General features: G+C 46.9%; 3 protein-coding genes across 7 annotated transcripts; 1 reads left to right on the top strand and 2 right to left on the bottom strand.

The window, feature by feature from the left end:
• Positions 1–11,318: 11,318 nt before the first annotated feature.
• HPCA (hippocalcin) lies at positions 11,319–22,123 on the top strand (the record flags this gene model as incomplete). The annotated part of the gene is made up of 3 exons (XM_083370010.1): positions 11,319–11,696; positions 17,933–18,038; positions 22,026–22,123. 3 exons carry the CDS (start codon positions 11,319–11,321, stop codon positions 22,121–22,123), a joined length of 582 nt encoding a protein of 193 aa, XP_083226136.1.
• A 2,357-nt stretch (positions 22,124–24,480) lies between these two features.
• Positions 24,481–33,666, bottom strand: TMEM54 (transmembrane protein 54). 4 transcript variants are annotated; one of them, XM_083368979.1, is made up of 6 exons: positions 33,572–33,666; positions 29,790–29,983; positions 29,123–29,182; positions 26,539–26,727; positions 26,013–26,147; positions 24,481–25,531 (listed from the first exon to the last, which is right to left on the bottom strand). In XM_083368979.1, exons 2-6 carry the CDS (start codon positions 29,979–29,981, stop codon positions 25,439–25,441), a joined length of 669 nt encoding a protein of 222 aa, XP_083225105.1. In that variant the 5' UTR covers positions 29,982–29,983; positions 33,572–33,666; the 3' UTR covers positions 24,481–25,438. The 4 variants fall into 4 exon arrangements, with proteins under 4 accessions (XP_083225105.1, XP_083225104.1, XP_083225102.1 ...); XM_083368978.1 differs by lacking the exon at positions 33,572–33,666 and adding an exon at positions 33,445–33,561; XM_083368976.1 differs by lacking the exon at positions 33,572–33,666 and adding an exon at positions 33,042–33,552.
• A 2,960-nt stretch (positions 33,667–36,626) lies between these two features.
• RNF19B (ring finger protein 19B) lies at positions 36,627–68,242 on the bottom strand. Of its 2 annotated transcripts, XM_083369271.1 has the most exons (9): positions 67,546–68,242; positions 50,177–50,382; positions 46,448–46,592; positions 45,963–46,125; positions 45,469–45,583; positions 39,988–40,128; positions 39,319–39,526; positions 38,506–38,637; positions 36,627–37,353 (listed from the first exon to the last, which is right to left on the bottom strand). In XM_083369271.1, exons 1-9 carry the CDS (start codon positions 68,232–68,234, stop codon positions 36,894–36,896), a joined length of 2,259 nt encoding a protein of 752 aa, XP_083225397.1. In that variant the 5' UTR covers positions 68,235–68,242; the 3' UTR covers positions 36,627–36,893. The 2 variants fall into 2 exon arrangements, with proteins under 2 accessions (XP_083225397.1, XP_083225398.1); XM_083369272.1 differs by lacking the exon at positions 38,506–38,637.
• Positions 68,243–70,221: the final 1,979 nt, after the last annotated feature.

Below are 70,221 nucleotides of genomic sequence, written 5' to 3'. Positions count from 1 at the left end.
GATGAGTTTTCTGACTAGGCATTTCATAAATGTTTCAGACCCAGAAACACTCTAAACCAGACATGTCAAACACAAGGCCCGGGGGCCAGATCCGGCCCGCAAAGTGGTTTCATGCGGCCCGCAAAGCCATCCTGGAAACAGCGAGGGAACGGCCCCCACTACCTTGGCCCTGGCCCAGAGACCCTCCTTCTGCCAGAGACCCTCAGATCTGTCCCACTCCTGCCCGGGCCCCCATAGGTACCCTTGATGCAAATGATGTAGAGCTGGCCACGCCCACCCAGTAGGCCATATGCACTCTAGCCACGCCCACCCAGTAGGCCACGCCCACCCTGGCCACACCCACCCAGCCCCTTGAGGGCAACCGCAATGCTGATGCGGCCCTCAATGAAATTGAGTCGGACACCCCTGCTCTAAACGGTTTATTTAAACTGCATGAATAAAACATTAGAGATTTGTTTAGAAGAATAGAAGAAAGCAAGCAAACAAAAACCAAACACAAGCTTAAAAAAAATCCCCCCCGCACAATAATTTGGGAATAAATAAATTACATTTGTACCCCTAAGGATAGATGACATTTTATACATCCATAATCAATATTTTGATCCAGAGGAACTTTTATATAGAGGAAATAATCTTTTAGAAATTACTTTGGTGATGTAACTGAAAAACCAAGGAGACAAAATGAAGCAAGGAGAACATTTTACTGATGTGTAAATTTCTGAGCGACCGCTATTTCCCACACCCTGACAAAGGTGCCTTTTAGTTGTCCTGTGTTGTGCCAATGACTGGACGCCGTTCTGAGTGGGTGAGAAGCTGTGAGGATGACCCCGGGCCTGACCCAAGGATTTGTGGCTTCCGTCAACAACCTGCCTGCTCTTGGGGCATCTCCCCTCTTTCACTCTGGGAAAACTCTCGGCATCTGGTGGCCCCTTTTCCTTGGCCTGGTTTTGGCTTATTCCCATCCTAAGTGGAGGATGTGCACTCGAGGAGATAAGATATCAGGGGAACAGATCTGGCATATTGCCGCAGTTTGCTGCCAGTTGGCATCAATTCTCACTTTTCAGTGCCCAGATTGCTTCCCTCCAGTTCCTCTTCTGTGGGCGAAGGCTGGAAGGAAGCCAAGTAGGCTGTATCCTAAGGAGGGAGCAATGCGTGTCTTGAATACCAAGAAGGATCCAGATGCCGGATCAGCTGTGCAGACCCTCCAGGATCAGAGAAGCAGCTTCTGCCTCACCCTGCATCCTCTTTGGAACAGCCACGGTTGAAAATTCAACCACGCAAAGGGGCACATGTGTACACTCTGAAGGGATTATTGGTGGTTGTTGAAGACGTGGACCAGGAGGAGAAACATCACCGGAATGTGAAAGGAAAAGGCCAAAGGAAGCCTTTGCATCTGTCTGCTCTCCCTGGGTTAGAAAGGAGATGTGGGCCTTTGACCAGTGGGGGTCAGAGTACTTGCATGCCTGAAGAGGACCAGTCTGGAGGTGAAGCAAGCAGGCAGGCGCCCCTAGAACATTCATGGCGCAGCTCAGGAACCGGGCTCAGGCTATTTGCCTGGTGAGGGAAACCCCTCCGCCAGTATTGGATGCTGGAGCAAAAAGAGCAAAACCTTTTGCTGAGAGAGAGTATCAGGCACCGGGCATGGTGGATGCTTGGGGGAGAGGCGGGGTGCCAGGGAAATTGGAACACCAGGCTGTTCAAAATCACAGCATCCTCCGTTGCTCTTTGGATTAACTTCTTGGTCATTTGCAATGACAGGCAGGCTGCAGAGAGGGAAAGTAAAATATTAATGAAGCAGCAACGCTTCCCCCCCCAACACTACAGTCTTGCCTTTCTTCTGCTGCAAAAATGTTCCTCAAAAGGGAGATGACCCAATTAACGCAAAATCTCCAAACACAAAGTGATCATTCTCAGCTTTTCTTTTTAGGGTGGGGCCAGCCTGGGCTTTCCCGAAGGACCCCTCACCTGTCCTCATGATGTAACCCAAACTACCCCTCTCCAAAACGGGTTTAGAAAGCCTCAGAATCCTGTCAGCACAGGCTTCTAGGTGGTCTGTGGTTTTGGAGAAACCCCCCCCCCCGGCAACTTTGTGGGTGAGGGGAAGCTGCTAACAGAGATTTTCAGAGAGAAGGGCTTGCTATTCAGAAGCCTCTGTTGTCAAACTCTGAAGGTTCGGCATCCCATCCTTTTCTTCTCTGATGGCCTCTTGAATCTGATTTGGAGCACATCTCATGGTCTGTCTAACTCCAGCCTCCGGTCTCCAATGATGGCCAGTCCTCTGCCTAGAGAGGCTGACGGCCAGTGGTTACAACAGCTTTGAGCTTTCCCTGGAGAAGGAAAAGGCCCTTTGCAACCGGCTGCTGTTGCCTCACACTTTCTGGGGGAGAGAGAGAGAGAGAGATGCATCTTTGGAGAAAGCGGTTCCTGCAGGACAAAGCAGACTCAGAAATTCTGGGCTGGGCCTTCACAGCAGCATCTCTGGATGAAAAAGAGCAGGAAAGACATCTCTTGCCAAGGATGGGGGTCCAGCCATCAGGGCTGGGCCTTCCTCTGGCTGGGCCGGGAAAGGGGACTCCTCCTCCTGCAACTGTCTCAAATGCTCCACAGCTGAGTGTTTGGTGCTGGGCAGTTTCCCCTGCTTAGGGGAGGGAATTTTTGTTCTGAGGATCCGTTGTGCTGTTTATAAACTGAATAGTGGCTGCAGTTGCAACGAGTCCCTGTGGATGGGGAGAAGCATCCTTGTGTGGACCAGCCCGAAGCCTGCTGGTCCCACAGTCCTTTTGCAATCTCTGTACGGAATTCCTATGAAGGCTTTGTGGGAGGGATATTGGGAAGGGTAAAAATAAATCATGATGGCGGTTGCAACTTTGTTTTAATGTCCAGCTACCCTGTGTGCCCACCTTTCCCACCTCCTCAGAAGCCCCCCAGGCTTGGTGCAGCATGTCTCCGGTTCCCCTTGAAAAGCAGGTGGATCCAGGGGCCATTCTGGGAGGGGGCTTTATAGGATGAAAGGGGCGAGTCCTACGAAGCCTTCTTTTGGTCATCCAGCTTCTTCACCGCTCCAAAATGCACAGACTCCCAAGGATTTCCCCCATCCGTTCCCGGATGCCAAAGGGAGGGGGCATGCGCTTTAGCCCCTGCCTTCAGCTGACATTTCAGGTGAGAGTTCTCCCTGTCTTGTTCTCCTCGCTGCTGTTTTGCGTCCTTGGCCATCAGGGCTCCCATCTGCCGCCTGTGCGAGCGGGGAGCTGCTGCCCTTTGCTAGAGCACGATTTTGCAGTGGGAGACAGTCTGAAGGGAGATGCTGGTGAAATTCTTCCTGAGGAAGAGGCCAGAGAAGCCACTTTTTATTCTGGATAGATTGGCTTGAGCCATCTTTGCTTTGCCTCCAATAAGAAACTTTGCCTGAGCTCCCAATCTCTGAACTTTAATACAGTTTCCAGAATCGGGGGACCTTTGCCACCTTCTGCCATTCTCCCTTCTCATCGCTTCGTTGGGTTGCCTCCAGGATGATCTGCAAGGTTTGATTTTAAAAAAGGGAAAATGGTGGGTATGATACTGCGATGCAGACTAAGCCCTGGGTATTTTTTTAATGTGTGTTGCATATCTTTTTTGCCCATACCTGTGGATGTCCCTCTTCACTGTCCCACGGAGGGATTCTTGCAACAGAAAGAGCAGCAAAGGGCAGCTCCCACAATCCCAAGGAAGGATCCTTTCCCTGCAGGTGCCATGCACATGTGCCTGCACATGTTCCATGTCTCCTCTTTGATTCAATGATTCCTTTTGCCCTTTGAATCCAGATCTCTACACAGTCCTTTGAGATATACATCTAAAGGAGAGAGAACGGCAAGGCCCTGACCCCAGGGATTGTGCAAGAGGGAGGGCGAAACGTGTTAAATTCCTTAGAAATCTTTGTGTGGGAGATTCTTTATAACTCCCTCACAAATGATCTGGGCTGGGAGATGAGCAATACTCTCCGTTACATTGGTCTGAGGATACCAATTATTTGGGGTGATAATAGCAAAACAACACAAATGCTGCTTGTCCTTGACTAAGGACCTTAATGGAGCCTGCCCATTTGTAATAGTTATAAAATAGGTCAATCACCTGAATGACCTAATTTTATGTCCTTTTTTGCAATGAATGCCATGGCTGTAAAGCAAGCACCATGGTTGTTAAGAAAACCAATGGGCATGGTTTTCTTGAAAACCCGAAGTCTGGTTTTCAGCAAAACTGTTATAAAATGTGGTTACATGACTGTGGGATGTGGCCAATGGCCCTCAATGCATTGTGTTGCTAAGTGCCCAAAGTTCGGACATGTGGTGGTGAGAGAGCCCCTCCATGGGATCTCTGAACCTAAATGCCCCTTTTCAGGTTAGTCACAACTTCAGTTACTAAGCAGTGAAGATTAGTGTAAACTAGGCAAATAGTTTACAAACTATCCAATGCAGATGATTGTGAGGTTAATTGTCCTCACTGTCAGGAAGTTTCTCCTTAATTCCAGGTTGCTTCTCTCTTTTGCCAGTTTCCAACCATTGTTTCTCGTCCTTCCCTCTGGTGCTTTGTGAACAACCTGGCCCTCTCTGCCTTGCGGCAGCCCCTCAGATACTGGAACACTGCTATCATGTCTCCCCTATTTCTTCTTTTCTTCAGACTAGCCAGACCCAAGTCCTGCAGCTGTTCTTCGTATGTTTTAGTCTCCAGGCCTTGGGTCATCTTAGTTGGTCTTCTCTGAATTTTTTCCAAATTCTCAACATCTTTTTTGTGACATGGTGACCAAACTTTGATCTTCTAGGTTGGACCTCTCTTTAACAAGCTTCCACCCGTTATTTCTTGTCCTGTCCTCACTTCTTGTGACAGTCCCACAAGTACCAAAAGACAGTTATCGTGCCCACCCCCCATCCTTCTCTTTGACAGGCTAAGTGTAATTAGCTCCCTCAATTGTTCATCATGCGACTTAGCCTCCAGCCTTTATCATCTTTGTTGTTCTTTCCTGCAGTCTCTTTAGGGTTGTATCGTGGTGACCAGAATGGTACAGAATATTCAGGTATGGTCTCTTCATTGCAGTGTAAAGCAGTGCTATCGCTTGATTCTATCCCTCTGCTGATGCAGCCCAGGATTGCATTGGCTTTTTTGGCAGCTGCAGTACCCGGCTGGCTCATGAACAGAACAGAACAGAATAACAGAGTTGGAAGGACCTTGTAGGTTATCTAGTCCAGCCCCCACCCTAGCAATGATTGTCTATTAGGACTCTAGATCCTTTGTGTGTGTGTGTGTGTGTGTGAAAGAGAGAGAGAGAGAGAGAGAGAGAGAAGGAAATGGGAACAACCTCCCCATTTGCCTGCTGATAAGTAGGTATCTATAATTGACTTGACAGCCATTTTGTGAAAATGTTTACCTGTCTGATTCAGTTTTCTGCCCCTTTCCAATGATGTTGCCTTTCTTGGCTAAGGTTGTCCAAGGGGTGATAGAAGGTAAAAACTCGAGATCCCTGCTATGAATGTGCAATCGAGGCTCTCCTGCTTTTTATGTATGTTGTATGCACAATACAGAAAAAAGGGGCAGATTGCAGCCTTCATCGTTGATCACCCCTGCTTCCTCCCACCACTGGGCAAAACTGTCCTTCGCTGTTCCAGGATTCAGTCTGGGTGTTCACCCTTACACAGATGTGATCCAAGGATGGAGGGAGGGGCAACTGCATTCGGCCTTGTTCCCATTCTCTTGGAGGGGAAAAGGCATTAAAGGCCAGGCTAGGAGCATCACCGGGGCTACAGGCCAGTCTTTCCCACCCACTTCGCAGGGTTGTTGTGGGGAAAATGGAAGGGGGAAGAGGATTAGATAACTGCCTTGAGTTATTTATAAAGTAATAAAGCTTGAGTAAAAATCTAATAAATAAATGACCAGGAATAAATGTAAATAATGTTAGTTATTTTTGCTGCCTCAAGCTTATCTATAAACATAATAAAAATGGGATAAAAATGAATAATCTAGTATACGTCTAACATTAATGGTACATCGTAATCACGTTTCTAAATGCTTTGCACTCCATGGTCAGAAAGCCAGAAGCTGGCAGAGGTGCCAAGTGGTACAAAATGTCCCCTGTCTTCTTATCTCCACGGACAGGAGGCTAATTTCTGAAATACCATAAATCCAGAGCAGATTTCCAATCAGTCCATGACCTCCTTTTGGAAAGCTGAGCCACCAGCAGCAAAATGTTCTTTCCAGTCAGTTCTGCTTCCAGCCTCGCTGGAGGCAAGTAGGAGCTGAGCATTGTGGGTCTCCTGTACACATATTTCCCAGAATCCCCCACTCTAGTGACTGCTCTAAAGGGAAGTTCTGGGATGGGAAAGTGAGTGCTGGGCAGTTATCTGTGATTGGCACTGTTGCCCATTTCCCATTTCTGTTCTGGATGGGTAACCCCGCCCACACACACAAACACCTTACCATAATTAAAGGCATGTTTTGCTTTTAAAAAGCCCTTTGGTTGAGGAGATCAGTGTTTGGGAATTGGCATGTGGAGCTAGCCATGCTGGACTAACACAAGGCAGCTTTTGTGGAATACACTGTGTTATGTATTGAGTTAAGTTGCTTGTAAAACTTTGTGCAATGGTTAACAGCCATTACGGTTAAACTCCAGACAGCTTGTCTCTGGAGTTGTTATTTTGCATTTTAAGGTGGGAAGTTACCATTTAATCTCATTGGCTGCCAACTTGGGGCAGACTGGATAAATAGAAGCTGAGCAGCGATTGGGGCTGCTTCTGTTGTTACTGAATAAACGTGTTGCTGTTTCACCCTTCTGCCTCGTCAATGTCTCACCGAACCGAGAACTTAACAGTGGCGACGAAGGTGGGATGTGCTGCTTAAGAAGAAGTCACTAGGGGGCGAGACCAGCACCTGAGCCTGGCAGCAACTACATTCCACCCCTTCAGTCTGCCAGCAAGTCACGCTGGAGACCACCACGCCCTGAGGATCCATCCTAGGGTCAGCACAGCAGCACAAGGCATTGTGAGGACAAAGAACAACTTACCATGGCCAAGGTCGGCAAATTGGTGGAATTCGACGTGAGGTTGGCCCTGAGGAAGGCCTGGAATTCTGACGCAGTGAACTGGGCTCCGTTGTCAGATACTATGATGTCCGGAAGCCCATGTGTTGCAAACAGTGGCCGCAACACCTGGATGGTCCTAGCAGTAGTCATATTGGGAATTGGAACCACCTCCAACCATTTAGAGTGGCTATCAACCACTATTAAAAACCGCTGTCCCTGAAAGGGCCTGGCAAAATCTATGTGGATTCTTGACCACAGTGTGTGCGTTTCCTCCCATCAGTGGAGAGGGGCCTGTGGCATCTCTGGTCTGGATTGTTGACATGTGTAACATCCGTGTACTTGGGCCTCAATAGCTTTATCTAGCCCTGGCCACCAGAGGTAACTCCTTGCCAGTGCCTTCATCCAAACGATACCCGGATGGCCTTCATGTAGAGACTGGAGAACCCTGACTGAGCTGGGGACTACAACCCTACTGCCCCAAAGAATACACCCCTTATGAGTTGACACCTCATTTTTCCTAATAAAAAACCCTTGGAACTCAGGCCCCAGGCTATTTTCCAGCCAACCTGTGTGAATCCATGCCAACATGTGACTTAGGGTTTTGTCGGCTGCTGTCTCTGCAGCAATATCTCCTGCATGTAGGAGGAACTCTGGCAAATCCTGTATGGCTAAAATGCATGCAGCCAGAGCCAAATCTGGCTCCACGTGCGGCAAGGGCAATCTGCTAAGGCCATCTGTGTGGCCCATTTCTTTGCCAGATTTGTGGATCAGCCTGAAACTGTAGGCCAAAAGGAATATGGACCACCTCAACATTCTTGGTGACAGAATTTGAGGTGACTGTTCATTGTGAACAATCCTAGCAAGGGCTTGTGGTCAGTAAAGACCGTGAACTGGCATCCATACAAATAGTCATAGAACTTTTTAACCCTGACCATGATGGCCAAGGACTCTTTGTCAATTTGTGCGTAATTGTGCTCCGTGGAGGACAAGGTCCTCGAGTAATACGTGATGGGGGACTGTTTTCCGTTGGCCGACAAATGGCTCAGCACAGCCCCAACCTGATATGGGGACACATCACAGACGATGTAAACTGGCAGTTTTTCATTAAAGTGCGTGCTGTTATTCGAGGATAACAGCGCTTTGACTGCCTGGAAACTCCTTTCGTGGATCTTCGTCCACTGCCACTGAGTGTTTTTGTCTAAGAGCCAGTGTAACAGCTCTGCCACTGCAGCCTTATTTGGGAGGAATGCATAACAAAAGTTTAGTAGGCCCAAGAAGGCTTGAAGCTCCCCCTTGGACCTAGGGCTTGGTGCCAGCTGAATCGCTTTCAGCTTTGACTCTGTAGGATGGATGCCCTCAGCATCAATTCAAAACCCAAACAATTATGTGGACTGAACCCCAATCTTGCACTTGTCTTTCTTTAAGTCCCGCAGCGTGGAACCACTGAAGGATAGCTCTAAGCCGCTCAGCCAGAACTTCTGTGGACTCCCCAGTGATGAGTACATCATCAAAGTAGGGGCAGACCCCTGGAATACCCTTGAGCGTACGCTCCATGATTCCTTGAAAAATCCCTGTGGCTACACTCACCCTGAATTGAAGATGCTTGACCTTGAAGGCACCCCTGTGTGTAACAATCATTTGGGCGGCTGCTGTGGCCTTGTCCACCAGCAGCTGCTGATAGGCCTGCGCTAAATCTAATTTAGCAAACACGCGGCCTCCTTGCAACAATGCCAGAATATGGCTGACAACTGGGACAGGGTACGCGTGCTGTTGTAGTTCCCGGTTAATGCTGCACTTGTAGTCGGCACATATTCGTACCTCTCCATTGGCTTTGAGTGGCGTTAGAATGGGGGTTTCCCACTCCCCATTGTCTACGGGCTGCAAAACCCCCTGACTCACAAGCTTGTCCAGCTCTGCATCAATTTTATGCTTTAATGCAAATGGCACATGACGAGGCTTAACCCGGATTGGCGCTACCAGGGGATCAAGTTTAAAAGCTATCGGAGGGCCCTTGTAGTCTCCCAAACTTGGGCCGAAAACATCTGCAAATTCCTTGCAGATGGAAGACAAGTCTGTCGTTTGTGTCCGGTGAATGCCGGTTATTTGGATGCCCAATGCATCGAACCAATCAAGCCCTATGAGGCTCGTACGTTGGCCATCTACCACAATAACATCTAGTGGGCCTGAAAACCCCTTGAATTTCACTGCAAGTGTGGCTTCACCCTTGACTGTCACTCTGGAGTTCTGGAAGTCGGTGAGTAAAATGTTAAATGGTTGAAGCTTGACCCATCTATTGCTATGGCTGCAAACGTGCCAAAAGGTTCCGATTGAGATGATGGACACAGCTGAGCCTGTGTCCAGTTCTATTTTACATGGAACTCCCTGAAATTTGACCTGCAGTCGCAACTTCTGCTTAAGAGGTCGGTGGGCACCAATGCGGAACACGCTTCTACGACTGGAGCAGAACCCTATTCAGTGTTGCCCCAGTAGCTCTCCTGAATGGCTCGTCCAGCTGGCAGTCCCTCTGGCGGCCTCAACAGATGGTGGCAATGTGGCCTGGTTTCCCACACGCCTGGCACATGGCTGTTCTGAAATGGCAATCCATGCGTTGATGGCGGCCTCCACAGCCCAAGCACCTGGGGAACAGAACTGCCTTGTCAGATGGCCTCGGTCCCTTTTCCTGGTGCCTCTGTATCTTGTCGACTTCTTGGTTGGATTTGGTGTCTTCCAACCATTCGGCGTCCTCGTGGTGGACTGTTTCTGTGTTTGGCATGCTTTTGGAGGGCCGCAGTGTCTTCACGGCTCCTCCATCAACTTCGTCCACCATGACCTCCTTTAAGGCCTCTTGAAGTAAGAGAGTCTCCTTAGTGAAGAGTTTTTGTTGGAGCTCTCTGTTCTTGAGTCCACAGACTAAGCAGTCTCTTACTCTCTCTTCTAAGTCGGTGAAATTGCAGAGTCACGATGCTTGATGAAGTGCTGCGATGAATTCCATCACTGACTAGCCAAGTTGTTGTTCACGTTGCTCAAAGGTGTGCCTCCATGCTATCACGGATAACTTAGGCTTGAAGTGGTTGAGGAGTTTTTTCTTTAAATCAGCATACATGACGGTCTCCAGTAATGCTGGGGTGACCAAGTTCGAAGGTGGCTGGGCCCCACACGCAGAGGAGAATTGCGGCCTTCAGCCCACCTTCACTGACTTGATTAGCGCGGAGGTAGTTTTCCATGCGGGAAATCGTCTCTCCGGGTGCGTCACATCGAACTCTTCGAGCTTTCCAACCTTTGCCATGGTTAGTAGTCTTCATGGCTTGAGTCTCACGTTGCCTTGTGCTGCTGGTTTCTGCATAGGCCCTAGGATGGATCCTTAGGGCAGAGTGGTCTCCAGCGTGGCTTGCTAGGCTGACCAAGGGGGGGAACATAGTTCCTGCCAGGTTCTATGCTGGCCTCACCCCATAATGACTTCAGGTTCTTATGATGAAGCAGCACATCCCATCCTCATCGCCAGTGTCATGTATTTGGTTCTTGCAGGCATTGAGCAAGATGGAGGGTTCAAACAGCAACAGGCTTTATTGAGACTCAGAACATAATAGAAGCAATCTAATAGCTGCTGTGCAGCTATATATATGTTAGGCCTCTAGGCGGCGACCAGTAGATTTAAAGCAGCAGTTGCAAAAACCTACTTAACCGGCAGGAGACACCCAGTCTAGTTCGGCCCAGCAAACACATGCAGCCGTTAGCAAACAATTTAAACATAAGCAAGTAATTACAGCATGTAAGGCCAGTACATTACATGCCCCTTTGGCATCTGTGGGTTAATCCAGTTATGTCCTGTCTTAGAGTTTGGGTGGGCTATGTAGATTTTAGCTGTCTTTGTCTTCCTAGGCTTCTAGCTGGGGGCCTCCAACCTTCCTGAATGGATTACCACATCTGCATTTCTACAGAGCTGGTTTCTGCTTGGTGGAGGGAGACTTGGGGCTATTAAGAAAAAACTGTGCATGCTTTTCTGCCTCTTTAAGATCCTTTGAGGAAATATAATATTCTGCCCTTTTAATATTTCCTTCTTGGGGGTGGGGAGGGCTGACTTCCCACAGAGCTGAATATCCAGATTACATTTTAAAACCCAGAAGCAAGTTTCTAGCACTCAGGGTTGTATGCAGAAGTCCGTATAAGCAAGCGTGCAATGGAGAGACAGGCAGGGAAAGGGCCAAGCTTGGGGGCCTAGTCCATGCCAAGCTTCTCTTTGTGCGTGTGTTTCAGCTTGCCTCCCACTTCAGCCATGGGAAAGCAGAACAGCAAACTGCGTCCAGAGATGCTCCAAGACCTGCGGGAGAACACCCAGTTCTCCGACCTGGAGCTCCAGGAGTGGTACAAGGGCTTCCTGAAGGACTGCCCCACTGGCATCCTCAACGTGGAGGAGTTCAAGAAAATCTATGCCAACTTCTTCCCTTATGGGGACGCCTCCAAGTTCGCCGAGCACGTCTTCCGCACCTTCGACACCAATGGCGACGGCACCATCGACTTCCGAGAGTTCATCATTGCGCTGAGCGTCACCTCCCGGGGGAAGCTGGAGCAGAAGCTGATGTGGGCCTTCAGCATGTACGACCTGGATGGCAATGGCTACATCAGCAGGGAAGAGATGCTGGAGATTGTCCAGGTGAGCCCCCCCCATTTCCCCCCCCCCAGCAAAGTCCTGACACCTCCCAAGAGAAACCTTTGTTGATCTTTGTGCCACCCACAATAGCTGAGTCTTCATGGGTGGCTAGAGCTGAACTCAGGCCCAGCCCCGTGAGCCAGCCAGGGAGGTGTCTTTCAACAGCCTGCCCACTTTAGCCTAAGGGTCACGGCGAGATGGAAGCACCCGCAGCATGCCAGCCCCCAGGGGATTGCTAGCCTGAGATACGGTGGTGTGGGGGGTTTGCTAGTTTTTAAAAGAGGCTTAGTAAAAATTGGCACGTTAGGTGAACTCACCACAGGGCATGAAGGTTCGGTGAACTGGCAGTCATGAAATCATAAACTACATCATAGAGCTCCCTCCCTCCCTCCCTTCCTTCCTTCCCACAAGCTCTGGGCAGCTGCCCCAACAACAGGCTCTTCTGCGGTCAGATGAAATGGGGAAGGATGAATGGTGGGAAGAACTGAGGAATTCACAGCCCTTTTGTGCCTAATTTCCAGGTCTTGTCCTTTTAAAACAGCATCTTCCTGACTTCTGGGAACCCCAATATTCTAAATATATAAATGTCCTTAATCCAACTAAGAAGCCAAAGCAGCTAAAACAGACATCATAAGTGAATGGGCCCTGAAGTTGCCTTTCCTGGCTCTTAAAATTGTCCTCCCACCCCCAAAGATCTTCCCCTCCCCAATTAATCAACTAAAGCCATGGGTTAATATGCTGAGTGAAGTGATTAAAACAGGGGACCCTAATTACTGAGTGGGAAAATCCAGTCTGCAAAGGGTAACTAATCTTAAGTGTGCTGTTAATCTAGCAATTAAACTGATTAAAGCTTTTAGCTTTCAGATTGAGCCAGAGCTGGTCAGAACAGGGCTTGAAGGCTGCAGAGGGAGAACAGAGTTTTCCACCAATTTTTCTCTCGTTTTGTTATCCCTGTCAGCTGTTTTGCATCTGGATGCTTTCACTGCAGAGGTCCTAGCACCATCGGCTGGGGGAGAAGTGGCTCTTCTGCCTTTCGTTCCTTCATGACTTCTGGAGAATGAAAGGAAAAGCAGAAGCTGTGTGGGAGAACAGGATGCTCAGTGTGGGAGGCAGCAGAGCCATCTAGAAATTCCCTGGAAAAAAATGTCTTTGGATGCCCCTGATACTTTCTTCATTGGCTCAGCACAAAACCCCCACCCCACCCCTTCGCCTCTGCTGGCTGTAAATGCAGGTTGCATTGGGTGGGGGTGGAGATAGAATTGCATGCAGAGGACAGATTAGAGTAAGGAAATTGTGAGATGGTAAAGGTTGCTTGTGTTCTTGCTTTCCTACAGTTCTCTTCTGCTCCCTCTAAATGTGTTTTTGTAAACCTGAGAGATTCATTTTATGGACATGTAGAATGGATTAGACCTGCAAAATGGTCCAAGGTTATATTTCTGGGCATTGGCAGCTTCCAGAACTGATTCCCAGGTAGGAACAGGGATGATAGACAAATCACATTAAGCCATATTTTTTTTAGGTGTGGTTTATTGAATAAAGCACAGTTAGGCTCACAGTGTACACAGTGCCAAAGCGCAGCTTAATACGTTCTGTGAACAATGTTGCATGAATGAACCTTCACTTGGTGATATTTTCCAGAAGAAAAACTTGTTTATTGTTTTCTAAAAACAGCACCTTCTGCGAATATTCACCCACCTGCCCAGAAGATGAGGAGGAATGCTTTAAAAGTCAAATTCAATTTGTGGATTCCTTTTTATTCCACACTGAGATACAATTTGTTGATTTTGATCACCTCCAAGCTAAGGCAGCTACTTGTAGGTTTCTGGGGAATGCCAGAAAAAAATCCAGATTTCTGCAAGACGGCTGTGAATCTTTTGGACTGTGGGTTGTAACTGAATTTTAATAAGGATGAAGTTTCTGAGGAAGAAAAAAAAGAACATTGCTGAGAGAGTGCCTTCTTCATGCAGGTAGATGGAAACTGAGGACCCTTCTCTATCAGATTCCTGTTTTAGAGGTCTAAAGCACTTGAACGCCAAGACAGGTGCAGAGACCTCTGCGTCCTCCAGAAACCTAGGACCAGCTTCCAGTTGATAAAATGCCAGCATGTGTTTTGCACAAGATCATGTCAGCCCTGTGAAATAAGCCAGATCAGGAATCGGGAGCAGCAGGGATTCCATGAATCTCCATATTGGTGGTGGTGTTTACAGATTCTTTAAAGCCTGTTGGCATTTCTCTTTGCCCCCATCTCATAGCACACAAAATCAAGATGGAGTTGCTTGGGTGTCTTTTTGTGCTTTGTGCTTAATCAAGCCTGATGAAGGGATCTCTCCTTCCAAAATGGTTTGTTGCTCTTTCTTCTTTCCCAAGACCACATCCACACTCTTGCACAGTCCTAATAACAACTATGCAGAGTGTAGAGAAGAGGGATTCAGCCTCTTTCCCATACAGTGCATCTCAGCCTCATCCCAATGAGGACAAAGGCGGGGTCTCAGGAGCAAGGAAAGGAAGATATTTCTCCATGTCTTCTAGCAGAAACAGGGGGAAAGGAGTTAAGGTGCTTGAAAAGTGAAGTGGCAAACCAGTTCACAAAGGAGAAGGCTGATCAGGGCTCTGGACGATCTGCAGGAAAGGAAGGGCTCAGAGAAGCTCGGGACCTGCTCCAAGGCACCTAGAAAACTGCAGGCGAGGGGGGAGAAAGGGCTGATGGGTGTCAGCAGAATATGTTGGAAAAGTCAAGGTGGCAGCCACAACAGTGCGTACAAAGCTCGGCCATTGCCGTATTGACTTTTTTCACCATACCTTACAGGTGCCCCCAGCTGGCGACTTCCCATTTTTGGGGAGGGGCACCTCTTTACATCCATGTGAAGTTGAAAAGGGGGAGGTTTTTTGTGCGGAGAAGCTTGATGCATTGGTGTGGGAAACTTGGAAGCCTGTAGTTGGAGGTCCCGTGTCCTTCCCATAATGGCTGCCCAAACTGTTTGTGAAGCATGGCTTTGAGAGGTCTTCCTGACTGCCACCCTCCCTGCTTCCCTTTGCCCTTTATCTGGGCACATGGGCACAGCTCCAGAGAAAAGTAGGCTAGGCAAGGCTAGCCCACCCTTTCCATTTTCTAAGAAAGCCGGTGAGTCTCAGTTGGGCGTTCCTGGACATGGAGGCCTCCTGGAAAAGAGTGTTGTTGTTTTGCAGATGGCTTTCCAATTCGGACAAGTCCCAAGCCTGGATTATTATTTTGGGCCAGCCAAGGACAAACACTGAATGACCAAGAGAATTGTTCAGTGGCTGTGTTAACCTGGGAGTTGAATGAAGTGGTCTGAATTTCCAGAATGCATCAAACAATAAGCAAATCAAACATGCTGGATTCAGACCGCACTGAAGGTATCTCTAGCATGTTGTGTGGCTGCATCTGCTGGATCTCTGCCTGACTAAATACATTTGTGGGTGTGGTTAATAAGTTTGCTCAGTTCATAATCAGGGCATTGAATGTATTGCCACGGAGTAACACAGATGCCCCCTGGCCATTAAAAAGCAGCTGGTAGACAAACTGGCCGCTTTCCTTTCAGCATCCAGCAAAGAAGTTCTGGGTTGAGTTCCAGAAGACCAGCCCAAAAGGTCTTCCTCCCCATTTCCTCCTTACCTTCTTACTCCTGCCCTTATATGTAGTGCCCTCTGCTGTCAGTTGATCAACACTGCAAGCCCATTGTTAGTTACAAAGTTGTGTCCGACCCATCGCGACCCTATGGACAATGTTCCTCCAGGCCTTCCTGTCCTCTACCATCTTCTGGAGTCCATTTAAGCTCACGCCTACTGCTTCAATGACTCCATCCAGCCACCTCATTCTCTGTCGTCCCCTTCTTCTATTGCCCTCAACCTTTCCCAGCATTAGGCTCTTCTCCAGTGAGTCCTTCCTCCTCATTAGGTGGCCAAAGTATTTGAGTTTCAACTTCAGGATCTGGCCTTCTAAAGAGCGGTCAGGGTTGATCTCCTCCAGGACTGACCAGTTTGATCCCCTTGCTGTCCAAGGGACTCACAGGAGTCTTCTCCAGCACCAGAGTTCAAAGGCCTCAATTCTTTGGCGCTCAGCCTTTCTTATGGTCCAGCTTTCACTGCCATACATTGCAACTGGAAAGACCATAACCTTGACATACGCACTTTTGTTGACAGGGTGATGTCTCTGCTTTTTATTGTGCTGTCTAGATTTGCCATGGCTTTCCTACTAAGGAGCAAGCGTCTTTTAATTTCTTGGCTACAGTCCCCATCTGCGGTGATCTTGGAGCCCAGGAAAATAAAATCTGTCACTACCTGCAAGCCCATAGTGCAGGCTATCCTCTGTTTTGGTTCTCACCAGGGACGATTGCAGGAAACTGTCCAAAAAATAAAATGCATTGCATATAAAAATAGGTGCAGCTCCAACCACAGTCACTGTCTTAATATGGCCATTACCCTGTTTCTTTCTTGCTTGTGTCTCTGAAGTGTTCCATTTGGGTTCATTTGAACAAAAGGTTTATTTTTGGCTGCCCAGTCTTGTCCTCTGGTTACTCTGCAGACTGTTGCTTTTCCCAAAGGATCAGCCTGCTTGAGCTGTGTGTTGCCATACTGGCGGACTCCCCTTCTATTGTTAAAAGTCCAGCTATGAAGTTGTGTGTGTGAACTGCCAACATATTCAGTCACAGTCTGCTGGGACATAACAGACCGGCCGAATATTACAGAAAAAATTATTCTGCTCCATCAGATTTGTTCTGAGCTGCCTGGGGGCCCAGAGAGCCAGGCTGGACTATGGTAAACGCACCTTTCCCAGCCCCTGGAGTGGGAAGGGAGAGGGGGAAGCCCTCTCGGGGCAGGTATACTGATGGGAGCTCCTTTCCTCATTTGGTCTCCTGAGCTGGGATGGCCCCATCTTCTCCCCATAGAATTAACAACAACTGTGCTGGCTGGGGATGATGGGAAGTCTTGTCATGTCTTCAAAGGAGTCAGTCCCGGGCAGGCTGGTTTAGAAAAGACTTTGCAAGTAGGCCTTATCATCTTATGACCAGTAGCTTAGCAACCGTTTGAAGTATTGGTGGGCCTGAAGGGTGCTTACGACCTGGATTCGAAGCTCGGACGGTCGGCCTGTGCTCACATGACTTTTACAGACATTTGCAGCATCTCAAAGTCACATGACGTTGTTTTCAGAAGGTTTTGCTGAAAACTGGCAGTTACTTCCAGGTTTTGGCAAAATCCCACCTATGGCAAACCATTGGCTCAGAACGGCCGGGCACTTTGCTTAACAACTACTGCAAAAATGGTCCTAAAATCAGGTCAGTCACGTGACTGACCTGCTTTAGGACCATCATGAGTTATGATTGTGGTGGGCAGGCTCCCATTAAAGTCATAACTCAAGGATTACCCAGACACCGTAGGACTGTAACATTCATGCTGAACATTTTGTTTTCCAAATTGCACATAGGCAATTTAACAGCAACAACTGCAAGAAAAAAATGTATTTCTAACACAGGTGGTCTTCCATTTATCATTTTGTGACTGCTCAGAGTTACAACAGCACTGAAAAAGGGGACTTACGACTGTTTTTCACAGCATCTCCACAGTCACATGATCCAAATTCGGCCACTTGGCAACTGGTTCATATTTATGACGGTCGCTGTGTCCCGGGCTCATGCTTTCACCTTTCCAACCTCCTCACAAGCAAAGTCAATGTGGAAGCCAGATTCGTTCCACAACTGTGTTATTAACTTAATAACTGCAGTGATTCACTTAACAACTGTGGCAAGAAAGGTCATAAAATGGGGCAAAACTCAACTGTCTCGCTTAGTAACATAAATTTTGGGTTGAGTTGTGGTTGTAAGTCGAGGACCACCTGCAGTGCTGAAGAACATTGAACTTTTCTCTTGTTTTCAGTTTTCATACCGGGGCAGAGCAGTGGGATAGCTGCAAAGCAATTTGTTGGAAAGGAGAAGCGTGCTGAGTTCTCTTGGTGCGATTAGAGAGGCCTCGATTGCCCAGGTCGAGACGGGCAGAGGCAGACGTTGTAGAGCCAAAGGGGGTCTGCCAGCTGCCGAGCAGATCACCCTAGTAGGCCAGGTTGACCCACAGGCATGCGGCAGGGATGCCCCCTTCAGCCCATCTGTGCCAGCCTAATTCTGTTCCACACCAGAAGAGTTTTGGGGTCCTTGGCAGAATCCAAAGCCCAGATTTAAGAACGAACCTCTACGGCATCTGATTCTGCTCCTGTTCCTTTTCTCCAGGCTATCTACAAAATGGTCTCATCAGTGATGAAGATGCCAGATGATGAATCAACCCCTGAGAAACGGACGGAAAAAATCTTCCGACAGATGGATACCAATAATGATGGTAAATGAGGAGTCAGAGAGATTAAGACCGAAGCTCATCAGTAAATCCAGAGCTTTTAAGCAAGAAGGCAGGAAAGCTGATTAAATACAGTGACAAGGGGCTGTGGGGGGGAGGGAGGATGCCCCACCACTCTGCCAGGCCGGACAAGAGGGAGGCACTGCTGGGTAGTAATTTCTAGCTTTTTGCCTTAATATTTCCTTCCTTCCTTCCTTCCTTCCTTCCTTCCTTCCTTCCTTCCTTCCTTCCTTCCTTCCTTCCTTCCTTCCTTCCTTCCTTCCTTCCCTCCCTCCCTCCCTCCCTCCCTCCCTCCCTCCCTCCCTCCCTATTAAACACAAGCATATTACATTTGATAAAGAATAACAAAAATGAGGTGGCCAGATGCTGTCCTTAAAAAAAAGATCTTGAAGGTCATTTTTGCATCACTGCACAGCATATGTTCAGCTTCTTTCAGGAAAAAACCCCTGTGCTCAGAGCAATGAACCGCGCTGCCCATTAGAGACAGCACAAACCCGGTCAGGGATCCGGGCCTGTGCTGATGAGCGTGCACTAAAAGTGTAAATTTTCACCTTCTGCAGAAACAGGAAAAGCTAGCAGGGCCTCGGAGCCTATTTTTCCATCCTATCTTCCAGGCTCAGGGACGGGCTCTGCCATCACGCTTCGGAAGTCAACATGTCTGCACCTATTATAGGTAGTCCTCGACTTACATCCATTCATTTAGTGACAATTCAGGGTTACAATGGTGCTGGAAAAAATGACATATAAAATCAATCCTCACACGACTGCCACAGTATGCCCATGGTCTCATGATCACCGGGTGCTTGACAACCAGCATATATTATTGCCATTTGCAAGCTTTCAACAGACGAGCCAGTGGGAAAGCTACGGGGAGGGTTACAAGTTGCTGTCCCGTCATGCTTCACTTAAATATCCCTGCAAAAATGGTCATAAAATAAGATGTGGTCACGTGATGCCTTGCTTAACAACTGCAACACTTAGTGATAAATTTTATGTCCTTTTTTGTGGTTGTAAGTCAAGGATACCTCTCTCATTCTGTATAGCAATCAAAAGGCAACCATGGGCAACAAGTTGTGCCCGCTTAAAAGCCGCAGTGGCATTCCAGGATTAGGAACTCAGCACCCATTCCAGTAAGGGGGCTTCTCCAGCCTGGGGGCTGCAGTTGTCCTTCACACCTCCCTGGCAGCTGTGGGGCTGGGCTGAAAGGTTTTTCCCTCAGATTTCCGAATGTTGGAAGGGGCTAAGGGTTGCAGTTGGGACCTGAGGTTTGCACTGACAAAGCACTCGTTTTGTCTAGGAGACAGGAGAACCTACAAGCGTAGTGTCACAAAAGTCAAGATGGTGGCCCAAACCATGCGATCCAAGCCCCGCCCATTTTTGTGTGCATAGCAACAGGGGGGAATATCAGAGGTTGGGGGTTTTTAAGGAGTGCCAAAGATGCTTTAGGGCAGGTGTCCCCAACCTGTTCGAAACTGGGCTGCAGGAGAGGCAGGCAGGCGCACACAAGTGAAGCTGTACTTGCGCGAGTGGCGGCACTGGAGTGGAGGGCGCTTGTGCTTGCTCTTGATGCTCCACTCGCAGGAGCTATTTCCACTGAAGCGACCTCTGCTCGCGCAAGTGCCTCCCTCCTGCTGGGGCAAGTGGGGCTTTGTGCGCGAGCACCCTCCGCTTGCGCATGAAGCTCCAATCACATGAATGGAGGGCACGCACACCTACTGCTCGCACAAATGGAGCTGTGCGCTTCTGCCACTTACACACATCCCCCACCCCCGTGCCAGGCCAGGCCGCCAAGCTGGAAACACTGGGGCCACTGCTTTAGGGCACGGCAAATCCTCCAGCTACGTTTAAGCTCTTGACTAGCATTTCTCAGCCTTGGAGACTTCAAGAGGTCTGGATTTCAACTCCTGGGATTCCATAGCTTGTTGGAAGTCACACCTCGTACAGTTGCCAAGCTTGAGAAAGGCTGTTTTACTTGTTTCATTGACAAGTAAGCCCGTCTCTTTCTTGGCAAGTAATATGCAAGTGGATTTTCTCCATCTGTTTTTCAGCCTATAGATGGGGCAGGGTGATGTTCTTGGTAGCCTTCCCCAGATACAAAGCTGCCCCACCCCTTCTGAACCCCCTGGCCCTGCAAGGAAATTCATGGGGGAGAAGGGTCAAAAAACTCAATCTGCTGCTGCAAAGGGGACTGGGCTGCCATTGTTACCCATCTCGACTTTTTTGACACGTCCCCCTCCCTCACTGTGGACAGCCTTCCTCGACTAGGACCAGCAGGCCTCCAGGCCTCCATTTTGCCTCTACAGCTACTCAAGAAAAATAGATGAACATTTCAGCCAGCTGAATCTTTTTTGTGGGGAGAAGACTATTCCCCCCCCCCACATTAAAGAGAGACCTAAATGATGTGTCTGACATCTTCCATATGTCCAAAGAATGGCCTCCAAGCAGAAACAGGCCTAAAATAACTGGGTAGGGTAGTTACAGTGGTAAAAAAAGGGATGCCCTGTTTGTATTGTAGCTTCTGGTATTTTAATCCACAACATATTGCATATTCCTTGTAGCCAATTTCTTTATATAGTAGCACTTTACCCAAAGAAAACTAGAATTGTCTGCTATTAAATGTCGGAAAGCCCAGCAGTTTTGTGCATGTTCCCATCTTTTTTTCTGCAAGAAGCTTTCCCAAAGCTGTGAGTGGCATGTGAGTGGCAGGCGCACACACGCGCACACTGCTCCCTCTGGGTGAGCAGCGGGTGTGCATGCCCTCCACTTGCACAAATAGAGCTTCACGTGCACACACTTGCCCGTCTCTCCTGCAGCCCGGTTTCAAACAGGCCGCAGCCCGGGAGTTGGTGACCCCTATGTTGCAGTCATTCCCCCCAAACACCCCATTGGTTGAAATTAAGGGACAACTTTTCTGGGGTGCTCCAGGCTGGGCAAATCTGCTTCACTCTCTGCCACTGAAGTTTGTGCAACTTAATCAACACTTTCCCACTTTTGCATATTTATTCAAAGTGATCCTCCTTCAAAGTGATTCATCTTCACTTCTGGGCTTAGCTAAGAGCAGATTTCATCCAATGAAACTCATTCCTTTTCCCAAATAGGTCACCCCAGATGAAATGTTGGCAGCTTCCCAAGGCCACACCAGCTGCCACCAGCCCAGGATGCCCACCCACCCTTGGCCACCTCATTTCAGAAAGTCACGCAGTTATGGGCCACACGTATGGCAAGAGTCACTGGTGGAATTGTGGAACTGAGTCATTGAAGTCACTCATTTTCAAGCTGCCTTGGTTGAGAAACACTAATGGCCAATTACTTAACAACCTTTCAAAGTTGCATCAGACGGTACTTATGACCTGGTTCCAAGTTCTGACGGTCAGCCCCCCCCCAAGGTCACTTGACAGTTTGATTGTGGAACTGCAGTCCTATCTCGGCTTCCCCTAGGACAACCCTCTGCGTCTGGATGCTCCCTAAGTATCCCTGTTCACTAGAAGCTTAAGCTGATCTCAGACACAGAATCTTGGTTTATGTCAAGAAGAGCCAAGGCCAGGCTTAAAGCATTAGATGGGTAACTCTGAAAACCAAGACATCAGTATAGTTAGTTTGACATGAAAACCTAACTTGAAGGGAAAAAATGAAATCCTTCGGGTATCCATGTCAGTTCTGCTCAACTTTTTCTAAAATCGTGACACACCTTTGCTTTGCAGGAATCCTTTATCAAATAACAAGGTGGGGCACAGGTAACTGACTTGGCACAAAGGTGCCGGTCCAGCCTGGGAACCTCAGATGAGCACGGAGGGCCTGCAGACACACGAGCTGCCTGATCCAGGACGGGGCAGTCGAAAGCTCTCAGGGAAGCAGGAGGCAACCGGGGCTTCTCAGGGGTCCCTTTGGGGAGTTTTGCCACTCTGCCCCATCTGGGGCTGGGCCTCCCCTCTTCCTCTGCTGTGCTTGACACCCCCCCCTTTTCCTTTCTAGGCAAACTGTCCCTGGAGGAGTTCATCAAAGGCGCCAAGAGCGACCCCTCCATCGTGAGGCTGCTGCAGTGCGATCCCAGCAGTGCCTCCCAGTTCTGAGCACCTGCCCGCTGCCCAGGAGGCTCTGGATGAGTCCACCTTCCCAAACAGCACCCAACTTCACCAGGCACCTCCGAGGAAGTCACCAGCCTCCTCCCGTTCCGGCTTGGACCTTGAAGCAAGGAGCACCTGCCAGTCTACTGAATTTTTTCTGACTCACAGATATTTTTCCTTTACCCCCTCCCTGAACACTGTAGTTTGGTGTGAATGTGACACAACGTGGGGTGCAGCTGAGGGTGGTGGTGGCGGCAGCGGCAAAGCCTGATTCTGAGGACCAGCCGGCCTTCTGTCAGCCCTCCACGTTGGGGTTGGCCAAAGGGGCTCCTCGCCCACTGCAGGGCTCTGAGCGAAAGTGAGGTCTGTAGCCCGAGGCTCCAGCTCCAAATGCCAACAAAGCCAAGAGGTCATTGAGATGGACCCTGCTTTACACCTGGATAGCTCCCAGTTAGGCAGCATATAAATTTAATAGATTAGCATAATAAATTATTAAAATGACATTAGGCCATCCTTAGCGGCTGGCAGATCAGTTATATAAGCCAAGTACAAGTCCCTGCTTTGCGTTGTTTAGGATGCTCTCCATGGAATAGCCCTGGTGTTTCCAACCGGGATCTCTGTAATCCCGAGGATCATTTGGATAAGCGCCCTCAGGGCTGAGCACCTGTGCTGCTTCTGCTCTTCTCTGCTCTCCGCTAAAGCAGCCCTCCTTCCTTTCTTCCGAGGAGCAGAGAAGCACCGGGGGTCCAAAGCACTTCGTTCCTGCCCAGCTTTGATCTACATTCAGTGCCATTGAATGCAAACTATCTGAGCTGATATGCAGCAGCCCAAAGCAGACCCCCCTTGAGAGGAGTCATAGCTCCAGACCTCCTGCCCTGCCCTCATCGGACCCCCTTGCTAGGCCTTTTGATTCTGGTTTGCAGCACAAGGGGAGGGTGCAGTTGATAGTCCAGCCCCCCCACCTCCAGGCAACACGGCACCCCAAAACCGAGAGCTTTGGGAGCCGAGGGGCGGTGCCTGAGCACAGAGGAGAGAGAGCAGCCTGCAGAAGCTGCCAACCGGAGCTTCATGTGAAAAATGTATGTGTAGAATTATTTGTTGATCGTTTTACCTGCTTTTCATTATAAAACAATCCCAATGCAGCCGTGAAAGAGTAAAAGCCTGCAGATTTCTTTTGTGCTCAGATGTCCACTCAAAGCTACTTCCTTGACCAGTGTTCCCCTTTCCCAAATTAGAGCCAAATTCTCATTTATTGCAGCTCATTTTGGGAGTGACCAAAGAAGCCAGGATGTTGCTGAGTGGTAACTCCTGCTCCCCCCCATGGTTAAATGGTTTTGCCCTCCTCTCACCTACTTAGGGTTGTGCAAAGGTGAGCTTCCTGGGCTGGATGTAAACATTCACACAGCCAGCCAGAGCTCTCAATCTGCATCGTCTCTTGGTTCTTGCTTGCAACCTCCCTGCAGGGTGGGCCAAGATTTGAATCAAGGCTGAGGGCTAACAGTTCCAAGAGGTACATCCGTGACCGGGGCTTGGGAGCAAGGGGCCTCATTCATGCTCCAGCCATATGGACAGCCTTCCTGCTGAGGCTGCCCGTGAGGCAGGGAGGTCAAAAAGCTAAGATGGCGGCTGCAGCCATGCAGTCAAAGCCTCACCTCTTTTCACATGCCCCACCCACAAAAATAAAAACCTGCTTGTGTGTCCAGGCAGGCCCAGGGACAGGTGAGAAAATCTTGCTCCTGATGAAAAAAGGGCCACAGTCTTCCCATAGCACTTTCTAGTCGCAGGAAGCCCAAGAACCAGGCGGACTTTTCTGGCTGGGGGTGGGGATGGTGCAAAGATGGCAGCGTGCCAGTGGCCCTGTTCAGTTTCCCCCCAGCAGCGCCGCCCTGCCCTCCGCTTTGGGCCCCTGAAGCCAAGGCTGGGCAGACAGGGGACCCAGGACCAAAGTCCAGGCCTCCCATCAGGCAGAAGGGAGGGGGTGGCTGGCCAGCTCTCTTGCTCAGAAAGGCCCTCCGCAGCCACGCATTACCCACCCAGCCCGAGCTCTGGACCACCAGTGTCATGCTACAGCTGTGATGATGGGATTTGTAACACGGAGGGCCACGGTTTGGAGAGAAGCAGATTGCAGCATTTATGGAGCAGTCTAGAGGCGATGTAGCCGTTGATGAGAAAAGCGAGAAAAGGCGCCTGCAGAAGAATAAAGCAGCTTCTCCAGGATACTAGAATTCTAGGAGCTGCAATGCCAGAGGCAGCTTTGAATCTGGGCTAAAACGAGGGGATGTCTGCAAGCTGCAAAAGTGGGAAGCTGAGAAGGAACTCGTAAGCTAGCAGAGAAGGAAGGGCCATATCTCAGCCAATTGTTTTAATTAATTTGTTAGATTTTTATTCCATCTTTGGTCCAGGAGTTTAAGGCAGAAAACAGTACTCCATCCTCCTGGCTCTCCCCACAACAACCCTGTGAGGTAGGTTGGCTGAGTGTATAGAACTGGACCAACGTCCCCCCTGCCCCCTCCCAGGAGCTTCTGGGGCTGAAATGGGGTGGCATCTCCCTGCTCACGTCCCCACCTTCACCAGGATGCCACACAAGGTCTGCCTCTTTTGCAGCTGATTGATCCCTTGCCTCCCAATCCATTATTTCCCTAGATTTGCATATTTACAGATATAACCAAAGTAAGGGTAAGTTTGCAGTTGTGTCAACAAACCAATTGTCTAAAGGTCATTTTCCATAGTTTTATTTCAGTCCCTGCTTAAGCTGTGATAACAGAATACAAACTTCCTGAAAGCAACTTGTCAGAGAAAGCCCCAGTTGACCCCTGGTGGTCCTTTCTCTCCTCTGAGTAGTCCAGCTAGAGCCTCCCCCCACCCCCGCCTCCCCGGCCATCAGGCTCCCATCACTCTAGGTGGCTTTGCTCCTGAGAATGACCCAGAGCTTCACTGCCCCGAAGAGCACACCTGGGCTCTGCCTAGATGTTCCCGCTGCCACCTCCGGCCTGCCCATCCTAGGAGCATCACACGCCGAGGGGGAGGGGGGACACGTGCATGTGTGTATCAGAATAAAAAAGGCTTGTCTCTGAGGGTTAGAGTTAGCTCACAGCCTCTTTTGAGACGTCAAAGCTAGAAAGATCGTCCAGAGGAGGAGCAGAAGAAATGCACAAACACAATGGCTGTTCATTGCTTGGAAGAAGAAGCAGCAGAGCTCAGCCATTTCTCCTGGCTCCAGCCCTCCCAGCGGTCAGTGAAGTCAGATGGTGAAACTGACCAGGGACAGAAGAGCCTGTGAGGGTTTGGACTGCCAGCTCTCCTGAGCGAGAAGTTTGGCCTCTACAGCTGCACAGCGCCCAAGCGCTCCATCCTCAGCAGATCCCGTCCCTCGCAGGAGTCTCTGCTCTCCGCGGAGATGAACTTCAGCGAGACCTTTAAAGCAAGCCAAAAGGGATACCAGGTATTTTTGGTAAGACCAGATTTAATGAGATGCAAACGGATGAGTGAGCTGCAAACGACTAATTATTTAAATCTGGGCTGATTACTAAGACATCATTCAAAAGCCTCAAAGGCTCAAATCTAAACCAGAATGTTTGATAAATGCATAATCAGATCCTGCAGATTCACAGTCTAGGATGGGCCACAGAGAAATCCAGCATTAGACCTTCCTTTCTTCTGAGGGACTGCTCTGGGTCACAACATGAAGGAGCCATAAAGAGAATGTGGTAATTTGGAAGCAGAACAACGGCCGTGTATTGTGGAGGGGAACGAGGGGGTGGAGGCGTATAGTAGGCCTTTCTCCAAAGCACAGAGAAGGACCTGGGGTAGATCCAGCGCCCTAGGTAGACCTCCCTTCTATTTCCCCAATGTCCTCCTCCAGATCTGCGGGGAACAGGGGAAGAGGAAAACTTACCTTTTTCTTGCGCTTCCCCCAGCGACAAAGCGTCAAGTTCAGGACCGTGAGAGTGATCAGAAAGCAGCGGATGCTGAAGATGATCTCCACAGAGTCCAAGAGAAAGGAGAGCCCCCAGAGGACCAGGGCAGAACTCTGAGGAGAGGAAAGGGAAGGTCAAAAATAGGTTCACCAACCGCAGCTCCTCAACTGAGGAAGCCACCCGCCCATACTAACTTCCAGCCACCAAGGATGAGCCGTCCTATCCAGGCTGCTGAGCAACCCAATACTTCAGGATGAGTCGATTTGCTGGAGATATCTGAGCCCAATATTCTGTACCCTCAAAGCCTGGAAGCCACTTCAGGAAGATGGAACCCCAGGTTCTAGAGCAGGGGTAGGCAACCTCGGCTCTTTTCGGGAATTCTGGGAGTTGAACTCCATGAGTCATAAAAGAGCCGAGGTTGCCTACCCCTGTCCTAGAGGAACCCCTTCCCCATCACAGCCCCCTTCTGGCAGCAGCAGCTCCCGGTACTTTGGGCAGACTTACGTAGATCCGAGTGGGGTCGAAGGGGCACTCGTGGGCAATCTGAATGACCTCCATGTCAGCAAAGGTGCACAGGGAGAGAAGGGCCTGGCCCTTGTTGGCGAAGGTCAGGCCGATGGCCACCGCCAGCCCCACCAGGCAGAAGAGTGAGAGGAGGGTGCTGCTGATGCTGAGGGAGAAAACAGCCCATCCCTGAAAAGACAGAGAAGCAGGAAGCTCTTAGCCAATCCCCATTGGGCCAGCAAGGCCATTCCACACACTAAGCGTCACATTGATCTATTATTTATGTTATTCTTTACATTGATTTTATATGCTTCCCCATCTCCCAGATGGAACTCTGGGAAGTCATCAGCACATTAAAACAATAGGAAAATTTATCAACAGAATAATTAACAGTTGCCAAGGACAAACCCATAGACACTCCACAGTAACCTCCACAGCATCTAACCTACCAACCTTCATACTCTGGAGAACAATGGGGGGGCGGCATTCCAGAGGGCGGGGGCTGTCACAAAAGATATAGGGAGCAGGAGGATTCAGAGAAGAAGATAAGCCACAGACCATAGTTTACAAAGGACAATGGATGGGTTCACTCATCATACAAAAACCTGAATCGTCTCTGGTTCAGTGTTACAAGCCTTGTGCCAATTAGCTTAGCCACTTCACAAAATTAATGCAACTTTCTAAATTCATACCACACACAACATACCATGTTAAATATGGTTTATTTATTTGGGTATCAGTTTTGAAGTAAACATAGAGCAATAGGTGAACCCAGCAAAATGGCTTTCTATTACTAGACTAGAATCAAACAACATTATGAATGCCATTTGAAAATTTCAAAAGTTGCTACATGTGATACCACCCAAATGTCTTGGATTCAGATTCCAACAATCATAGGACTGTAAACTGTAGGAACTGGAGTCCAACACAAATGGAGGGAAGGAGATCTGGGAATTGACATCCAAATCACGTCCTAAAGCAAGGTTTTTTTCAACCTTAGACACTTTGAGATATGTGGACTTCAACTCCCAGGATCCCCCATGTTGGCTGAGAAACATCTAATGGACTTTATGTTCACAGAATGGAGAAATTCTTCCCCAACAAACTAAAGTTTTGAGCAGGGAGCTATAATAAATGTAATTAATTAATCAAGCAATCATCCTGCCACAAATGGCACTTAAGTTCTTCCAGTGTGGAGGATGGCAAACTGAATGATTCTTAAGGGATGGAAGGAAGCCATTCAGGATTATTTTTATGTTTGCTGGATATTGAACTGCATTTTGGATAGTCTAATTCAGGGCTTTTCAACCACTGGTATGGGTTCCACCTGTGGTACATTGGCACCTGGCAGGTGGTACACGACCATCCTAGAAAAGTGGTAGGGGGGGAGGGGAATGGCAGCACCACACAAGCTTAAGTGAGAGACGGCTGGAGCTGCAGGGCTGTCAGGGCTCAGCTGGAGCTCGGCGCTGATCCTGGCGCTTCTGCTGAGCCCAGAAGAAGCGCCAATCAGCTGGAATGTTGCAGCATCTCCAGGGTCTTGTGATTTACATTCAGATGCTGGGCAACTGATTCATATTTACGACGGTCACAGTGTCCCAGGGTCATGTGAAGTGACCCAAACCTGCTGCAACCACCCCACCCCCGCTGCCAATCCTCAACAGAAATGCTCACAACAATGAAAACCTCGGACAGGAGGAAGAGCGCCGCTGGGCGGGCAGGCAGGTGTCCTGCTCAGCTGTGGCTTGGGGGGCACTTTTTTCAGTGCCATTGTAACTTCGAACAGTCACTAAGCGAACCATTGTAAGTTGAGGACTACCTGTACTTCATCACTTTTTTCCTCTTTTTTTTGGTCATCAAGTTTTTGACACCTTGCTAGGCGACTGGTGGTACTCGGATGTTACAATGGGTGAAAAGGTTGAAAAGCCCTGGTCTAATTAATGCATTTTTATATGTGACAAGATTTTGTGCAAAATTTCCTAATACAGCAGCCATTAGAATTTGCATGTTAGGGAAATAATCTGCATAGATAATTGCACATCTTCCATATGGCTTCTCCATATTTTAGTTCATTGTTTTTCTTATTCTATTTGTAGATGCATTTATATTAACAGTTTTGTAGTCTGCCTAAAACACTCCCATTACTGGGCAATTCAAAATATAGTAAATAAACCAAGCAGAGCTGCATGCAAAGGGCCACTTATAGCTCCTTCCCAATAAAACTTTATAAGGGAACTGCAAAAATGCTCTCTGTAGCTGGGGAAGCTGTTTACTGTTTGCCCTGTGTGGCTTAAAGCATCATTTTATGGCGTTATTGCATGCTCTCCACCTTATCTTCCCGGTGAGACAGGGAGCGAAGATCCTGATGGCCCTGAAGATAAACAGATGGTGGGAGTGGTGAGGGTGTGGGAAAAAGAAAAAATGAGGAGGCTCAAGGTCAATCCACTCTTTCCTAACGGACTTAGCAAGAGTTTCTGCAAACAGTTGGGTGTAGCCTATTAAGGAATTCTTGTCCTGAAACCTGACTCATTTTCTGGCTGGAGGTATTTCTGCTCCAAACTGCCGCATGGACAAGACTGCTTACCAGTGATTTTTGGGACAGGTATCTGGAAAGCACAATGGCTGCTATTCCACAGGATATTGTCTGTAAAGGGAAAACCAGGAAATTACCCCATGCAAACAGCACCAGCAGATTACAGTACCGTGATGCAATCCCCCCCTCCAGATGTTGTCTTCAAGATAAAATTCCAGCAAATAGAGAACAGCTGGGGGCTTTGCAGGAATTAGTTTTGATGATTCCAAGATCTAAAGTGGTTGTTTTATTATTTGAAGGAATTTGAAATCTTTGGCAAGGTAATGGCTTTAGAATTATGCTTGCCTTTTGTTACTACAGAATCATTCCAACTTCAGTCACAACACATTAATACCACATTTGGCACCATTCCCAACTCTATCATTAACAGATCAAACAGCACTTATTTTGTGGGTGCCCATCAGAACCAGCCACTGATTTTTGCTCTGTTTCTGACTCTAAAATACTGTGTGGCAGTTAAAGTGAGAATTGTTTGCATTTGACTTTTTTGATTGGGGGCAACTTATCCAGGGGACCCTCACCATCTGGGAGAAAGAGGGGCTGGCCTTTGGTGTGTTCTGCCGCCACCACGTCTGCTTCTGTAAGGCAGCCGAGCAGGGACGTGGCCTGCTCGGTCCTTCCACCAACCCCTCCATATCCCAGAAAGCAGGCAGCCTACCAAGATGGCCGAGATGGCCAAGACGATGTTGGAGATGGCATACTGCAGCGAAATACTATCTTGAGGGTTGGCAATGTGGCGCAAGACCGTCCCATTGACCAAGGCTCCCGCAATGAAGTTCAGGTGACCAATGACAATCAGGATGAGTCCTGTTTTCATCAAGAGTTTCTGGGAGCTGCTGGTGTCAAGCATATCTGAGAAAGAAATGCATTTGTTCCACTACACAGTTTTACATCGGAGGAAAGGAGGAGAAAATGGAGAAAACTAGACATGCTACAGAATATGAAGTTTTATGTAGCAAACGTTGCCTCTTGGGAAAGAGCAAGGCCTGCTCAGGCACCTCTGATCCTAATGCAGGGGCCAGCCTTATCCCTCTGGGAATGACCTCCCCCTGGTGCCCTTCAGCACGCAGGTCTCAAAGCTTTGCTGACCCCCCCTTCTCCCCCCCTCCTTTAACTCTTTTCTGAAGCAACCTCAGCTACAAGGCAGACTTCACTTTGAGATGGTCATCATAAGGGTTAGAAACATGAATATATTTTGGAGGCAAGTCACATCTCACAGGCATTTTACAGATCTTGGGGAGCAAAGCTACCAACAGAGATCATCTGATGAACACAGTTTACTTGGGCTTCGGGACCCTCCCCAACGGCTCCTGTACAAATTAAGCCAGTCTGGGTTAAGCTAGGTCAGGAGTCAGCAACCTGAAACAGTGAAAGAGCCACTCAGAACCGGTTCCCTCATAAAAGGAAAAACTGGGAGCCGCAAAAAATGTGTGCACATGCGTGTACATGCGCGCATGCGCAGAACAGGGTTTGACTGAAGAGTGGAACCAAGGCGAGATATGCACCTACCCTGCATATTTGAATTGATTGGTTGACTTTTAGTCGCACTTTTTTTTTTTTTTGAAGTGCACATGGCAGAGGACTGGGAGCCGCAGGAGACGGCCGAAAGAGCCGCATGCGGCTCCGGAGCCTCAGGTTGCAGACCTGTGAGCTAGGTGGTCTTCCAAGAGGTCAATAAAGGTGCAGAGAACAGTAATAACGGGCGCTTCTTATAATGGAGTCTCTCCAGATGGTTTTTTTCCTAACAATTTATACTAGGACTGCTCTTCTCAGCTTATTTATAGATGATTTGGCCAAATTTCAGGGAACATCAAATGTTTTAGACCAGAGGTCTTCAAACTTGGCACGCTGGCTGAGGAGTTCTGGGAGTTGAAGTCCACAAGTCATAAAAGGGCCAAGTCTGAAAACCCGTTTTAGATTGATTAAAGCAAAAAAAAAAGTCTGCAAATGCAATTTAGGGTAAGCTTTAAAAAGCACGCTATTGCAAATGCTCTCATGCAGCTAGAGGTGCAGAGCAGAGAAGCTGTTCCCTGACAGAAATATGCAAGAAGCGTCATCTAGGCAAAGAAACAATAAAGAATTAAAGAAATCCTGGAAAGCAAGATAATAGTCAAAAGGCAAAGGCCTTCCTAATTTACTAGAGGGGAGAAGAAGACTTGCAAAATTCTGTTATTATGATTTATATTATCTTGATCTAGCTTTCCTGTGGAGATGACTTTCTGGTTTGGTCTCCCCAGGGGTCTGACACTAGAAAGCTGGAATCTTCCTCTAAGCTGCTTCAAACATCCTGACGGAAAAACACCTGCAAGCCCAACGAAGACCAGCACCTCAAGATGGTGGCTTTAGGACAACTGTTGCTCAGGTAGGTAAGGTCTGAACTGCAGTTCCCATCACCCCAGTCTGTTGGCAAACAGGTAGGAATGGAGGGAGATGAAGTTCAGAACATCTAAAGGCAACAGGTTCTCCACTCCTACACCAGATCAACCCTTCTGTTGAGTCCTTTCCCTATCTCTTTATCTTGGTTTATAGTTTTTAATTAATTTTTGTGAGTTTTCACCTGGCTGCTCTTGTCTGGAGAAGAAAGAAGCACCATCTTCTTCCTTCTCCAGAAGGAACACAGAACTTGGGGGGGGGGGTCTGTGGTGCAAGGCCCAAGAAGTGGGGGTGGGGCAGGGCTTGGGAACAGTCATTGGAGACTTTGGCGTAGGTAGCAGAAGCAGCAGGAGCTCCTCGAAATGCCACCCTGGCTGTGCCACAGGCTTATTCCACTGCCATGCAGGATCTCTTCCACGGCAACACTGGGGAAGTGGTGCCAGGGCCACAGCAGGGATGGGCAGTTGCTCCCCAGCCAACTTATCTCCGGCAGGTTGAGGCAGAGGCCATAAGGAAGTCTATAACATAGTATTTCCTTTGGAAAAGAACCAGGGGCTTCCTTTAAAGATTAACCATTGCTTAAATAGCAGAGTGAATCAGGCCAGAACATCCCATAAAACTACACAACCTTCAAGGTGTGAAGTGGGGGGTGGGGAGTGGGGGTGGGGCTGCTTGGAGGCTTCTCTAAAATCTGGTTGGGCAGCTGAATTCCCATCCGTTTTGATCACTTGAGTTTAAATTCCTTGGGGGCAAATAACTGTGTGTGCCAGGGGGAGGGGAGAGGGAGAGAGAGGAAGAAAGAGAGAGAGAGAATGGAAAGAACCATTCAGGACTTCAAACCACCAGAACCATCTCCTTGCAGGGCTCGGTTTTAGTTTTTGCATAACAGGCATTTAGAAAGCCTCATTAATGCATGTTTTGTACAAGATTTTGTACAAGATTTTAAATTTCATCAGCCTTTAAAATTTTCTAATTAGGAAAAGATCATTTTAGATCATTTTTAGTAAATGCACATGACTTTTCCATATTTTAGTTCAATTAATGTTCTTCCCATTTATTCAGAGATGCATTTACATTTACGGTTTTGCAGTCTGGCCACAGAACTCTCATTATTGGACTGAAAAGAATTATGCCAAATAAATCAAGCATAGAGCTGCCTGCAAATTCCTTTAAGGGAGATGCTGTTTCTAGCAGAATTGCCCCCAGGAAGTGTTAAACAAAATAACTACAACAAAAATAATCATATTTGGAAAAGATTGTTTGAATTTTTTGGTGATAGTCATCACAGTAAATAAAGATAATTTTGTTTTGAAAGAGCAAAAATTTCCATTTAATGTTAGCTAGCCACTTTCTCCCAACACTTTGCTGGGATTTAATGCATAAGAAAACTAATTTTCATATTAATTGCAGTGCTTACATTTGTCCCCACGCTCTGCATGATCTCCCAATTAAAAATTTAAAACCAGCTAAATGTATAGCGGAAACATTCAAATTCCTAATGTGGTAAAAGGCAGACACGCTCTGCAGGTCGATGTACCTCGTTGTTGCGTGAATAAACCTAAATCTGACTTCCGATCCCCTTGCAGTTGAACGCTGGACGCGACGCCTCGACTCGCAGCCTCCGAGGCTCTGCCGCCGGGGGACGGGGGCACGGAGGAGAAAGAGGGGTCCGCCAGGCCCCAGGCCCCTTCCTCCTCGGCCGCGGTCCCGGCAGCCCACCACGCCGCGGGGCCGGGAGCCGGCTGGCGGAAGAACGGCGGGGCGCCGCGCGGCCTCCGCTCACCCAGGCGGCGGCACAGGGCGCCGTGCCGGGCTCAGCGCATCCCCGCCCGGCCGTCGCCGACTCAAGTGCCGCCTGGCCGCGGCGTCGCAGCTGCAGGAGCGCCGAGAGCGGCGCGCCTCTACCGGCTACCTGCTGCGGCCCCGCAGCGCTCCGGGACCTGGTCGGCTCCCCTGCTCCGGCCCTTCGTCCCGACGCCGGGAGGTCGGCCCTTCCTCTGCGGCCGAAGGCCCCGAACAAAGGCCCGGCTCCACCTTCGGCCTCCGCCAGCGGGAGACGTGACTCACCTGCCGGCCCCACCCGGCCCGGCCCCTCCCTGCCGCCGCCGCCGCCGCGCTGGGCGGGCCCCGGGGGAAGCGGAGCGGCCCTGCCGGTTGGCCTGGGAGCGGGTTTGGGGTTCAGGCGGGGAAGGCAGCTTCGCGCGTAGGACCCGGGACGGCTGGGTTCAAACCAGCCCTCTGGCGGGTCTTGGCTTTTTTTTGGCTTAATGGGCTGTGTGAAAGCAGTCGGCGTAAGCCAGCATTTCTCAACCCTGGCAATTTTAAGCTATGAAGATTTCAACCTTGCTAGCTGGGGAATTCTGGGATTTGAAGGCCCCACATCTTAAAAGTTGCCAAAACTGAGCAACGTGGGTATAAGATGGTACCACAGGGTTAGATAGGAAGCCTGAAAAAGGCTACTTTCCTTTTTGCTGATTCTCCACTGCAGGTTTTGGGCCAGTAGTGCATCTTTCTAGAATCTGGCTCCTGGTCCTGGAGTCACCTGGTGGTGTCCCATCCAAATTCTTTCAAGGTCTCACCGTGCATAGCTTTCAGAAGTTAGCCATGCTTGGTTGGTGCCATCTAGTTTAAGAGAAGGAGCCAAAGACTGGAGAAATCCAGACAGAGGTACGGGCACCCGGGTAGGCAGACAGCCATGGCATCCAGCTGTGGAGGAAGGCCCACTTTGAACTCTAAACGTCCCATTAAGATTGTTGAGAACATCTGTTGGTATTTTATACTGGAGTTATTTCTACTTTATTGCTGTTCCTGATTTTTGTTTGCTATGCCATTCTGCAGGCCTTTTTATAGTGCTTTATGTCTTGTTTAATAATAATAATAATAATATAAAGTTGGAAGGGACCTTGGAGGTCATCTAGTCCAACCCCCTGCTCAGGCAGGAAACCCTATACCATTTCAGGCAAATAAAAAAAATAAAAATAAAGGAGAGAGACAGACGAGAGGAGAGAGAGAGAGAATTTGACCTGCCTATAAAACATCCACGGGTACTTTTCTTTCAAAGTAAGATCTCCCTTGAGCTTCAGGGTCATCCCCATGTAATTTTCATGTCAATACGCAAATGTTTGTCTTCTTCCAATTTTTTCTTAAATTCCCAGCCTATTTTGCCGTGCTGGGTTTTCCCAGTGGTGTCTTGTCCAGAAGCAACTGGTTTTATTTTTGAGCCAGAAGGCAAGGGCAGATCTTTGCCCTGAAAAGAGAATGGGGGAAGAAATTTAATTATCCCAGCATGGCTTGGGAGACAAACTTTCTGCAGTTTCTTCCGGGAAACCCATAGTTTCTCTCCCTGAACACTTTCTCCTTCAGAGCCAGGAGGAAGGCACAGGATATTAATCAATGGGATGACGTTGGAAGGCTCAGTTTTAAGGGACTATAAAGCCAAGGGCAATCAAATATTCCTCTTGGGGTTCAAGAATGTGGAACAGTAATGATTTCATGGCAGGAGAAGCTAGCAAAAGGGATCTGGTCTCTTCATTCTGGAATGGAACCACAGAGTAATGAATTTAAGCTAGCAGAAAGAGATTCTGAAGGAAAAGCTCCCTAAAGCAGCCTAGCAGAGAGAATGATGGTCACGGTTAGCTCCCCTTTCCTGGAGGAGTCCAAATGCTGGATTCTTGCTGTGAGCAGGGGTCCGCAGCCTTGGGGCCTTTGGGCTCAGAGCCAATGACTTGGTGCCGCTTTGGGGTGTGATGGGAGTGAGGTCCTTGGTGCTCTCTGAGCTTCATCAGCATTGATGATGTTATCTAATGAGACTTCTTCAAGGAAGCTGTCAAATTCAGAGAGTATCAAGAACCTCACAGTTCAAACCTGAGCTATTAATCTCCTTTATTGAGATGGGAATATTAAGGTTTTGAAATCTCCCTGCAGTTAGATGCTAGCATGCAACTGGCAAAGGTTTTCAACATTCAAACTTGTAATATATGCAAAGCCTGCTAAAGTATTACACCCTCTCTCCATTCTTTGCTCTTTCTAACAAACATTTACTTTATGCTATTTAACAGTACCCAGGGGTTAAAAAGCAAAGGACCTATTCCTTGTTCCATATTCCTACCCTTTTTGGATGGACCAAAAATTATTTAAAAAGAAGCGGAAACTCAAAAGCACCGTCATTATATGACAGCTCCGTAATATAAATCTTTTCCCTTCTTGCATTTAAGTATTCTTTCTTTCTACGGCTGAAAACCAGAAACATGTATTTTAAATATTTGTATTACTTATGGCTGAATTCATACAGCTTACCAGGTTAGGGTAAAATGAGGTTAAAATATTTGCAGTTTAGCTTACTGAATCCCAGCTTTTGTCTTAGAATGTGGTGTGCCTCTCTTCATAGGTATTACTGATTTGGGCGAACACAGCAACTATATGGATCAAAAACAGTAACTGGGAGAGGACAAACACTTAAAATCAGCCAGTAGTTGCAGCAGCAGCCCCAAAAGCTAATACAATCCTGGGTTGTATAAACAAGAGGCATAGAATCAAAATCATGTGAAGTATTAGTACTTCCAAACTCGAGAGACCCCAGGACGCTTGCTCCAACCCAGCGTCGGGGGTTGGATACCTGCCCAAAGAAGGCAACAGACTAAAGCAGGCATGTCAAACACAAGGCCCGGGAGCCGGAGCCGGCCCGTGAAGTGGTTTCATGCGGCCCGCGAAGCCATCCTGGAAACAGTGGGGGAACGGCCCCCACTGCCTTGGCCCTGGCCCAGAGACCCTCCTTCTGCCAGAGACCCTCAGATCTGTCCCACTCCTGCCCAGGCCCCCATAGGCTCCCTTCATGCCAACGATGTAGAGCTGGCCACGCCCACTCAGTAGGCCTTCCTTACTCTCTAGCCACGCCCACCCAGTAGGCCACGCCCACCCTGGCCACGCCCACCTGGCCCCCTGAGGGCAACCGCAATGCTGATGCGGCCCTCCATGAAATTGAGTTTGACACCCCTGGACTAAAGGGAGCAAAGTCCTCTAGGGGGCAGCAAATATACATGTTTTGATGGGGGGGGGGGGAAGAGCTTCAGGAGCAAAGAAATGTCTAACAGAAAATCCAGACAAATTCACTGGGCAAACAGGATCCAATGAGAATGGAACAGGAATATTTATTAAAGGCATTCTTTAGGTGTGTGTTTGGCAAACATACAATGCACACGCACACATTTATGTACACTCTTACACAACTCACTGAGCATCACCAAGCGCTTAAATCAATAAATAAAAAAAAAGAAAACCGAGATTTTATCCTCATGTAAGAAAAGCCATGTCCCAGAGTCCAGATCAGGGCAGTCGCCCAGGGAACCAGGAGCAAAAGCCGGGGGGGGGGGGGGGGGAGGGGGGAGGGGCTTCACCCTCGGGCCTCAAGGCACTCCAGCGTTCTCTCCTCCGGCCGATGTCCATCTGCTTGGGCACAGAGGCCGATGCGGGCACTTGGGCTCCCAGCCCCTCTGGCACTGGGGGGGTGGAGGCAGGCAGCAGTCTGGAGAAAGGGGGGGTCGCAGTCATCCAGGGGGATGTCAGGCACATCATCTGACTGGCTGTCCGAGCTCTCCAGGTCGCTGCGGATGCTTTCGGGCTGTGCCAGAGTGATGTCCCAGGTTTTGCTGGCCACACAGTCCTTCTGTTCACAGCTTTGGTGGTTGCATAATTGCTCCTCTTCCTCTTCTTCCTCCTCCTCCTCCTCCTCCTCGTTTTCTGCCATTTGGGTTGGGACATGGAGGGAATCCTCAGTGCTGCTTCCACTAACAAGCTGATAATGGCTGGGCTTAGTCTCTATGTCCACCTGGATTTCCATGTTGTTGCACTCTCTGTGGGAAAAGTGCACCACGTGAAGCTCCATGTTACAAACAAGGTTAATAAATTGCAAGATTGACTTGTCTGTACACAGATACTAATCTGAGGACAGGCAGGAAGTAGGCAGGAATGAGTGTAGCCCCCCCCCCAAAAAAATGTGTTATGGGAGCAGTGCACATTGGCCGCCTCCCTCTATCAAAGCCTCCCGAGGCATGGAAAGCTAATTTAGTAGGAACACGCACGGTGGGTTCCCCTTTCCTCTGGCACTGTAGCTTTCAAAGCGAGGGCAGCTCTTTCCATATTCTGTTTGGGGAGCAAAGAGGTCATGACCAACCTGCCATTTCCATTATACATATACATGCACATTTTTCAAGGAAAATAATTAGAGATACAAAAGAACTGCCAAAACACCCTTTTATCTGCTATCCACCAACACTAGCTGAGGCATCAAACCAAATCCCTCCCTCCCTCCCTCCTTACTAGGCTGGAGTTATTGGCTGCTCTGCATATTCCACACTTTCAGGCATGGCCACCACCCAATGGGAAGGGAGAACAACCCACCTATAGAGTTCACTTCCCCTCTATGCACAGCCCTTCCTACTACAGGAAGTCTTGCAGCTGAATGGCTCATTCAAATTAAGCTATTTTTTATAAGATTTTGCCCAAAGTACAGAATAATAAAATATACACCAGCGTGTGAACCATCACATAGTTTTAGGAAGCTTTCCCCAATTTTAATTGACTTGCAGAATTTAGGAATCTTGAAAACACGAACCTTAGTTTAATGCAACAAATGTGAGATTATCATCGTCTGGCACAGAACCTGATGCTACTGAGGCAAAACATACAATATGCACACATTTTGCATTGATACCAGAAATGTTTCTGTGCCTTCTTGCTGATCTGCATCCACTTTCAGTTTTCATCACACAGGGAAATAAATCCACGCAATTCTACTTGCATGGTCCAGAAGCGGCCCACTTGACACCATGAACAATGGAAGCCATCTAGGTTCTGATTCAGCTGTTCTACAGAATCCGCATTTGTTTTCTAGCCACACATAGCAAAAACAAGAATGTCTTTTTTGACAAAGCTAAGTTGTATAAAAGCTCTCTCTGAAGAAGAGAGATTTTTATCTCCCTGCACTATTAGCTAGACTGGCTCACCTGTCTTGGGGATTGTAGGAACTGATGATGGAGCCTGCCATGGCTCGCGTGCTCGCATTGTCACTGATGGCTCCGAGGCTGACGGAATCCTTTGGAAAGATCTCTTTCTGCACATCAGCCTGCACTTCCAGCCTGACCAAGAGAAAGGAATTGGCGTAAGGATGTTTCCCCAGACCCACCCAACTGAAGCCCAGTGCGGTTCAAGTGGAGACTTCCACAAGAACTGAATGTCACATAGTTCGGTTTTAGGATTCTTCTGTTCCCATTATCCATTTGGATGAACTCTGGCTTTACTTCTTTCATCCTAAGAAGCAACATCCTACCTGGGCCTGCCACTCTCTCTCTCCCCCCACGCAGCTCACTTTGCTCAACACTCTACAGACAATTTCTCCAGTGCTCACACTTTTCAGGAGAGTCTGCATTTCACTTGGGAGCAGAGAAAAAAATGGTCATGAACATTTGGTTCAAGTCCAGTTCTCTCGCCCCTGAACCAAATTAATGGTAAACTGCAAAAGCCTTCTAGGTCTCAGAAAAGTAGCCAATTCATTGCTATTTATGGCCATTATATCATGGTCTAGTTAAGTTGGGCGCTGTACAACAGAATCAGTCGTATTTTCCACCTGTATGTGGTCCCAGATTCCTACAACACATACATACATTCTCTCTCTCTCTCTCTCTCTCTCTCTCTCTCTCTCTCTCTCTGTGTGTGTGTGTGTGTGTGTGTGTGTGTCTGTCTGTCTGTCTGTCTGTCTGTCTGACTCTCTCTCTCTCTCTCTCTCTCTCTCTCTCTTTCCAGCAAGCGTGAATATTTACCGGCTGTATTTTCCTTTCCCTCCTAACAGGACTCCACCACTTAGAGTGCCTCCTGAGAGCGCAGCAAAGCTGGCTGTTTCGCTGTAGTTGCCCTGCATGACGCTCAGCCCATCGGTGGGGCTTCCACTGGTGCTCAAAACACTTGTCAGCCCTTCAATGCTGCTCTCACCAATGCTGGGGTTCTTGAGTGCCCTCCAAGCATCTGCCACTAAGAAGGAGAAGAATGTGAAGCAGCACAAAACTGAAGGCGATTAGCCAGAAGCCCCCTTATTGTAACAGAGGAACCAGGTGGAATTGCCCCCCAAGAAGTAAATACTGGCTTTGTGCTTGAGGCTGGGGCCCTGGGGGGGGGAAGGCCTTAGAGCCTGTTTCCTGGCTCTATGGACGATGGATTAGACTGGACCCATGTTGTTTTCTTTGTTTTATTGTAAAGCAGTCTAGAGCCACATAAAAGTTAGATGGGTGATTACATAAATCAAGTAGATAAATAAATATTGAAGAGCATTTGCACAATTTAGAAATATTTTGGTGGGGGAATGATAAACAAACTTGTCTTTACAAATTTATTGTGTAAGAATGCCCTCACCCCTCCAGACTGTCCAGTACTGCCCTCCTTATTCCCGAGTACCCTCCCCCCAAGACTATGACCACAGTGGGCTACTTCTTTACCTGTAATTGGCCCATCATCTTCATCGAACTCAATTTTAACCCCTTTTCCATTGGCTGTGCTGACACCACAACCTCCTCCTCGGCACAAAGAAATGGGGACTACTCCATACACGTAGGCCAACATGATAGGGACACCAATACCTAGGAAGAAAGGATGCCTGTCAGTAAACAGCCAGACTCCTACAGGAAAGAAAAGGCTTTTCCATCCAAAGTCGTGCAGCTCAGCAATTGATACCAATTCTTCACAGAAGGCATTCCATCTCTGAACCTGGACCAATGGGACTGAGGACTGCAGACTGCAATCCAATTCTGTAATGTTGCAAATGCATTGCCCTATCTTAACCCCTGGTGGTGCAAGTACTATCGTATACACTATCTTACTATCTTAAAATGGGAGAGAGGCTTTTTTGCTGCTAAATGTGTGTTTGTCTCTGCTTTCCCACACAGAGCATTGCCAGCCTGTCCTAAAGGCTTAAGGCCCCTGAGCTTTCTTGCCAGTTGGGATGTGTCCATAACTAGATTATAGACACCAATGGTGGGAAAGGGTGGGGTGGAATACCTGCACTGGGGGCTACTTGACAAACAGCGGTAATGTTCAGTCACCTGTTCCTGTCTAAATATGGTACTCCAACTGGCTTGAACTTGAACAAGAGGCTTTTTGCAGCACTAAACCCTTAGAACAAGGGTCTCCAACATGTGGGCTGGGGCCTATTTGCAATCGGGCCACATGCGTGACAGGCTGGTATGGGAGCATGCGCAGCCCCTGCCCCTGACACAAACCATCCCCTCTTCCTTGGGGGCCAAACCAGAAAGGTTGGGAAACGCTGCCTTAGGAGACCAAGAGAGCCTCAAATAGGAGATTCCTCAGTATTTACATATGGAGGTGGATTGCTTTGGTAGTAAAAAGCATGATGTCACTATCCTTGAAAAAAAATCATTGGCTGTTTGCAAACAGAATGTAAAGTCTCAATTTATAAAAAACTGAATTTCAGGAAACACCCTCACTTATGTGATAATGATAGGAAATTAAGGAGAATGTTGGAAACAACCTTAAAGTATAACTTTGTTTATAATAGGCTAGTCTTGAATAACAACAGCAAAAAAGTATGTTAAGTGGTATCACAGATCTTGGCTGTCTAGAGCACATGAAAAGAATGATTTGGATCAATTTCAGAGCCTAAAGACCAACACTTCATGTGTCTAAAAACTCCAAGGTCTCAATGCACTGGAATGAGAAAAGAATCAGAGCCTACAGATAAACGCAGTGTTTCAAACACTGGATCAAAACCGGATCCCTTTTGCAACATAAGACCTCCATATTTGCTCTATACTCAAAAAAACCCCTATCAGTTATAACAGGTTTATTTATGGAGCGTCCTGCATTTGGACAGCAAGCTAACCACTCAACCCACAAATGACAGCTATGTGCTAGGCATGTAGACGGGACAGAGCCAGGCGGCTCCACACCACCATTCGCTCAGTTACACAAGAAGTGTGCGTTGGTCCCACCTGCCTTCCTTAAACCACACAGCTCATTTGACTGTTGAACAGTTTTGCATTTTTCTATTTGTTGCCCTTTTTTTCTGCTAATAGATTTTATTTATTCATTAAAACCTCTGGAGGGGGAATGATTCCAGTAACATTGAAACTTAGATCCGAGAATAATTATGCCCTGCTAGTATCATTTATGCATGGCAGAATAAAGGGAAAAAGGTTGTGAGAATGAGAAAAAAATACACGTAAGGTAACAACCACTGCACAAACCAAGGATGAGAAAAAAAAATTGGAAAAAAAAGAACACGTTCAAAAGGCAACATATGAAGTGGTGCATGGAAACAAGGGTGGTTTGTAAGGAAATAAAGGCATAGTGTATTTTGTTGGGGCAAATTAATTTTAAGAATTGGTTTTTAACTTCTCTATTCAATTTTTCTAATTATAATTATTTTCTAGTACTTTTTATTATATTGTAAGCCACCCAAGAGCCAATGTATGTGAAATGGGCAGGATAAAAATAAAATAAAATAAAATAAAATAATAATAAAATAAAATAAAATAAAATAAAAAAATAAAATAAAATAAAATAAAATAAAATAATAATAAAATAAAATAAAATAATAAAATAAAATAAATAAAACTGTATTTCATTTTCTTTGCTTATCTCACCTTTAATTTCTTTGGTTTACTTACTCCTTTTTCGCATGCTGCAAAATTGCTAATAATGCAGTTAAGTTTATATGTTATAGTTATTTAAATAAGTATATGTTAGTATACTCAATATAATCTGTTATATTGTTTCCAAAAAACAGGAATCTTTAAGAATCATCCATGTGCAAATACCATGTCTTCATAAATTATATTTATTCTTAACAAAAGTACTACTAGAAGAAATCTAGTTACAATTTTAAGGTAGGCAGAATTTGCCACTTTTTAAAACAAATACTGACTTTTAATTATGAAACTATTAATGCTATCATTATTACCCACTGTTTAGAAAGAATATTTAAGTCAAGTAACTTTTATTCCCATATTATTTTTAAATAAACACAAAGCCAACTGAAAATAACCAAAATGAAAATTAAAACAAAATTTACTTCAAAAATGAGATGTTCCAACTAACCAGAACCTTGGCTACTTCACCAGTGCCTCCGCTGACTCCGCACGAAGAATGCCTGCGGACGGCCAGGTGTTTCTGGAAAGAGGCTCCCTAATCTGGAAGGGGTTGTGGGGAAGCCTCACGCTCCCAGCCACAAAAACAGCTGTGGGTTAGTCCTCACAGGTCGGCAGATCTGCCTGGTTTGGGGTGGGGGGAGAGGGTTACATGGCAAAAGTAAAAAGGCTCTGCCGGTCATCTGCCTTCCAAGCAGCGATGACTCTGCTGCTTCCTGTTAGCTGTTTATTGCTGGTACCAATTTCAGACTTTTGATGTTTTGTTCTGGCAACTAGACTTTCTCTTTTGATCATAGCCATGCCAAGTTTTTTTTTTTACTTTGGCGTGTTTTTAGATTGAATGAACTGGTTTCAAAAGCTGCTACTCTTCCAGTTCCTGTAATTCCAGGGTCTTCAAACTGGGCCCTTTTATGACTTGTGGACTTCAACTCCCAGAATTCCTCAGCCAGCATGCCTGGAGTTGAAGTCCACAAGTCATAAAAGGGCCAAGTTTGAAGACCCCTGCTGTAATTCCTTCCTTTTTTAAATCAGTACATTAAGCCAGAGAGGCTGGTTTAATTCTGTCCACTCCCATGTTCACAGAAAATATGACATGCTATCAAATTGAAAGAAAAACTGAACTTTAATATATAATTTAATCTATAGCTTATGACATTATAAAATAGTTATAAACTGCCTCTTTCTAAACTACTTTGGTCAAACAGAAAACAATTTATTAAATCAAGTCAAAACAATATATAAAAATCCAATAATACCAGTCATAGTTTAATAAACTTTTAAATTGTGAATTTGATCATATCCTTTAATTATTTATATTAGTTTTCAACTTCAGAAAAAGAGATTTTGTGCAAGCATGATTTCGCAGCCAAATGCAGAATGTGGAATACTTTAAATTCTGAGCTGCTGCTGCATTTTAGGATCTTAGACTTTCTGTGGGAAAAAGAAATTAAGTGTTTTGGAGAAGTAAACACTAGACTAGTGTCTCCCAATGACAGAAAGGTTTTGTCTATTTTAGCACTTTTTTAGGGCTCTCCTTTTAAGATGGCAGCATTTTTCATAAAGGAGAAAAAGAAAAGAAGGATGGAGCAAATAGTTAAAAGTGGAAGGCGAGAAGTTTGTCCTTTCAGACTTACAGTACAAGATTCTATTAATGTAGCCTTACAGTAAAGCAGGATTAGTCCATCTTATCCAAGAAGGCTGACAAAGATAAAGGTGCAGCTTGCTTACATGGAACAACAAGCAGCTAAAGAAAATCTGCAATGAGTTTTGAGTGGGAGGTTGACTGAGGCAAAGGCCAAACATGGCAAAATTCCTCCTTGGAACTTTCCTTGTCACATTTCTCAAGGTTGCTCTTCAGGCTTGCCTAGATCAGGGCTTTTCAACCAGTGGTACGGGTTACCACTTGTGGTATATTGGCACCTGGCAGGTGGTAAGTGACCATCCTAGAAAACTGGTAGCGGGGGAGGGGAATATGCTGAACTGGTGGCGGCACCGCACAAGCCCGAGCGAGAGATGGCTGGAGCTGCAGGGCTGTCAGGGCTCAGCGGAAGCACCAGGATCAGCGCCAGGCTCCAGCTGGAGCTCGGCACTAATCCTAACACTTCTGAGCCCAGAAGGCAGTTGTCTGGCTCGGCTGTAGCTTGGGGGCCACTTTTTTCAATGCCATTGTAACTTCAAACAGTCACTAAGTGAACTGTTGTAAGTCAAGGACTACCTGTACTTCATCACTTTTTTCCCCCCTTTTTTTGGGTCATCAGGTTTTTGACACCTCGCTAGGCGACTGGTGGTACTCGGATGTTGCCATATCTTAAAAGTGGTACAATGGGTGAAAAGGTTGAAAAGCCCTGGACTAGATAAGGAGTCGCCAGCGCCAGGCCATGAAGCGCACACAGTTCCAGAACCTCCTTTTGTTGTTTGGGAAACACACACTTGTCCATTTCTTGGCAGTTCTTTCAAATAATCTAGGCCTCTTTTTAGGCTTAATACACATCCCCAGCCATTAATTTACAATACCAAGTTCTGCCCACTCAGAGAGGTGACTGCTTTGTCCACTGTGGCTCTCCCTAATATGGAGAGGGGTATGCTCAGGTACGGCACACCAGAGCAGTGACGCGCTTTTGACACCTGGCCCCGATGGGCAGGCACAAAAAACAGCAGCAGAAGCAGGAAAAATTCTCAGCAGGCCCAAAGAAATTGTCACAAAAGGGTGAAGCAGAATCTGGAGATGGTGCAGTTGGAGGGAAGAGGCCAAAGGGGTCCTGGCTGAACCCCTACTGAAATCTTACCAAAGAGAAGGCGAGTGTTCTCCAAAACAAGGAGTGTGACTTACCAAAATAACTGACAATAGGGGAACTTCACAGCTCCTTTTCTCAAGCAAATACAGTAGCAATTGCACTCATCCTGCACAAAACTCTGTAGCACTTTAAACATATTCCCTACCAACCAGTGTAATCCCACTATAATTTCTTCTGATTAAATTGAACAAAAGTTATCTGAATTATCAAAAAATGGGGAAAACTCAACAGGAATGCTCCTCTGACTTGGCTAATGAAATTCTCAGGGATGGCCCCTTAAAGAGTCAGATGCCCTGACTAGGAATGTATGCACGAATAGGGTAATTCTTCTACCAGAAAAACATGAAAACCCCTTTTAAGTTGTATGAAGTCCTGCAATTGCAGAATTGCATCTGAATTTTAAATAGGCTTGTCTTGTAATTCAGATCCAGAACTTCTATGCTGGCACAGGGATCACAGTCAGAGCAAAGTAATAGCCCAAGCACACTAGCACATAGTTGAGAAGAAAAATCTATCTTACCAACACTGACCGCAGCAATGACAGGGGATGCAATCACAGACAAGGTTACTCCACCTGTGATAGCTAAATTCCTCTTGTGTTTGGAGGTCTTCCTTCCCTCGTATCTGCTGTGAATCTGGTGCATAAACAATCAAGAATAAGTAAGAATTAAACCTGGAAAAGATTATCAGTATAGAGATGCTGTTTATATAATACTCCTGATGAACTGAAGATACATGCGCTATCTCTAGAAAAAGAAAAAAGGCTGAAGTACCCAGAAGAGATCAAAATGTCACTGTATCCAAAGCAGCAAACAATAGTATCACAAAAATTTGCAGCAATGTTCCTTTTTAATCATTAAGGAAATGTATATGGAATTAAGTTAATTCCTGCCCCAGATGTTGTGTTTTCATATGGCACCTTTTCTTTGAACATGAAACATTCTCTAAAAGCTGAGCACCGTATTCCTTTTCCTAAGATACAATCTGTAAGACTTATAGAATGCCTCCGCTTACCTTCCTCCCAACGTAAACAGGGATTCCAATGACCATGGCTGGAATCGCAATGCCAGCAATCAGGGAAATCCCCACGGGGGCACCAATCAGTGTTCCTAGTTGCCACAGGATCTTCTTCTTACGGCTCCATGGCTTTTTGCCCCAGAAGGTACAACCAGAAGGACTGCAAGAGATTTTGCAGAGAATTTAGGTATGTAGAGTCACACATATGCTACGAGTGTTCTATCAAATCTATTTCCCCAAAGGACTGAAAGAATGTTCAGAGGAACCAAGTAGCTCCTCAGTCGGAATTGCTCCCTGTCCCAGCATTGTTGTCTCCCAAAGTTTTAATTTCTGGATGAAAGAATGCAACCTTTGGGATCACTTTGCTGTACTCAGAACAATGCCAACGGTGTGATTTCACAGCTGCAGGTTTTGGGGAGACAAAAAGGCAAAAGCAAGTATCAGCCGGCGAAACAAAACAACACGCTCTCCAACCAAATTACCTGAGGTAATGCAAATCGGAAATTTCCTTCATGCACAGCCAACAGAACTCACAGCCACACACAGCGCAGGTCATGTGATTGCAGCTGCCGTCGTTCATTTTGATGATGTAGGCACTGCAGCGTGGACATGGCTTGATGTCATCGGCTGCAACGTGAAAGGAAAACTAGTCAGCTTCTTAACTCTGCGTGTTAAAGAGATTCCAGTAAGGAACCAAAAAATAATCTGCTGTTTTGTTTTAAGAAAGAAAATGAATCCTTGGGCCTTTACTTTTTCTGGCCCACCCCGTTCTGAACAGACAAGTCAAGCTTGCATCGTCTGAAAGCCCCAAACTCTGAATCTGACTGTACTGAGCATCAAGCCTTAGTCATTAAAAGACAGTCCTGGTGCTTCTGATACACTTGACAAGACTGTAGAAGACAACGGCTCAGCGGCGATCCACTTGTGCTCATTAAGAAAGATCAGAAACGTCGAGCTCTGGGCAAAAGTGGCCACAAGGAAAACAGAGCCTTTGGCACTGGGATAGATCTAGCCTGCTATAAGGCGGCTTCTGCACTTTAAACACTATGAGAACACAAAGCTGTTCTTGACATATGGGTTCAATATATTATGTCTTATTGGAAATTGCCATCTTTTTAAAGAATAGTTGGAAATACAGTCCTCAACTTACAACAGTTCATTTAATGACCGTTCAAAGTTGCAATGGCACTGAAAAAAGTGACTTATGACCGTTTTTCACACTTACAAGCGCAGCATCCCCACGGTCACGTGATCAAAACTCGCATGCTTGGTAGTATTTATGACGGTTGGGGTGTCCCAGGGTCATGTGATCGCCTTTTGCAAGCAAAGTCAATGGGGAAGCCGGATTCACTTAACAACCGGGTTTCTAACTTAATTGCAGTGATTCACTTAATAACTGTGGCAAGAAAGGTCATAAAATGGGGCAAAATTCACTTATCAAATGTTTCACTTAGCAGCAGGAAATTTTGGCTCAATTGTGGTCGTAAGTCGAGGACTACCTGTAATAGACTATTGTGGATTTCCCCTCCTTTGTAGTTTCATCCATTGAATCGAACATATTATGGAGAAGTGCATACAATACAGTCGTGGCCAAAATTGTTGGCACCCCAGAAATTTTTCCAGAAAATCAAGTATTTCTCACAGAAAAGTATTGCAGGAACACATGTTTTGCTATACACAGGTTTATTCCCTTTGTGTGTATTGGAACACAACAAAAAAAGGGAGGAAAAAAAGCAAATTGGACATAATGTCAAACAAAACTCCAAAAATGCGCCGGATAAAATTATTGGCACCCTTAACTTAATATTTGGTTGCACACCCTTTGGAAAAAATAACTGAAATCAGTCGCTTCCTATAACCATCAATAAGCTTCTTACACCTCTCACCCGGAATTTTGGACCACTCTTCCTTTGCAAACTGCTCCAGGTCTCTCTTATTGGAAGGGCGCCTTTTTCCAACAGCAATTTTAAGATCTCTCCACAGGTGTTCAATGGGATTCAGATCTGGACTCATTGCTGGCCACTTCAGAACTCTCCAGCGCTTTCTTGCCATCCATTTCTGGGTGCTTTTTGACGTATGTTTGGGGTCATTGTCCTGCTGGAAGACCCAAGATCTCGGACGCAAACCCAGCTTTCTGACACTGGGCTCTACAGTGCAGCCCAAAATCCTTTGGTAATCCTCAGATTTCATGATGCCTTGCACACATTCAAGGCACCCAGTGCCAGAGGCAGCAAAACAACCCCAAAACATCATTGAACCTCCACCATATTTCACTGTAGGTACTGTGTTCTTTTCTTTGTAGGCCTCATTTCATTTTCGGTAAACAGTAGAATGATGTGCTTTACCAAAAAGCTCTATCTTGGTCTCATCTGTCCACAAGATGTTTTCCCAGAAGGATTTTGGCTTACTCAAGTACATTTTGGCAAACTGTAATCTTGCTTTTTTATGTCTCTGTGTCAGCAGTGGGGTCCTCCTGGGTCTCCTGCCATAGCGTTTCATTTCATTTAAATGTTGACGGATAGTTTGCGCTGACACTGATGCTCCCTGAGCCTGCAGGACAGCTTGCATTCCTTTGGAACTTGTTTGGGGCTGCTTATCCACCATCTGGACTATCCTGCGTTGCAACCGTAATTTTTCTCTTCCGTCCACGACCAGGGAGATTCGCTACAGTGCCATGGGTTGCAAACTTCTTGATAATGTTCCGCACTGTGGACAAAGGCAAATCTAGATCTCTGGAGATGGACCTGTAACCTTGAGATTGTTGATATTTGTCCACAATTTTGGTTCTCAAGTCCTCAGACAGTTCTCTTCTCCTCTTTCTGTTGTCCATGCTTAGTGTGGCACACACAGACACACAATGCAAAGACTAAGTGAACTTCTCTCCTTTTTATCTGCTTTCAGGTGTGATTTTTATATTGCCCACACCTGTTACTTGCCCCAGGTGAGTTTAAAGGAGCATCACATGCTTGAAACAATCTTGTTTATCCACAATTTTGAAAGGGTACCAATAATTTTGTCCGGCCCATTTTTGGAGTTTTGTTTGACATTATGTCCAATTTGCTTTTTTTCCTCCCTTTTTTTGTTTTGTTCCAATACACACAAAGGGAATAAACCTGTGTATAGCAAAACATGTGTTCCTGCAATACTTTTCTGTGAGAAATACTTGATTTTCTTGAAAAATTTCTGGGGTGCCAACAATTTCGGCCATGACTGTATATTATGGAGGAAATCTCCACCTACCCATACAACTCTATTGCTGCTATTATACTGAGCCCAGGACCATAAAGGTTGAAAACATGCAGAAGAGCCCTTCTTCCTGCAATGGACGGACAATGGTGAAAATGATGTTGAATGATGATATGGCCACCCATCTCACCAATATGATCCTGAGATCTTAATAGAAATTAAAATACAATGTAAATTTACCTACTCCCAGCTAACTAAACCAAAGTGGCTCTGAAACGTCACTTTCCACTAGTGTGCACCGGATGATTCTCCTGGGGCCCAGGCCTGTGAAAAGTGCCAGGTCTTCAGAGCTTTCCCAAAGGGGAGCAGAGATGGGGCCCATCCGTCCTTGGGCAAGACAGTTTTCCAGAGGGCAGGCACAGCAGAAAGGGCCACCTTCCTGAGTCCCACCTCACAGATGCATCAAGAGCAGGCCTCTCCTGTCCAATTTAATGGAACAGGTGGAAACTAGTGATCTAGTAATAACTAAAAAGATCTTGATTTTTAGAACACCCTTGTTGTCCAGATTAACCCTAATGTGCTCCTCAAAAGCACTGGTAAGTAGGCAGAGACACTTTAGAACAATAACAAACTGAGAAGTAAAAAGTGTGGTTCAATTTAGTATTTATTTAAATGTAATAAATACTTTCTTCCATGGAATTCAAGATAGCACGTTTGATGCCATTCATCAAGAAAAATTATATGCATTAATGAGTAACTTTTTTTTCACAAAAGGTTTTATTTCCTCTCTGATTATATAATGGGAATCCCCTTCAGAAATCTGACTCCGCCCCTGCCGGTAACTGCCAACCAGGAGAACAAGAATGTGCCAAGGAAAGCTCAGGAACAGCCAGCACACAGAAGATTATACAGCACATATACATCCTGCCGACTAGGGTTGCTGGACATGTCTGACTACGTCGGACTCTCGGGATCACCTGAGGATCTTCACAGTATCAAAGACCCAGTAGCTCTCAAATACGTACCTGGACCAGACTCTTGTCCGTAACTGAGGCCTGAGGTGTGCTTTGTCCTTACCCGCAGACTCTGCGCTCTCTGCTGGCGGGCCATGTCGCAGGTTTGGTTGGGGTGCCATATCTGCTTGCAATGATAGCAAAACTCAGTCTGGCAGCCTTCTCTCTCACAAGTCAGTTTAGGGCAGCTGGCACATCCATAGGCAATAACAGCGTAACTAGGAAGCAAGAAGAGGGCAGCTCAATTAACTAGCCAAAGGCTCATGGAAAGAGCAGAATCTCGTGGAGAAGTTATACCACAATATAGGACAAAATATGTACCATACAACCCATTTCTCAATTCAACGGTAAGATAGTCTAGCCTGGTTCACCCCATGTTCTATTTAAGCAAAAGTGACGTACATTTCATTTCCTTAATGCTTTGTTTATTTATTTATTAAAATTTTATGCTGTCCCTCTCCCCTATAAAGTGACTCTGGGCAGTTTACAAGTTATAAAATAAGTAGGAAAATAATTAAAATATTAAAACTACACAGATTAAGATTTTAAAAACTGTGCTGAAGCCAGATTTAAGAGAGGGACGGGACAGAGATGAGGTCTTCTTACCCTATCAAACCCCTCCAGTGGTGAGGGCTCCACTCAGGGCCCCAGGGCAACTGGCAAAGCCCAGTTTTAATACCCTCCTGGAAGGCCAAAAGGTTGGCAGCATTTCTCATCTTGGGTGGCAGAGCGATACCCAGGGATAGGGCCACAGCAGAAATGGCTTCTCTCCTTGAACCTGCCTGCTAGAACTCCTTAACTGCAGACAGACTTCTTCCACTGGTGCAAGTGGGGTGGGCTAGTCCCATTGGGGAAAGACAGCTCCTCTGATACTCAGAATTTCACGCCTCACTTATAATATTGGAATCATATCTCAGAGACCCTAATGTAGGGCTGTCAAACTGCCAGCCTGCGGGCCAGAGGCATCATAGCAAAACCGTGCAATGGCAAAAAAAAGTCATGATACGTCATGTGACGTTGCGAATTTGACACCCCTGCCCCAATGGCTTTGCACATGAAACTGTCTGCTGTTATCGTTAGTTTCCCACACCTTTGCTGGTTTTGACTTGGATTTTGAAGATATTATTTAACTTAATGGAAGGTGACCCAGAATCTAAGGTACTCTCCCACAACAAAGAAAGGTCATTTCTGAATTCAACATAGAAATTGGATCATCTGTGTGTAATTAAACATGAGGAAAATGAACAACTTAGTCTGTAGCAGGACAGCAATCCCCAAACACCTAAGAATGTGCAGTGAGCACAATGAATACAATTTTGCTAACCTTCCCACTTTATAGGAAAAAAGCCCTGGTTCCTGAGTCTTACTGCCCTGGTTCCTGAGTCTTACTGCAAGTTCAAATGTAAAACTTTACCAGAAGTATGCAAATCTTTTGAAAGAGGTGCTTTGGGACCTGCAGGAGAACAGGAGGAATCGCTTCCCTGTGAAGTCCTGAGGGGCTGCAGTTGCCAGGCACCCACTAGGAGAGCTAGGGAAGGAAATAACTGAGAACAGGCTTAAAAGCAGTTCTATCTACATGCCTAGAACTAAAAGTGGCTCCTTTAATAATGTGAAAAAAGATGTTTCACGGATGCTTGTACATGCTCTAAGATACCTCTTTCAAGGGGGCCTATATAGCTTGATTTTAATTTAGGTAAGGAACCCTATTTCAGATCTTAAATAAACTGCTAAGCTTGTAAACCGCCCTGAGTCTTTGGAGAAGGGCGGGATATAAATGGAATTAAAATAAATAAAATAAAAATAAATAAAAGTCTCTAGGTGACATCACTGCTCATCTGTGGCTGATTTTGCCAGCTGGTCATTTGTAAGTTTCCCATAGCATCTTTTCAGCAAATTAAAAAGTAATCCAATACAGAACTGATGAATACTTAAGTCCCATTTTTTTCTATCAGCTTGTTAAAACTCAAGAACTATAAAAAGAATAACATTAGTAAGTAAGGCATTTGACAAGGTAGACCACAACCTACTCCTGGATAAACTAAGAAAAGGTGGGACAGACAACATCCCCACCAGATGGATCTGTAGCTGGCTGACAAACCGTACTCAACAAGCTGTCCTTAATGGCACTACATCCACATGGAGAGAAGCAAGCAGGGGGGTGCCACAAGGTTCTGTCTTAGGCCCAGCACTCTTCAATATCTTCATCAATGACTTAGATGAGGGAATAGAAGGGGAACTCATCAAATTTGCAGATGACACCAAACTGACAGGAGTAGCCAATACCCCAGAAGACAAGCTCAGGATCCAGAAAGATCTTGACAAACTTGAACAATGGGCCCTGTCCAACAAAATGAATTTTAATGTGGAGAAAAGCAAAGAACGGCTACAGGATTTGGATCTGGCTAGTCTAAGGAAAAGAAGAAACAGGGGGGACATGATAGCAGTGTTCCAGTATCTGAGGGGCTGTCACGAGACAGAGGGGGCCAGGTTGTTCACCAAAGCACCAGAGGGAAGGACGAGAAACAACGGTTGGAAACTGACCAAAGAGAGAAGCAACCTGGAACTAAGGAGAAAATTCCTGACAGTGAGGACAATCAACCAGTGGAACAGCTTGCCCCCAGAAATCGTGGGCGCTCCATCACTGGAGGTTTTTCTGTACATCCACCTGACTGAGATGATATAGGTTCTCCTGCTCGAGCAGGGGGCTGGACTAGAAGACCTCCAAGGTCCCTTCCAGCTCTGCTCTGCTCTATTCTATTCTATTCTAAAAAAATTATCCCTTACAATTTCCTAAATTGAGAAAAAGCTCTGATAAAATCTTATTTGATATGTTACCTTTCTGTATTATGTTCACCTACACCAATAAATAAAATAAAAAGATCAGTTTGATAATATATATTTAAATACAAAATATGTAATTATTTTAAATACAAAAAGCCAACAGTATATCAAAATGTTCCCTGAGCAATAAAACAATACTGGTAGCAACATGAATGAAGCTATAGAATTGCACAAGAAAAATAAATGCCAAGGCCTGCTTGGTGTGTGTGTGTGTGTGTGTGTGTGTGTGTGTGTGTACACACACACACATAACCATATTCCCTGGAGAAAGTAAGGAAGACAAGAAAGGCCACTACAGAGATGGCTTTTCCCTCGATAGTCAATCTGATTTTGAAATTTAGACAATATGAAATTAAGAAGCGGGTTTGGCTTATCATTAGGTCGAATACTAGGAACCTCGGCTTGAGGTCGGCAATGGTGAATACAATGCCCATCTGCAATAAGAGTCCAGTGACCAACCACTGCATTTAAGATGTTGGGTATGGACATCTGGCCCGTAGCGGTTGCTCAGAGGTTGGGGTACCGATGTCAAGGGGCGGGGCAATGTCAGAGTGGGGAGGCTAAGGTGATCTCAGCCCCAGCCCACTGAACTGCATACATGAGGCCTTGGGTTTATTTGAGAGCAGCTGTTTAGACAGCTGACTGTGGAGGGCCTGACTTCTGCCCAAACACCTCCCAGTCTGAATGAAATTGCCTGCCCCCCCCCGCACACCACCACCACCACCACCTCCAACCTTCCCCGGGCAAACTGTTCCATTCCCAGGGCCCCAGATGCCTTATGCCTTTTCATGGATTCTAGTGGGTGCTCGGCAGTTTTTCTGATGACCTGGTTGGCACTTTCACTAACTGTTGAAAAGAAGCCCACCAAACCCTCCACTAAAGCCCCGTTGTCCACATTGATGAACCAGGAGGTAAGGCAACAGAAGCAGTTGGAGCACCAGCAGCTGTGAGCTTGCATTCACAGGTACACAGTGTAAGGGAGGCAACGCATGGCTGTGGGCTGGCTGCCTTGCTTTGAATGGCAAGTTCCCTTCTGAGTAGGGAAATGTCAGGAGAGCAACTTACGATCATTTTTAGGGTATTTTGTTGATAAAGTTGCTCAGATTTGTTAAGCTACTTTTGGCATGAGCTGGATAGACTGGAGTGAAGCTAAAGGGACACTTGTACAGATAATCCACAACTTACAACTGTCCATTTAGTGATTGTTTGAAGTTACAGCAGCACTGAAAAGTAACTTGTGACCATTTTCCACATTTATGACCATTTATTTATTTATTTATTTATTTATTTTAATTCCATTTATATCCCGCCCTTCTCCGAAGACTCAGGGCGGCTTACAAGCTTAGTAGTAGCCTTCATTCTATGTATATACCTGCTTATTAGGGCTTTCGGGGGGCCCCAAGCGGTATTATTACAAAGTCAGCTTAATTGCCCCCAACAATCTGGGTCCTCATTTCAGCATAATGTGATCAAAATTCAGACACTTGGCAACTGGGGCAAAATTAACAACCATCTCACTCAACCACAGAAATTTTGGGCTCAATTATGGTTGTGAGTCAAGGGCTATCCGTACGTCCTTGACATTTGGGGGTTAAACCCATGCCCCTCCTTCTTCTTCCAGAGGCTGGGCGATGGCTGTATCTAGGAGGTAATCTATGCAAGAATGAATATTTTGTGAAGCTTTGAAAAGGCCTCTGGTATGAGTCCCCCTGTTCTTTCGTGGCCTCTCATAGTTCCCTCCCCAGTGACTTTCAGCCCTTGCACAGGTCATCTAGTGGCTCAGGGCAAGGTATCACAAGGGACGCCCAACAGTACATCACCATTATGTCCTGTGCTCTATGCTGTCCCTGAGAAACTAAGCCATGACTTGGGTGTCTTCCTGGATTCACAGCTTCTGTGGAGGGGAAGGTGGAAGCCCAGCTTTAGTTAGTACACCAGAGGAAGACTTACCTGGACCAAGAGGACCTTGCAACAGTAATTCACCTTTTCATCCCCAGACCACTGCAAGGCACCCAACATCAGGCTGCCTTTAAAGACCCTGCAGTTGATAGAGCAGTGCTTCATAGGTTTGTTTGGTCTAACGATTAAGGCTAGAAAGCAGTTTTTCCTAGGCGTTTAACGGCCCACAGGCCACATCTGCCCCGTAGCGGTTGCACCAGGGGGTGGGGTACCACTGTCAAGGGGCAGGGCAATGTCAGAGTGGGAGCGGGGCGTAGCACACCTCTTTCCATAGCTCTTTGCAGCACTCATAGCTTTTGTATCAATTGTGAGGTTAGTGTCCATGTTTCACCGGCATATGTTAGAGCAGGTAGCACACACTGATCGAAAACTTTTCTCTTCAGGCACAGGAGGTTGGTCTTGAAAATTGTGCTTAACTAGCCAAATGCCTGCCAACCACATTTAACACACCGTTCAATTTCCTTTACTGTATCACCTTCCGTTGAGAACTGTTGGCCAAGGTATATGAGGCAGTTTACTACGTCTAATTCTTCTCCAAATATATTTTTTTTTCTTTCTTTGGCAAATTTATTAAACACGACCTGGCTCTTTTTCAGGTTTATTTTTAAGCCAAATGGTTCTCCTGCTTTGTATAGCTCTTGTATGTGTCTTCGTAGGTTTTCTTGTGAGAAGAGAACAACATCAGCTGCAAATCTTAAGTGATCACCTGCAATAGGCGCCATTGATTTTTATTCCATCTTTTTTTTAAAATCCCATTTATATCCCACCCTTCTCCGAAGACTCAGGGTGGCTTACAATCTAAGCACAAATCAATGTGCTTAGCAATAGCCTTCATTCTATGTATATGCCTGCTTATTAGGGCTTTCGGGGCTCCCCAAGCGGCATTATTACAAAGTCAGCTTATTGCCCCCAACAATCTGGGTCCTCATTTTGCCTACCTCGGAAGGATGGAAGGCTGAGTCAACCTTGAGCCTGGTGGGATGCGAACCTGCACTAATTGCAGGCAGCTGGTGTTACTTAAGGAGGCATTAGCCCACTGCTCCACCAAGGCTCAGTCTAGTTTGCAAAATAGTTCTTCAAGGCAGGCTGAGAAAAGGATAGGACATGGGTAATATTGTATCGCTTGGTTGTACACCTCATTCTATGTTGATTTCCACTTTAAGATCATTAAGGCAAATTGTCGCCATTGTATATTATATATAAAATATACAAATAGTTAATGTATATAAATAATAAACTTCCTTTTAAACATATATTTTATTTAAAATATTTAAATATTTTATTATGTGGGACCGCATTACTAGCTGCTCAGGACTGCATGTAGCCCAAGGGCCAAGGATTGGACATACCTGGTCTAGTAGTTAAGGCACTAGGCTAGAAAGTGGGAGACTGTGAGTTCTAGTCCTGCTTTAGCCATGAAAGCCAGCTGGGTGAACTTGAGCCAGTCACTCTCTCTCTCAACCCAACTCATCCCAGAAGGTTGATATTATGCAGAAAATAGGAAGAAGAAGGTTCACCACCTTGAGTTATTTTGTAAAATTAATAAAGGCAGGATACAAGTAAACAAATAGGTTAATTGGCATTAGACACCAGAAGGATGCTGGGTTATACCTGAGCCCTGGTGGCACAGTGACTAGAATGCAGTATTGTGGGCTAATTCTGTTGACTGCCGATTGCCAGCAGCTTGGCAGTTCAAATCTCACTGGCTCAAGGTTGACTCAGCCTTCCATCCTTCCCAGTTCAGTAAAATGAGGACTCAGATTGTTGGGGGCAATAGGGCTGGCTCTGTAAACTGCTTAGGGAGGGCTGTAAAGCACTATGGAGCAGTATAGAAGCCTAGGTGCCCATGCTGGTTACCAATACATTTCATTCCATTTAAAATAGTGCTGGTTTTAACCTATTAAAGTTTTATATGACTTGACATCAAGGTATATTCAGGAGTACCTACAATAATTCAACTAGAATCAATAAGAGCATCTTTCACAAAATTATATGTAGTTCCCCATTACCAAAAAAATTGAGGCTAGATTATTTTCAGTAATTGCTTCTATAATATGGAACAATAATGGCCTTCTCTAAGACAGTGTTTTTCAACCACTGTTCCGCGGCACACTAGTGTGCCGCGAGATGTTGCCTGGTGTGCCGTGGGAAAAATTGAAAAAACACTGACCTAGGAGACAGCGGTGAGAGGAGGAGGAGGAGGAGGAGGAGGAGGAGGAGGAGGAGGAGGAGGAGGAGGAGGAACAGCCGCGGGCGGAGCGGCGCTGCAAGACTCTCTGGCGGGGAGCGCTGGGCACCGGAGCCTTGGCTAAGCTGACGGCCCTACTTCGCTGGAAGCAAAAGCCCGGGAAAAGAAGTGGGCTCGACCTCTCTAGGCACCAGGGCTCCACGGCAGCGTAGCTCCGCCCCCTTCTCTGGCTTCGGAGGGTCTCTTGCTGAAGAGAGAGAAGCTGGGGAGAGGCGACCGGCTCGCTTATCGGAAGAGGACGGACGGGCGGCCAGCCTGGCTCGCCTGAGCTGTCGCGTGGTTGGTTGCCTGCAACGTTCGAAAAAGCTCTTCTTCCCCAGCACGCGCCGATTACTCCTTACTCCCCGTGCGGCTGAGGATGCGAGGCTCCCGCCTGGTCGGCTGCTTGGCTCCGCTTTCTTTGCTCGCCGCGACCCCTCGCCCCAGCCCGAAATAGAGGGATCTGACCGCTTCGCTCTTGGTGACTTCGCTTGCGTCTGAAAAATTACATGGCTGATTTTTTTTTAACCTGTCCTTTTGATACGTTGCATAATAAAATGTCCTTTGGACCAAAGCAATTAAAAACCTTTGGGGTTTCCCCCCCCCCTGGAGTGAAGTGCTTTTGATGGTAAAGGTGAGAAAGAAAGAAAAAAGGAAGGGAAAAAAGGAGAAAGGGGGAAGGGGAAAAGGGAGGGAGAAAGAAAAAAAAGGAGAATAGAAAAGAGAGAGAGAGAGAGAGGAAGGAAGGAAGGAAGGAAAAAAAGCAGGAAGAAAAATTAAAAAGAAATGCAAGTAGCTTCCAGTTTCCACAACAAGTAGAAAGCAAGAAATTGAGAGAGGGAGGGAAAGAAAGTGGGAGAGAGAAAGGAAGGAAGATAAAGAAAGAAAAGAGAGGGAGGGAAGAGAGGGAAGGTAGGAAGGAAGAAAGAAAAGAAGAGAAAAAAGAAAATACAGAAAGATAAATTAAAAAGAAATGCAAGCTTTCCTTTTCCTTCACAGCAAAAACAAACAAAAGCCCCAAAATAAAATAAAATAAAATAAAGAGGCTAATAATAATAATAATAATAATAATAATAAGAAGAAGAAGAAGAAGAAGAAGAAGAAGAAGAAGAAGAAGAAGAAGAAGAAGAAGAAGAAGAAGAAGAAGAAGTAGTAGTAGTAGTAGTAGTAGTTGGAAGGGACCTTGGAGGTCATCTAGTCCAACCCCTTGAGAACACAGGCCATCCTCGACTTACGACCGTTCGTGTAGTGACCGTGGGGAGGTCCAACGGTGCGGAAAACGGTGGAGTGCCTCGTGATTTTTTTCATGAAACAAGTGTGCCTTTGCCCAAAAAAGGTTGAAAAACACTGCTCTAAGAAACTAGATTAGCTCTATTGTCTATTTAGAAGCAAATTAAGCAGAGCCCTTCTCAGCTTTTAAAATTTAATTTATTGAAGGAATGCCATATAACTTTGTCTTTAATTCAACCGCATCATATTACTCCATTCATCGAAACACACATACAGGTTTCCTGAAATTTATTTATTTATTTTATTTATTTATTAATGGGACTTATATCCCGCCCTATCTCCCGAAGGTCTCAGGGCGGCTAACAATAATAACATATAATAAATACAGAAATTAAGATAAAATTAAAATTAAAGGCCTCTGTACAATAAATTAAAATTAAAAATTAAAATAAATTAAAATTAGAGTTAAAAATTGTAAACATAATTAAAATCCCTGTCAGTCCAGGTCAGCCAGGTGGAAAAGGAGTGTTTTGAGGCCGTGGCGAAAGGATTGGAGATCTTGGGCCATCCGAAGCTCATGGGGGAGCTGACTCCACAGGGCTGGCGCTCCCACAGAGAAGGCCCTCCCCCTGGACATTGTCTAGCCGACGGCACCCTGAGGAGGCCCTCTCTGTGTGAGCGTACTGGGCGATGGGAATTCGTTCCCGGCAGCAGATGGTCCTGCAAGTATCCCGGGCCTAAGCCATGTAGGGCTTTAAAGGTAAGTACCAGCACCTTAAATCCCACCCGGAGGGCAACCGGTAGCCAATGCAGCTCACGCAGGAGGGGTGTAATATGGGAGTATCGGGGTGCTCCCATCACTACCCGTGCAGCCGCACTCTGCACCAGTTGAAGCCTCCTGGTGGTCTTCAAGGGCAGCCCCATGTAGAGAGCATTGCAGTAGTCTATACGGGAGGTAATGAGTGCGTGGGTGACTGTACATAGGGCATCTCGGTCCAGAAAGGGGCGCAACTGGCGTACCAGGCGAATCTGGGCAAATGCCCCCCTAGCCACAACTCCAATATGATCTTCAAAACTGAGTCGTGAATCTAGGAGGAAATATCAATTTAGCACATTTTTGTGCTAAAGTATGTATATTATGGCTTGACTTCATTATTTACATTTCTTAAAATATTTATATGTTGGATGCATTTGTGCACGTATTGCATTTCGAAGTGAGGAATCTATAAAAGCTGATATATTGATAAAGTGGTTAGTTTTAGAAGCTGCTATGAGAATACAGTACTGTGGAGTTTATTCCCAATAAGATGCACTATGGAATTATAAAAACTAGTGAAACCAAATGAGACAGAAAAAGTATCTTAGGGAAAGGAAACACAGCCATTTGAAGAAGCAAGGAATGTATCCTAATTAAACATTGCTACTTCTTCAATGTATCTTTCAATAGCGAACACTTGTATTCTGACAGCAGTAGCAACATGAATTCTACCTACACAGTGGAAAGAAAAAATACTGTATCCATCCTGACTACAACAGAGAAAACGTGAAATGCCTGGAAAACCTACCGACACTTCTGAACTTTGCTCTTGGAGGAGACTCCTCAGAATACCATGGACAGCCAAGAAAACAAGCAGACGGATCTTCAAACAAATAAGCCAGAGTTCTCACTCAAGACACAAATGGCCAAGCTGATCTTACTTTGGACACACTTGCAAAGACCCAGCTCACTGATGAAGGCTCTAATGCTGGGAAAGTGGAAGGGAAGAGAACCAGCAACAAGGGGAATTATTACTCAATGTAGCAATAGTGCACCACTGGAAGACCTGAAGGACCAAATCTACTTATGTGTTTGTTAAGAACTAAAACTGACTTGATTGCAGGTAAACCTTCCGTCTTCTAGCGCAGGGGTGCCCAACCCCACCAGTCCGTGGTCTGTTTGGAACGGGGTCATGCAAGTGGAGGGTGAGTGGGGGAAGCTTCATCTGTGTGTGCGCAGGATCCAGTTCCATATGAAAGCATCCCCTCCCCCGGTCCATGGAAAAATGGTCCCTGGTGCCAGAAAGGTTGGGGAACGCTGTTCTAGAGGCATCAACCTTCAACTGACACCCTTAAATGAGCTGGGACTGCTTGTCACAGGGGGAAAAAAAGAGCTAAGACCATCCTTTGTCAGTTTAAGGTGCTCAGCTATCTAGAGCAGGGCTTTTCAAGTGGTGGTACGTGTACCACTAGAGGAACGTTGAGCACCTGGCTGGTGGTACACGGCATCGCCTTCCTCCCCCCCGCGCTCCACTCCTTCCCAGCCTACTTGCTGCCATAAAACACGCTGCTTGGCAGCAGCCTGCAAAAGCCCTACCGAGGGCGCACGAAGAGCGCAGGCGCAGAGCGAGGCCCCGCCCTCCCCAGGGATTCATTGGGAAGCAACCGGATTGACTTCTTCTTGTGCGGGATCCGTGTCGCCCTTCCCCCTCCCCCCCACACAACTTCTTACTTCAGAAGCAAGCGTGAGCATGAAGGGGACAGAGCCATCCACTCCCTCGGTAGGTAGGTGTTTGAGACCGTTCGTGTCCTGGCCCTGAGCGCCAACCTCACAACCGCCCCCTCCTTCTTTCCCCCCTTCTCTCTCTCTCTCTGTTGCGGCCTTCCATCTTCTTTTCCTCCCCCCCCCCCACCGAGCTTGGGATACCCCTCACGGCACCTCCCGGGACTTTCCCCCCTTTCCTCTTCCCCTCAGCCATGTGCACCGGGCCACAGAGCTGCCTCCGCAGGTGCCGCTCTAGCATGGAGGGGGAGGACGGTCCCCATTTGGCCCACCAGCCCCGGGAGAACCCCGCGCAAGCACCTCGCTGGCCACCAAACCCTGCCTTTCGAGCAGGAGCGGCCTTGCCCTGCTTGCCCTTGGCTGGCACCGGGAGCAGCTTCCGCCGCCCGCCCCACTTTTTGCAAGCCCCGCTATGCTGCCGCCATCTGCCGCAAGCCTCCAGCAGCAGGAGGTTCCAGGACGAGGGCCTGGCGGGGGTGGAGTTGGGGCTGCTCCAGCAGGCCGCTTCTGTGGCAGTGGGGCATGCTGGTGCCCTGGCTACGCTCCATCTGCGGGGGCCGCCCTGGGAAAGGTGGAAGTGCAGCTGTGGTCCGGAATGGTCAACCACTCCGAGCTGTGTCTGGCCGGCTTTGTGCCCCCGTCCCGCAAGAGCAGCTGGTTGTGAGTTGCTGCCATGCGCTTCCCCGAGTGCGCCTCAGCCCCGGATCTCCCCCCACCCGGGACTCCGCCCGCGTCTGCAGAAGGCGAGCGGGGCGAAGGGTGCTTTGGCGCATCTTCCATCCCTCCCGTGTGAAGGGCACCTTCCTGCCCCACGGTCCACAGCAGCATTGTTGGCGCGTGTGGATCGACTCTGAGTGAATGTGAGGTGTTTCTGTTGCTGGAATAAAGCTTATTAAATGAGCTGGCAACCTCTGAGTATCATTGATAAATCTTCCCCAACTTTCCTCCGTTGCTTCATGAAGAGTTAAGTGGGCATCAGGTTTTTTGGTAAAAATGGATAAGGAAGGAAGGAAGGAAGGAAGGAAGGAAGGAAGGAAGGAAGGAAGGAAGGAAGGAAGGAAGGAAGGAAGGAAGGAAGGAAGGAAGGAAGGCACAATGAGAGGGAGGGGGGAGAGAGAGAGAAGGAGAAAGAAAGGGAGGGAGGGAGAAAAAGAGAAATAGAGAAAGAGGGAGGGAGAGAGAAAGAGGGGGAGAAAGAAATAGAGAGAGGGAGAGAAAGGGAGAGAGGAAGAAAGGGAGGGAGAAAAAGGAGAGAGAAAAAGAAAGAGGGAGAAAGAGAGAGGGAGAGAGAGGGACAGAAAGAGATAAAGAGGGAGACAGAGAAGGAGAGAAAAAGAAAGGGAGGGAGAGAGAAATAGAGAGAGGGAGAGGGAGGGAGAGGTAGAGAAAAAGAGGGAGAGAGAAATAGAGAGAGGGAGAGAGGGAGGGAGAGAAAGAGAGGAAAAGCAGGAGAAAGAGGGAGAGGGAGAGAGAGAAGGAAAGAGAAAGAGGGAGAGAGAAAGAGAGAGGGAGGGAGGAAGAAAAAGGGAGGGAGAGAGATAAAGAGGGAGAGAGAGAGAGAGAAAGAAAGAGGGAGGGAAAGAGATAGAGAGGGAAAGAGAAATAGAGGGAGAGAGGGAGAGAGAGGGGAGAGAGAAAGAAAGAGGGAGGGAAAGAGAGAGATTAAATTAGTAACATGGTTGTTAAGTGAATCTGGTTTCCCCACTAACTTTGCTTGTCAGAAGGTTGCAAAAGGCGATCACATGACCCTGGAACAATGTGAACATCATAAATATGAATCGGTTGCCAAGCATCCAAATGTAAATCATTTGACCCTGGGGATGCTGCAACGGTCATAAGTGTGAAAAATGGTCATAAGTCACTTTTTTCAGTGTCGCTGTAATTTTGAACAGTCACTAAACAAACTGTTGTAAGTCAACGACTACCTGTGCTTTATCACTTTTTCCCATTATTTTTTTTGGGGGGGTCATCAAGTTTTTGACACCTTGCTAGGCGACTGGTGGTCCTCAGACGTTGCCATATTCCAAAAGTGGACAATGGGTGAAAAGGTGGAAAAGCCCTGAAATAGAGAAAACATGTTGTCCTGAGCCTCCCCACATATCCCAGCTGAACAATTTCTCCATATCACCCCTGAAAAGTAATCAGAAACCTAAACCCATGCAGCCCCTTGCTCGGTTCCGGACACCCACTACACAGACTTAGTAAACTCCACTGGTTATTGATATGCTTCTGAATCTAAATCAAGGTGCTGATTAAAGGTTAAAATGCTTTGAGCCTCATCTGAACAACTGCTAACACATGCGTAATGGTGCCCAGGCGAGGACACCAAGACTTCACAGGGAAGCGACACCTTCTTCATTCTTCTGGTTGTTAACATTCACGTAAGTCAGGTCATACTATGGTTTCTCAAGCAAAAGAATACAAACATTTCAAGAGTTTCTATGACTCACATCCTGTAGGAGTTCAAGCAACTGAAACCAGTCTGTAGAATCATTAAAGATAAGCACCACGTATTGACTTGCCAAGATGCATAGCGGAAAGGCAGAAATAAAGTGCGGCTTTGAATTTCTCATGTGGAAGGAAGCTTAGCACTAGTGAAGCATGAGGGCAAAAAGGAAGTTATTAAAATTAAATGGAACTAGGATCTCAAGAAACAAGCCCAATTCATGTCTAGATATGGCATCCAAGGAGTTCACAGCCTAGATAAGCCATTAGAGGAAATTTTAAAAATTATAAAAGTATTTCAGAAAAACACATTCTGTCCTAGAAAAGGCCCTCCCAATTGCATAAGCAGTACTGGCTGCCAATGACCCTACCTGGTCTTCGCCATAAAATAAAACGCCTTTCTCCTACCTGAGTCAAAAGGGAAATCTTTGAAACTGCACTAGGAATACAGGGCATTAATTGGCAATCTGTCTTTTGCATACCTTGTTCAAATTCAGAAATTCTAATTTTTTAACATACGTATCCCATTCCTTAATAAAATAACATGTTGGTTTTTTTTAAAAAAAACTGTATTGTGTAAGCTGTTGTTTGGAATCCAAACTGGCTACTGTACTGCCTTTTCACCAGTATGATTAATCTCCCAACAGATACAAACAGACATTTTGATTATCCAGCAGTACAAATACCCCAAAATCTTATCACCAGAATCCCTGTTACAGAATTAATCCCCTTCTAGTCATCTCAGACCATTAAGGTATGAAGGACAACGGCTACCTCACAAGTCTTGCATTTCAGACCCAGAGTTCAACCAGAGAATTATACAAATGGCATACTTTCTGGGTTTTAAGGAATAAATAAGGAATCCTTTAACAACTCATATCTTGCCTGTGATCAGACTACCCATATTACCATAAGATTTCAACAGCTAAACACATACGTAGCCCAAATTATACATTTCAGCTGTGCCGTTACCACATCAGTTTCAGATCCATACTGCAGACCTCAATATGATTTTTTTATAAACTCCACATTTTAGAACAGAATGCACAATTGGGACACAAAATACAGTAGTACAGAACAGTTTTGTTTCAGAATAGCTAAATAATGAATAAGAAGAACAGAGTATGAATAAGGTGAGGAGGCACAGATTATTCAGCTCTTAGTAGCACTGAAAGACAACCAGTTTGCTGGCTTAAAGCAATATAAGAGCAATTCTGTATGTTAACAGGGAACTCTTTTTCTAACCAATGTGCAATCAAAATCACATTTGCTCATATTAGAGAGAAATCAGAAGGCATAATAGAATTTCAAACTTTGCAAAGAAACACATATTCAAAGACCCCACCTAACCCATATGTACATTCCATTCTCCCATCTAATTTTCTATTCTCTCTCTCTCTCACACACACACACACACCCAGCACCTAGCATTTCAGATCTATAAAGCAAATTCACATTCACATTTTGCTATTCTGGATCCCTGCACATACTGGGAGTGGAGGTTGTTTTCTGAATGTGGGTTCCTACACAAAGTCTTAGGTTCTTTCAAGCTTTCTGAATAATCTATGCCTCACCACATTTTGCTCATTTAACTGCAATAATGCAGGTGTTATTTTGATGCCCTGAACGTAGTCCATATTTCTGGCAGGGAAACCCAACAAATACTAGGCTGTAACACAAGCTGACCACAAAGAAAAATGTATTTCCAGATTTGTATGCAGATCTAACTGTGCAGCAGAAGAGCATTGCCATGGAAACACACTCTTCTTGCATTAGGTCTGCAATTTACCTTCCTACCAAAATAGCTAAGTCTGCCAATTTATAGAAGATGCTTACAGCAAGGACAGAATGCAGAAGCCATCGGTTCACCCCATATTATATTTCTTGGGATATTTTTACACAGTAATTCAAAGAAACTTGGGGACAAAGATTTTGTATAAAATATATAAGCAGAGAAGAAAAACAGATGTATTTTCTGGAACCCAGCAAGAACACAAACTGATCTTAAGACTTCAGAGAGCAGAGATTTTGACAATGTATTGTTACCTTCAGACATATTCTTCAAATTATACACGTATATGCAGCAGGCTAACCCAGCATATATTGTTCATGAAACTGGCATGCTATTTATTATATTAGGAATGCTGCTGTACATTATTCCAAAACTATGACTTAAATATGAAAAGTAATACCTTCATGTATTTGTACTGCATAAGTACAGGTATACGTTGGACCTGGCATTCTCTCTCAGCCCCAACCATTTCCCAAGGTGGTGATTGTGGGGAAAAGAGGAGATAGGGAACTTACCTATGTACACTACCTTGAGCTGACCAAAAATAAAGGCAAGATAAACATCTGAATGAAGGTACATGTGCCATTTCTTTAGAATACATCTCTGCAACTATGAGAAGTATTTTTTTACAATAGTACAGCATGATACCTATTACCACTATTAAGTATAAATTTAGTAAAACCCCTTAAATTTGCTATAGAGGAAAGTGTGTTTCGGGATATTTCAACATCAATTTCAGGAACATCTGGGATACAGTGATTACGGAATTCCACAAAATTTAGCAGAGAAAAACATCAATACTTATTTAGATATCAAAACTTTTCCAAAAGCAATGTAAATTTTGGCCATTGAACCATAATGCTCAGAAACATTAAATTTGACAGAAACCTACAGAATCTGAGTTAATTATTTACATTTAGCAATGTAATTTATTGCATTTATTACAATAATAACTCTTCATCTTTTGTATTAATTTGCATAGTTCAAAGGAATCCCGAAGAAACCTCAGCTCAAAGAACTTCCTCAATTCTGCATCAGAGAAACTCTAAGGAGGCTGATTTAAAAGAAAACAGAAGTGAAAGCAAAAGTTTCCTTGTTGATTTCATTCTGACAATCTGCCAAGAGTAGGCCATTTCTCAATCCTCCAACCGAAGGAACCACAGTGATTCACATTCTGGCCTGTTAGCAGTTTCACAGATTTTGTTCTTGGTGGGAATAACAGAATAACAAAGCTGGAAGGGACCTCGGAGGTCTTCTAGTCCAACTCCCTGCCCAAGCAGGAGACCATGGCTACCTCTTTCATCTCTCTTGAGGACATAAGAAAATGTGGGGCAATTTTGGGAAAGACTCCGAATTCTTCTTTAGAAACGTAACTTGTGGAAGAAACTGAACCATAGCCTGACTGGCAAGAGTTTTACTTTTGTAAAGAACTGCTGACATGGTTTTACGCACTCTATATTTAATTCTTTTCTTCGTTTCTTTTTTGGTGCCTGAGAGTCACGTCTTGACCACTAGCAATAACCTACAAGTCCATGCAGTTTAGTCAGCAACATTTTCAGAGTGGGTTACCCTTGGCTTCTTCCTTGGACTGAGAGAATGGGACTGGCATAAAGTCATCTAGCCGGCTTCATGCCCAAAGGGAGAGCAGAACGCATCTCATATATCTAATGATAAAACTTTCAAACAAACAGAACCCTTTGAAAATTGTAACTATTTTAAATAGGTGGTATTAAGGAGCCTAGAGAAAATTTCTGTCCTCAGTGACAGATACTGGGGGAAAACCACTGAGAACAGATACATGACATGTCAGCGCTTGGACGCCCTGACTGTATACAGGACACACCTCAACAATAATTCTGTCAGACAAAAGAACTAGTAGCATTATAATCCCCCCCCCCTGCCCCACCCCACCCGAGCCTTCAAAGGGCGAGAAGGAAAAGCCTGCGGCAGGGGTAGGCAACCTGGGCTCTTTTATGACTGGTGGACTTCAACTCCCAGAATTCTTGAGCCAGCAGGCTCAGGAATTCTGGGAGTTGAAGTCCACGAGTCATAAAAGAGCCCAGGTTGCCTACCCGTGGCCTGGGGCGTAAGGAGCTCCGGTACTTCCGTCCTCCTACGGGACACAGAAACAGGAACTCTCTTCAGTGGTACAGAGTAGCTACCCCTCTTTTGCAGGGAGAGAAAACAGTCAGAGTAACGAAACCTCTCAGAAATCCCTGCTGTCCCGCCCCAGGGCCTGCAAAAGGCCCAGAGGAATCCGAGCGCGACCCCGCAGCTCACGAGGGACGGGCTAAGCCACGCCAGCGCCCCCCGCCCGCCCCCCCCTGCCCGGAGGGCGGCAGCCTCACCCGCAGTCCGGGGCCGGGCACCAGCGGCAGTCCGGGTCGGCGGCCAGGCAGCGCCGGAGCATGAACTCCTCATACTTGGCCACCAGCTGGGGCGAGTCGCGCAGCAGCAGGCGGATGTCGGCCGGGTTGAGCCGCTCGCTGCACTCGGGGCAGCTGATGTTGACGCGCGACTCGGTGATCTCGATGCGCAGGTACTGCCGGAGGCAGGCGCGGCACGAGCGGTGCGGGCAGGAGAGCAGGCGCGGCGCGTTCCCCGCCGGCTGCCGCACCAGGCACAGGGGGCACTCCAGCTCCGCCGCCGGGACCCCCGCCGCCGCCGCCGGCTCGCCCTCGCTCTCCGCCGGGCAGGAGGGGAGGGCGGCGGCCGCCGCGGGGCCGGGCGAGGCGGGCGGCGGCGGCGGCGGGAGGAGGCCTTCCTCGGTGGCCGCCGCCGCCGCCTCGCGCTCCTCCAGCCCCGGCTCGGGCGGCGGCGGCGGCTCCGGCTTGGCTTTGGCGCGGCGGCGGCGGCGGGCCCCCGCGCCGGAGGACGAGGCGGCCGAGGCGGCGGCCGAGAAGACGCTCTGGAAGCTCAGGAGGCGGCGGCGGCGGCGGCCTCGGCTGCCTCCGCCTCCCTTCGGGCACTGGGCCGGCGGCGCGGCGGCGCGGAGGGAGGCCGGGCGCGGAGACTCCGAGTCCTTCTCCGAGCCCATCGCGGCGGCTCTCCTGCCCGAGCGGCGCCGCCTCCCGGAGAAAAGGCGAGCCGGGGCAGGGCGGCCACGGCGCCTGCGCGGAGCGGCCTCGCGGAGCGTCAGAGGTGCCCAACGGCCGCTGCGGACTGCGCCTGCGCCAACCGCGCGACGCCGCTCCCCACGGAACAGCCGCCCTTTCCGCAAGGCGCTCTCGCTGGAGGGGGCCGCGGAAGAAGGAAAAAAAACCCCAGGGCGGTTTGCGCATGCGTGTGACGTTTGCCAGCGCGGAGAAGCGTCCCGTGTCCGTCAACGCGTCTCCATCTGGGCGGCTGGTGCAGCCGGGAAGTGAAAGGGGGCGTGGCTGAGTGAAGGAAAGAGGGCGTGTCCAGCGCTTCACTATTTATTTTGGAGTCCGAGCTGCTGGTCGAGGCGTTTGCGGGGAGCCTGGCTTGCCTGCGGGGGACGGAGGGCGCTGCGGGCCCTTAAGAGGAGAGCGGACGGCCGTTGGTCCCCGCAATGGTCTCGGCTTTCCTGCCTGGGCGGGAGGTTGGACTGGAAGACCTGCACGGTCCCTTCCAGCACTGGTGTTCTGGAATTCCTTTACTCAGAATGGCTCGTTGAACTGAATTGCGCTCGGCTGCGCTTCCCTCGTGTACGGGGATCGCCCCGGACTTTAGATTTAAAGGCTGGTTTGTGGTTGCAAGAGGCACAACGAGGCACGGGGTGCTTATGCGTAACGGCTGAAAGTCGTTAGATTGCGGTGAAAAATACAAAATTAAAATAGAGGCTCCGTCCTGATAGCTCCTCAGCAATATTCGCCTATCTTCCCCCTACAACGTTTCCCTTTTTTTTTTTTGGCTTTGTACGTGCTCAACAATCCCTGGAATTCCTCTGCTTAGTTTCCACTTTTAGGTTCTCCCCAGATAAAGCACCCCTAATATACACAACTCTCCTTCCCTTTGGACTGTACTCACCGGACACTGTGAACAACTATTTAGCTTTCAGTGTAGGATGTTGTGCAAACTCAGTTTCTTTAGAATTCAGCGTGGGTCTTCTAACCACCAGACCCAAATGGCTAAATTAGCCCTGGATAATATGGCAGCCTGCTTACACATCTGGAAGAGCAAGATAGTGAAGGTTGTGCACACACACACACACACACACACACACCCTGCCATTGAGAGAGGGAAAGAGAGAGAAAGAGATGTGTGGTTTTCACCCTTCAGACAGAAGTCTCTTTAAGAGCTCTGTTCCCTGGGCAGCCCTTGCTGACTCTACTTTTTTACAGTTTTATTGATACAGTTTTGACTGGACAGTCATGTTTGCTTTTTAAATATTGTAAGTTATACAGACTCTTTTTTTAGTGCTGGGTGGCTTTAAATTCCAGTACTTTGTATTAGGATTATGAGCCACATATTCAGACTGGTTTTGGCATTTTTATCCACCGATCAAGTCTTTCCCTAGTACCTGTGATAGGCAGATAATGTTTGATGGTGTTAAAGGTATCATTGCAGGATGTAAGCTCTTCCAAGTATAGCTGCCTTTTGCAATTGACTGATGGGAATTTTGTCAATGCAGAAGGAGTCCAAATACTGATCCAGATGTTTCACAGTTCCGTCCATTAGTGTTGCTATCTTTGCTTTCTTATAGTTTGTTGCACAGTCAGTTTAGTAATAATAATTTCCCAAACCATGTAATTGCAGAAATGACATCCAGGTCCCTGGTGGAATTATGTGCAATTGTTCTGCTGCTTGAGTGTGAGGGAGGCTGAATGTCAGTGTGCCCCTAGAAACCGTTTTCTGTATGTTCCACTCAGCTCTCTGATGGAGACCACCCTCTGGAAGTTTATCATTCGTGTTCCAATGTCTCCTGCTTAACCATTTATATTTCATATTTCTTAACTGCCCATCCCCCTTTGGATCTTGGTATATCATCGCCCAGTACGCTCACACAGAGAAGGCCTCCTCAGGGTACCGTCAGCTAGGCAATGTCGGCTGGCGACCCCCAG

This window comes from Vipera ursinii, assembly GCF_947247035.1.
Source record: "Vipera ursinii genome assembly, chromosome: 9".
In the NCBI taxonomy this organism is placed as follows: domain Eukaryota; kingdom Metazoa; phylum Chordata; class Lepidosauria; order Squamata; family Viperidae; genus Vipera; species Vipera ursinii.
Note: the sequence above shows the minus strand (reverse complement) of the source record. Positions and strands in the feature narration are given on the sequence as shown.

Bases quoted from the DNA above. Each gene is read 5' to 3' on its own strand.
- TMEM54 (XM_083368979.1), bottom strand. From the start codon at position 29,981: ATGCTTGACACCAGCAGCTCCCAGAAACTCTTGATGAAAACAGGACTC. The intron at 26,728-29,122 runs GTAAGCAGTCTT...CTGTCTTTTCAG, and splicing joins ACCTGTCCCAAAAATCACTG to GGATGGGCTGTTTTCTCCCT. The intron at 26,148-26,538 runs GTAAGTCTGCCC...TCCTCTCCTCAG, and splicing joins TCGACCCCACTCGGATCTAC to AGTTCTGCCCTGGTCCTCTG.
- RNF19B (XM_083369271.1), bottom strand. From the start codon at position 68,234: ATGGGCTCGGAGAAGGACTCGGAGTCTCCGCGCCCGGCCTCCCTCCGC. The intron at 46,126-46,447 runs GTAATTTGGTTG...AATCTCTTGCAG, and splicing joins TCCGATTTGCATTACCTCAG to TCCTTCTGGTTGTACCTTCT. The intron at 37,354-38,505 runs GTGAGCCAGTCT...CTTTTCCCACAG, and splicing joins TCCTACAATCCCCAAGACAG to AGAGTGCAACAACATGGAAA.